The sequence below is a fragment of the Microtus pennsylvanicus genome, chromosome Y, assembly GCF_037038515.1.
Source record: "Microtus pennsylvanicus isolate mMicPen1 chromosome Y, mMicPen1.hap1, whole genome shotgun sequence".
Classification (NCBI taxonomy): domain Eukaryota; kingdom Metazoa; phylum Chordata; class Mammalia; order Rodentia; family Cricetidae; genus Microtus; species Microtus pennsylvanicus.
The window spans coordinates 26,433,482-26,505,570 of NC_134602.1; positions in this window are offsets into that span (position 1 = coordinate 26,433,482).

Sequence of the window (72,089 nt, forward strand, 5' to 3'; positions counted from 1 at the left end):
AGTTAAAGATTCCTTTCTTGTTTAAACAGAAATAGGAGTAATGATGGTTAATTAAATAAAGAAACTGTTTGGCCTGAAAGGTTAGAACATAGGTGGGTGGAATAAACATAAGAGAATGCTGGGAGGAATAGGAATTGAGCTTAGAGATGCCATGCACCTCTCCCATGGGCAGAAATGGTAGCTCTGCACTCTGAGGCAGATGGCGATACAGCCAGCCACCAGGTCAGACATGCTAAATCTTTCCTTCTAAGCGCACCTCGTGCTGCAACATACATTATTAGACATGGGTTAAGAGGCTGAAAATAATGGGGCAGGCAGTGTTGAAATGAATAGTTTTGTGTTGTTATTTCGGAGCATAACCTTACAAGGCGGCCCCATGGGGATGCAGCCCTGCTGCTCAAATTTCTACAATCAAGGGGGAAATGGAAGAAGGGAAGAAAGAAGAGAGAGAGACAAGGAAGAATGGATGAATTCAATCATTCATTGGAAAAATGAGTGAACCAATGAATGAGGAGACCTAGTAGGAAAAAATGTGCTGCATTCCCTCAGAGAGTCAGGTCAAATTAAGGATTGACAAGGTTTTCCACTAAGGAGGAGGCTTATTCCATTTTACCTTCTTTGTGCTCCAGGCCCACCCACAAGAGTGATGATGAGGACAGGGAGAAGAAGAGGAGAGGGTGTACCAGAATTCCCTGGTACAATTTCTCACCCAAATTGTAGCCAAATCACCTGACCTGGGACAGCTGATCTACATGCGAGACCCTAACTCCCAGTTTGACAACTCTAACATTTTAACCAAGTTTGTGAAGATGAAGGAACCAAAAATAGCCCAGTTACATGATGGCAGGTTCCTTACAGGATGGGAGTCAGACATCAGTACCATACTGGTATTTGGCGTTTGATGGGTGTGTGGGGTCTTTGCCAGACTCCACCTAGCATCATGGATTCCCTACTTTACTGATATTATGGAGTTCGGTGCATTCATCATCTGTGTGCATGTCACACACTAGTGGGCATCATATGTACATGTTTATCCTGTGTGTGGGTGAGTGTGTTCATGAGTTTTATAGCGCAAGTACTACAGAACATGATCAATGAAAGGGAACACTGTTTTCCAGATATGGCAGGGCAATTATTTAAATGAACTGACAAGGGTTGGATGGCATGGATTAGACCTATGAGAGTTCAAGGCATACCGAATCCAGGCATGACAAAGTAGGTGGCAGACAGAATTCTGGCAAAACTAAGTAGGTAGCTTGATGTCCAACTTACTGGAGAAGAGCAACTGAGCGGAGACACTTTTCACTAAGCAACATGCTCTAGTGGAGATCAAACATTCTTTGACTTACAGCCAGTACGAATTAAACCATTCATCAAATGAAACCTAATTTTCTCTGATTTTGAGTATACATTTGTGTCCCTTCCTGATTAACCTACTCTTTATCCTCTTAAGTACCAATACCTCACGCTGATATCGGTCACATCTTTCCATTTGACATGGTTTTCCCTCAAGCTTCATACCGCCCCGAGATCATACAACTTTTTGTCCCCTCTCCACTGCTTCCTTGACAGCCATCTTGTCCTTTACCACACCACGCATCCCCAGTCCTTTACTCTCCAAGGGGAAAAGACCATAAATCCTGCTTTGTTTTGAGGCATGTATTTCTGTGATGCCCCATCCACCAAACACAATCCATCGTTGACCAAATAACACAACATGTTAACAAATTTTTATTCTTTGAGAAAGAATAATCCATTGGAAAAGATACCAGGATTCATAGAAGACCTGAGGTATCTCTGAAAAAACACATTCCCAAAGAGAGAATTAAGTCTGCCCCTCAAAATTTGAGAATTTCACTTTAACAGATCTTCAACAAATCATAGACATAGATATGGAAGTCATTATCAAACTTGATGAAATACACAGAATGTTTGTTGGGAACTTGGCAAATAATTTTACCTATCTCTTGGGTTCCATCTTTTTTGTTGTACTGCACTCTTTTGCCCTCCAAGGAATCCCTGCCTAATTCCAAAGTCACCTCTACTGGAGGACATTCAGGCGTGATGTGGAGGTTGCCTTCAATGGAATCATCATGATGGTGGTAAAGGTACAGGACCGGATCATTCTCGTTGACAATGTAGAAACAGGTCGTTATGGTCTGCACCTCATCTGGGACCACGCCACTCCACTCTTCCTTAGAGCCTGGCATGATGTGGAGGTTGCCTTCCAGGTAGTCATCCAGGAGGTGGTAAATGTACAAGACCGGATCTTTCTTGTAGGTAATATAAAACCAGGTCTTCATGATTGGCACCTCTTCTAGGACCATCCCATTCCAGTCATTCTTAGAGCCATTTGTGCTCATGAATGTATGTTTCACTGCTCTGCCAACTATGGTGTTTGAGAGATGAGTGTCTGTCACCTGAGGAAATGGCACATTATTAGGCAGGATCTTCAGGTTTAAAATCCTTTCATCACTATGAAGCTCCAAGCCATAGACACAATCAATCCCATCATATTTCAACAAATAGAGAGAGGGATATGTTGGCAGTTGATCTAGAATGATGGCTTTCCAATGGGTGACTGGTTCATTGGCTTCCTTCCAGCCATGAGAAATTCTGCGGCCAACAATATTCTCCAGGGCCTCAAAAGGCTTACTAAGTTTTTGCTTCTGGTGCGATGGCCCATTCTTCTTCTGGAGATGTGGCATGCAACTCATACTAAGAGGCATCTTCATCATGGCGGGAGACTTTCTGAGATAGGCCACAGCACTCCTGTTCCACTGTCTCTTGGCTCTGTTTCTGTGCTTGGGCTTCATAGCTGCCAATCTCTGCATAGGAAGAACTCTTCAGTTTAAATCAGACACAAAGTGGTTTCCTCCACCATAAGTGCCTGCAAGGATAAGAAGGTGAGGATGTGAGGTCAAGGCTCTTTTTAGGAATAACTTTGGAGCAGGTGAAAAATGCAGGGCTGAATAGATTTGCATACCTAAATGTAATATGTTCTTAAGAAATTAATAGAAAAAGTATCAAACTCTTGTCTACAGCTCAGTATATGTGTATCAGAGACATATTCCTGCTGCAAAATGCAATTGACCTCTACTGAGAAACCTACTTCCTGACTTACTATATCAATGAGAGACGAAGCTATGCCTATACCTAAAGTGAGAAAGAAATATCTGAACAGATGGCAAAGAATTCAAAGAACAGCCACTCCTCTCCTTACCACTCAAGCTACTGGTTAGTTGGCTGATCTATAACCACCTGCCCAAGGTCATGGCACTCCAGTCCACTGGCTCTCTCTATTGTGTCTCCTGATCCAGATCCAGGTTGATTACATAAAGATATTCCGTATCTTCATTAGAGAAGTGAGTACTGTGAGTCAAACTGCCAAAAGAAAGAAACATTAATCTGTGCAACAGCACCTATTAGAAATAATTATCTTTTAAAACACATAGGGACAAAGAGGATCTTTGCCATTTAAGTGGACTGAGGAATTGGACATTTTTAGCAAAGATAGAGTGGGGAGAATACCTGACATTAACCGTCCCCCAGCTATCAAATATAGGAGCAGTTAACGACATAAATTTTGGACCCAGAGCAGATTTGAAAGAAACCTTTCTTTGACTACAGAGGTCCTAGTTGCTTCCTAAACATATTTACCAAAAGAAAATATCTTGGCTCTCTAGATTCCAACTTCTGGAAATTCGGTTGAACAGTTGTGGAGCCCAAGAGCTGAACTGACCTCCTCAGCCACCGTGAAGATAGTAAGCCCACCTTCACAGAAGACTAGTGCTTCATGTGGAACAGAGTTGCCACCCCCAACCAAAGCTTTGTGACATCATCAAGGCTCTACTTATGTCATAAAACTCCTCCTAGCCAGGTTTCTTCCCTACTAACCCCCAGAAATATCCAGCATACAGGTCCTAAAATGCTGCTCATACAGCCCCATGAAGACCCAAAATAAAAACCCCAATCTTCTTCCCAATTACTTGAGTCATATTTTCCAAGTAACTCAACCCCTTTATGTGTTTTTTGTTTCTGTAAAATAGTTTATGGTCTGAGTCAAAAACTCACATGAATGTTTTTTTTTCCTAGCTCCAATGTCCTCACTGGTTATTTTCTATTGATTTTTCCATTACTTCATAATAATAATTACCAAACTTTCCACTTCTCTTCCTCCTCCCACATTCTTCTTGCTCTGCAAATAAACCTCTCCACTCAAACACCAGTCCAAATAGAGGGCAGGGTACTTTGAGCTGTGGGAAGTCCAAGCCCACCCTTCATCCATCCAGATTTAGCAAGGTATGCATCCACAGAAAATATGATCACAAAAAGCCAGTGTATGATATGCAGACAATTGCAAGTGCCATTATCTTTGGCTTCTTTGTCTGCCCCAATAGTCAGCCACATTCAGAGCTTCCAGTTTGATCCCATGTTCTTTCATTCCCAGGTCACTGGATTAGTTGAAATCCCCTTAGTTCAGGCACAGTGTCTCATAGTGTGGACCAAGCACTTATATTCCTGACATCCTTGCTCTTTTTCTCCATCCATCTGCTCTTCCACTGGAGCTTGGAAGCTCCATCTAGTTTTCTGATTTTGACCCTGACTTGATCTCCATCATTTGCCAAACAAAAGTTCCATGGTGGTTTTCAAGATAGTCAGTCATCAGTCTGACTATGGGACAAGGCACACATAGTTCCTAGGGACATGTCACAGTGCGGTCAAATTCTCCTCCCTGCTTAAGTACCTAGAGAGGGTCACCCTAGGGCCTTCTGAGAACCACTCGAGAGATATCGATCTTGACATTCCCAGAATGGCCCCATAAATTGAGATATCATCAGTGTATGTGCATTAACTTGTGTGTGTGTGTATTTAAATCACAATAACAAATGGATTGTAATATTGAAGTTTCTTCTCATCTTGAGAAGAATATTTGCTACAGAAACACTCTCACAGTAATAGTGAGAGTGTAAATTATCTAAGAAAGGAGAAATAACTGGAGGAATCCCCCAGGAGTTAGGCTCAGTGTCCCAGGAATTACGCCCAAGGAAAGTCAATGAACTCAGTGATGGAAGATAATACCCAGCCTAAATAAAACCCTAAATCATTTAGGTGGAACATGAGATACTCTTACAACAGTTACAAGAGGTCTAAAATGCCTGGACTGTAACATAAGGGGAACACAATGACGTGGAGCTGAGAGTGCATGGCAAAACTGATTGGATCTGGCAAAAATTATGTAAGCATACCAAGGAAACCACCAGTGGGACAAAACCATAAGAAATCTGTATGACAACATATCATGTTGAACATAATGAGATTTATAGACAAAGAAAAGATCTTAATTATGTCACTGTCACACAGGTGATGATGAACCAGTTCCATCGTAGAGTGACTCCCTGCTGTGTTTAAGATAACCTGTCAATTCTGTATAGTCAGTTACAAGGAAATTTGCATTAATTGCACAGATTAACTATCAGCATCATTTACTGCACAATCAAAGGCAAGGCAAAGAAATCATAGACATGTTGTTGAATGCTGATGATGTTATTGGGAGTTTTGATGGGTTTTTTTCTTAAAGGGAAATCATCGGTGACTCTCATGCATGAAGCAGATCCTTTCTCTGTGATGTTTCCTGAATAGCCACTGAGATACCAGACCATTGAGTTGTGGTCTCTCTCTCTTTTAAAAAACAAATTCTACCTTCAGCTTGATCTCTTGCTTGAGCTTCCCTTCCGGCTACTAGGCTCCTTTTCTGATGCTGAAGAGGGCTTTTGTCAGGGATTGTGATCTCTAAGTTTTTCCCCTTTCAAGAACTAATCATTCTATTAATCACAATTCTAAACTGCTGTGGGAGTTTGTTTGTGACTTATGCCTTCACATGTGATATAAGCGACCTGTGTGTATAGGGTCTTCTCTCTGTTCATGTGGGGAAGGCATGGCAGCAGGAGTAGATGGCTGCTCATTCTCTGTAAGGAAATCAGTAAACTGTGGGGACCAAGTACAAGGATGTCCTGAAATATTAAGTCTTGTCCTTTCAAGGCCCCAAAGCCTCCAGCTAGGTTCAGGGTCAAGACAATCTCCAATACCCACCGAGCATGAAGTATTCAGAACCAGAAGCCTGTGTGTGCCATATCACATAAATTCATCGTGAGTACACCCATCTGTTTTTTTTTTAATTCTAAATTATTTTTTCCCATCAGAACGATCTATATTACCAATTAACCAAATTTGCTGCATCTTTGGTGTCCTAGAATTGCTTTAAATTGTTGCTGGGACAGTCTTACAAACCTTCCTGTGCTGTTATGAGACCTTAAGGGGACAGCACTTATTTCAGAAATCAAAGGCAGTTGGGTTCAATCCTATGGTTAGCTTTTAGCTAGACACTGGAAGGATGGATTTGACTAAGAAAGGGAGACAGCATACATGGAGGCAGGTAACCTTTCCTTTGCAAAATGACCCATTTGAGGCCTTACTTCAGGCTCCTCTCTTCTCCTAATCTTGGTTTCTTTATTAGTTTAGGAGAAGAATTAAAACTCCATGTACAGTATCTGTGAATCTGAATGAGTTAAGTATGTGTGACCAACTTGATGTGTGCCTATCTGTCAACAGGGCCAGAGTTCAGGGGCATCTGATGCATAGCACAGGAATGTCAGCCATCAATCTCTGGTCCACCTAACTCTACAGCATTAGAGTTGTCATGGTTGCTCATCTGATCTTCCTCATATGATGTCCATCCACAGAGATGTCAGAAAAATCCTCCCCTGAGAGTGCAAGTTCTTTACAAATGAAAGATTATACAACAGAAGACACATGGGAGATTTATATGGGCAAGCTGTTGAAAGGATAAAGTGACAGAAGTTTATTGATTAATTAAAGAAAGATTCCGCTTCAGCTGATAGGTTAGAACATAGGTAGGTGGAGTAAACAAAATAGAATGCCGGGAGGAAGAGGTCGTGAGCTCAGAGAAGCCATGCTCCCCTCTCCCCGGCAGATGCCATAGCTCTGCTCTCTGAGGCAGATGTCGATGCAGCCCGCCACCATGTCAGACATGCTGAATTTTTCCTGGTAAGTGCACCTCGTTATACTACACTGATTATTAGAAATGGGTTAAAATGCTGAATCTAATGGGCCATCAGTGTTTAAAGAATACAGTTTTCTGTATTTATTTCAGGCATAACCTTCATGCGGCCGTGGTGCTGGGGACACAGCCTCGCTGCTCAAATATCTACAGAATGGCTTGTAGCCTTGTGAACAACTGAATCCACTGAAAGCCTGAGAAAGCTTGGGAAAGAGTAAAGCATGTTTTCTTGGTAGCAGCGATTTCTCGGTCTGCTCTGCTTGCTAGAAGAAAGCAAGGGCTCTCATCTAAAAGAGGCTTGCTGACTCAGCTTCAGCTGCAAAACCCTGCAGCCCTTAAGAGGTCCTGCCTCAAAACATTTAAATGGTGTTGATAAAAGCCAACTGAATGCTTGTATGTTTTCAGCAGTAGCAGGAAAAAAAAAACTGTGTTGTTTTAAAATGCCGGCTTTCTGGGCCATCCTGCCTGGACAAACTCTGACTGTTTGAGGAAGGAGGGCCAGCTACAGAAAGAGGGCTTGAGTGTTGTATGTTGCAGCCTCTTTGATGGCAAGGACCTTGAAACACTGTAGACTTGTGGCACTGAATGCGGCTCTGTTCGGTACCTCAGCCACAAGGTTGGAATGGCAGAAAGCTAAGGAATGGGCTACATCTGGCCAGCAAAGCCACGGCTTTAGTCCTACTGAGATTGCTTGGTAAATGAAAGACTCATGTGGTCAGAAAAACAGAGAGAGAAATAGAGTAAAGAGAGATTCAAAGACAAAGAAAATTTTTAAATGATTTACAGTGTGTTAAAAATATGTGCAGGCTACAATTTGAAGTTCTTAAAGTTAAAAAAAGGAAGAGAGTTGTTGGGTGTGGTAGTACACACCTGTAAACCCAACACATGGGAGGCAGAGGGAGATTGACCTCTGTACCTTCAAGGTGAGGTAGCACACGCCTTTAATCCCAGTGCCTTGAAGGCAGAGACAAACAGATCTTTGTGAGTTCAATGTGTAGTAGCATACACCTTTAATCCCAATGCCTGAAAGGCAGAGAGAGGCAGATCTCTGAGACTTCAAGGACAGACAGGTATACAGAGTTATTCCAGGTCAAAGATACAGAGAACCTGTCTCAAAAGGCAAAAAATAGAAAGGAAAAGTACGGGCGGCGGAACGCAACGCGGCTGGAACACCGGGCGGCGGAACGCAACGCGGCCGGAACACCGGGCGGCGGAACGCAACGCGGCCGGAACACCGGGCGGCGGAACGCAACGCGGCCGGAACACCGGGCGGCGGAACGCAACGCGGCCGGAACACCGGGCGGCGGAACGCAACGCGGCCGGAACACCGGGCGGCGGAACGCAACGCGGCCGGAACACCGGGCGGCGGAGCGCGGCCGGAACACCGGGCGGCGGAACGCAACGCGGCCGGAACACCGGGCGGCGGAGCGCGGCCGGAACACCGGGCGGCGGAGCGCGGCCGGAACACCGGGCGGCGGAGCGCGGCCGGAACACCGGGCGGCGGAGCGCGGCCGGAACACCGGGCGGCGGAGCGCGGCCGGAACACCGGGCGGCGGAGCGCGGCCGGAACACCGGGCGGCGGAGCGCGGCCGGAACACCGGGCGGCGGAGCGCGGCCGGAACACCGGGCGGCGGAGCGCGGCCGGAACACCGGGCGGCGGAGCGCGGCCGGAACACCGGGCGGCGGAGCGCGGCCGGAACACCGGGCGGCGGAGCGCGGCCGGAACACCGGGCGGCGGAGCGCGGCCGGAACACCGGGCGGCGGAGCGCGGCCGGAACACCGGGCGGCGGAGCGCGGCCGGAACACCGGGCGGCGGAGCGCGGCCGGAACACCGGGCGGCGGAGCGCGGCCGGAACACCGGGCGGCGGAGCGCGGCCGGAACACCGGGCGGCGGAGCGCGGCCGGAACACCGGGCGGCGGAGCGCGGCCGGAACACCGGGCGGCGGAGCGCGGCCGGAACACCGGGCGGCGGAGCGCGGCCGGAACACCGGGCGGCGGAGCGCGGCCGGAACACCGGGCGGCGGAGCGCGGCCGGAACACCGGGCGGCGGAGCGCGGCCGGAACACCGGGCGGCGGAGCGCGGCCGGAACACCGGGCGGCGGAGCGCGGCCGGAACACCGGGCGGCGGAGCGCGGCCGGAACACCGGGCGGCGGAGCGCGGCCGGAACACCGGGCGGCGGAGCGCGGCCGGAACACCGGGCGGCGGAGCGCGGCCGGAACACCGGGCGGCGGAGCGCGGCCGGAACACCGGGCGGCGGAGCGCGGCCGGAGGACGCCCAGCACAGCCGGCGGGGACCCACTGGGACCAGAGCGGCAGCAGAGGACACAGGCTGCTGGCGGCGGGAACCGTCCCAGCAGCAGAAGCAGGCTGCAGGGACCAGGCGCAACACCAAGAACAGATCGCCCCACTACAATTAAACCAAAGAGGTAGGCCTTCGGTTGGGGAGGTCCCTGGCAAAGGAGGAGCCAGGTCCTATTCCTGAAGACCTTTCTGAGGGGTGAGAGGGATCTTGGCCCCCGGCAGGAACCAGGAAACAGAGCAAGGGCATTTTGTAAGAGGAGCCCCTGGCCAGCAGGGGAACCTGAACCAGTTTTAAAAGACCCCTTAGATAGCAACGATAGGAGGAGATGGGCAGGCGCCAAGGAAAGAATTCACCCAATAATCTGAAAAACAACATGAAAACACCAGAACCCAACGATCTTACAACAGAAGGTCTCCAACACCATAACACAGAAGAAGTGGAAAAAATTGACTTTATGAAAGCTGTAGAGTCCCTTAAGCAACATGTGAAAAATGCCCTTATAGAAATGGATGAGAAGTATAACCAAAAATTTGAAGAAATGTGTAAATACGTACATAATACCCTGGGAAACCAAGAAAGAACGATCAAACAGGTAATGGAAACAGTTCAAGAATTGAAAACTGAAATGGAAGCAAGGAAGAAAACACAAACTGAGGACCAGCTGGATATGGAAAATCTAGGTGAACGAGCAGAGCCTACAGAAACAAGCATAATCAATAGAATACAAGAAATAGAAGAAAGAATCTCAGATTCTGAGGACTACATAGAGAAAATAAACGCTCTGATCAAAGAAAACTGCAAAGCCAACAAATTCTCATCACAAAACATTCAGGAAATATGGGACACAATAAAAAGACCAAATCTAAGAATAATAGGAATAGAAGAAGGAGAAGAGTCACAGCTCAAAGGCCCAGAAAATATTTTGAACAAAATTATGGAAGAAAACATTCCCAACATAAAGAAAGATATTCCTTTGAATATTCAAGAAGCATATAGAACACCAAACAGACTGGATCAAAGGAAAACATCCCCTCGCCATATAATAATCAAAACACAAAATATACAGGTTAAAGAAAGAATACTAAGAGCTGCAAAGGAAAAAGGCCAAGTAACTTATAAAGGTAAACCGATCAGACTTACACCTGATTTCTCTATGGAAACAATGAAAGCCAGAAGGTCCTGGATAGAAGTACTGCAGAAGCTAAGAGACCATGGATGCAAGCCCAGACTACTATACCCAGCCAAGCTTTCGTTCACTATAAATGGAGAAATCAAGACATTCCAGGATAAAAACAAATTTAAACAATACGTAGCCACGAATCCAGCCCTACAGAAAGTAATAGAAGGAAAATCGCAACCCAAGGAATCCAACAGTGCCAACACTGCTTACAATAACTCAGGCATCTAGCGACCCTTCACTAGCACAACTCAAAGAAGGGAGACACACAAATTCTACTTCCAAAAACAATAAGAATATCTGGCGTAAACAACCACTGGTCATTAATATCACTTAATATTAATGGTCTCAATTCACCTATAAAAAGGCACAGGCTAAGAGATTGGATACGAAAAAAGGATCCAACATTCTGCTGTTTGCAAGAAACACATCTCAACCACAAAGACAAGGATCTACTCAGAGTAAAGGGCTGGGAAAAGATCTTTCAAGCAAATGGTCCTAAGAAAAAAGCAGGTGTGGCCATATTAATTTCTAACAAAACTGACTTCAAACTAAAATCAATCCGAAGAGATCGAGATGGACACTTTATACTCATAACAGGAACAATTTGTCAGGATGAAGTCTCAATCCTGAATATTTACGCCCCTAATATAAAAGCACCCAGGTATGTAAAAGAAATATTACTAAAACTCAAGGCAGACATCAAACCACACACACTAGTAGTAGGAGACTTCAATACACCTCTCTCAGCAATGGACAGGTCAATCAGACAGAAACCTAATAGAGAAGTAAGAGAACTACTGGAGGTAATGAAGCAAATGGACTTAACAGACATCTATAGAACATTCCACCCAAATAGGAAAGAATATACCTTCTTCTCTGCAGCCCATGGAACCTTCTCGAAAATTGACCACATACTCGGAAACAAAGGAAACCTCCACAGCTACAAAAAAATATCAGTGTCCACCTGTGTCTTATCAGATCACCACGGATTAAAGTTAGAATTCAACAACAATCCTACCTCCAGAAAGCCGACAAACTCATGGAAACTGAACAGTCAACTACTGAACCACACCTGGGTCAAGGAAGAAATCAAGAAAGAAATTAAAGTCTTCCTTGAATTTAATGAAAATAAAGGGACAACATACTCAAACCTATGGGACACTATGAAAGCAGTGCTAAGAGGAAAGTTCATAGCACTAAGTGCCCACATAAAGAAAACAGAGAAAGCATACATCGGAGACTTAACAGCATACCTGAAAGCTTTAGAAAAAAAAGAAGCAGATGCGCCCAGGAGGAGTAGAAGACTGGAAATAATCAAACTGAGGGCAGAAATCAACAAAATAGAAACGCAGAAAACAGTCCAAAGAATCAATGAAACAAAAAGTTGGTTCTTGGAGAAAATCAACAAGATCGACAAACCCCTATCCAAACTAATTAAACGACAGAGAGAGAACACGCAAATAAATAAGATCAGAAATGAAAAGGGGGACATAACCACAGACACAGAGGAAATTCAGAGACTCATTAGATCTTACTACAAAAGCCTGTATGCCACAAAACTAGAAAATGCAAAAGAAATGGACATTTTTTTAGATAAGTACCACATACCAAAGCTAAACCAAGACCAGGTGAACGATCTAAATAGACCTGTTAGTCGCGAAGAGCTAGAAACCGTTATCAAAAATCTACCTTCCAAAAAAAGCCCAGGACCAGATGGTTTCAATGCAGAATTCTACCAGAACTTCCAAGAAGAGCTAATACCTATACTCCTTAATGTATTTCACAATATAGAAACAGAAGAGTCATTGCCAAATTCCTTTTATGAAGCTACAGTTACCCTGATACCAAAACCACACAAAGACCCAACCAAGAAAGAAAATTACAGGCCGATCTCACTCATGAATATCGATGCAAAAATTCTCAATAAAATACTGGCAAACCGAATCCAAGAACACATGAGAAAAATTATCCATTATGATCAAGTAGGCTTCATCCCAGAGATGCAGGGCTGGTTCAACATACGCAAATCTATCAATGTAATCCACCATATAAATAAACTGAAAGAAAAAAACCATATGATCATTTCATTAGATGCTGAAAAAGCATTTGACAAAATTCAACACCCCTTTATGATAAAAGTCTTGGAGAGATTAGGGATACAAGGGTCATACCTAAATATAATAAAAGCTATTTACAGCAAGCCGTCAGCTAACATTAAATTAAATGGAGAAAAACTCAAAGCCATCCCACTAAAATCAGGAACACGACAAGGCTGTCCACTCTCTCCATACCTCTTCAATATAGTGCTTGAAGTTCTAGCAATAGCAATAAGACAACATAAAGGGATCAAGGGGATTCGTATCGGAAAAGAAGAAGTTAAGCTCTCGTTATTTGCAGATGATATGATAGTATACATAAGCGACCCCAAAAACTCTACCAAAGAACTCCTACAGCTGATAAACACCTTTAGTAATGTGGCAGGATACAAGATCAACTCCAAAAAATCAGTGGCCTTCCTATACACTAAGGATAAGGAAACAGAGAGGGAAATTAAAGAAGCATCACCTTTCACGATAGCCACAAATAGCATAAAATATCTTGGGGTAACTCTGACCAAGGATGTGAAAGATCTATTTGACAAGAACTTTAAGTCTTTGAAGAAAGAAATTGAAGAGGACACCAGAAAATGGAAAGCTCTTCCTTGCTCCTGGATTGGGAGGATCAACATAGTAAAAATGGCAATTCTACCAAAAGCAATCTATAGATTCAATGCAATCCCCATCAAAATCCCATCAAAATTCTTCACAGATCTGGAGAAGACAATAATCAACTTTATATGGAAAAACAAAAAACCCAGGATAGCCAAAACAATCTTATACAACAAAGGATCGTCTGGAGGCATTACCATCCCTGACTTCAAACTCTACTACAGAGCTACAGTATTGAAAACAGCTTGGTATTGGCATAAAAACAGAGAAGTCGACCAATGGAATCGAATAGAAGACCCTGACATTAACCCACAAACCTATGAACACCTGATTTTCGATAAAGGAGCTAAAAGTATACAATGGAAAAAAGAGAGCATCTTCAACAAATTGTGCTGGCAAAACTGGATGTCAACCTGTAGAAGAATGAAAATAGATCCATATCTATCACCATGCACAAAACTCAAGTCCAAATGGATTAAAGACCTCAATATCAGTCCGAACACACTGAACCTGATAGAAGAGAAAGTGGGAAGTACTCTACAACACATGGGCACAGGAGACCACTTCTTACGTATAACCCCAGCAGCACAGACATTAAGGACCTCATTGAATAAATGGGACCTCCTGAGACTGAGAAGCTTCTGTAAAGCAAAGGACACTGTCACTAAGACACAAAGGCAACCCACCAACTGGGAGAAGATCTTCACCAACCCCGCAACTGACAAAGGTCTGATCTCCAAAATATATAAAGAACTCAAGAAACTAGACCGTAAAAGGCTAATCAACCCAATTATAAAATGGGGCATTGAGCTGAACAGAGAATTCTCAACAGAAGAACTTCAAATGGCCAAAAGACACTTAAGGTCATGCTCAACTTCCTTAGCGATCAGGGAAATGCAAATCAAGACAACTTTAAGATACCATCTTACACCTGTCAGAATGGCTAAAATCAAAAATACCAATGATAGCCTTTGTTGGAGAGGTTGTGGAGAAAGGGGTACACTCATCCATTGCTGGTGGGAATGCAAACTTGTGCAACCACTTTGGAATGCAGTATGGCGGTTTCTCAGGAAATTCGGGATCAACTTACCCCTGGACCCAGCAATACCACTCTTGGGAATATACCCAAGAAAGGCCTTATCATACAACAAAAGTATATGCTCTACAATGTTCATAGCAGCATTGTTTGTGATAGCCAGAACCTGGAAACAACCTAGATGCCCTTCAATGGAAGAATGGATGAAGAAAGTATGGAATTTATACATATTAGAGTACTACTCAGCAATAAAAAACAAGGACTTCATGAATTTTGCATGCAAATGGATGGAAATAGAAAACACTATCCTGAGTGAGGTAAGCCAGACCCAAAAAGAGGAACATGGGATGTACTCACTCATATTTGGTTTCTAGCCATAAACCAAGGACATTGAGCTTATAATTAGTGATCCTAGAGAAGCTAAATAAGGAGAACCCAAAGAAAAACATATAGGCATCCTCCTGAATATTAACCTTCAGCAAGCGATGAAAGGAGACAGAGACAGAGACCCAAATTGGAGCACAGGACTGAAATCTCAAGGTCCAAATCAGGAGCAGAAGGAGAGAGAGCACGAGCAAGGAACTCAGGACCGCGAGGGGTGCACCCACACACTGAGACAATGGGGATGTTCTATCGGGAACTCACCAAGGCCAGCTGGCCTGGGTCTGGAAAAGCCTGGGATAAAACCAGACTCTCTGAACATAGCGGACAATGAGGACTACTGAGAACTCAAGAACAATGGCAATGGGTTTCTGATCCTACTGCACACACTGGCTTTGTGGGAGCCTGGGCAGTTTGGATGCTCAACTTACTGGACCTGGATGGAGGTGGGGGTTCCTTGGACTTCCCACAGGACGGGGAACCCTGATTGCTTTTCGGGCTGGTGGGAGACTTGATTGGGGGAGGGGGAGGGAGGTGGGCGGTGGTGGCGGGGAAGAGACAGGAATCTTTAATAAATGAATAAATTAAAAAAAAATAAAAAAAAAACAGTTACAATAAAAAGAAAAAAAAAGAAAGGAAAAGTAAACAAAATAGAGGTTAAATTGAAGCGCACAAAGATGGAAAATTCACAGCGAATTTTGATATTGTATGCTATTATGCTCTTTTTGAATCATTTGAATTTTGAGGCAGTAGCAATAGCTGCTAAAAGATGTTTCTTTATAAAAGCTGCTGAAATAATCCAACATAGATATTTTGAAAATGCCTTGACTTTGAAATTTGGATCTAAGGACATGATGCTTTGGAAAGGAGTTTCTATTTTGTTTTCACAGAGGGTGATAGTCTGTGGATGCCTCTATCCTAATATGGTAGGATGGACCACGCCCTACTTAAAGGTTGCTGTGAACACCTTTAAAAAATTGCTTCGCTCAACTGCCAACTGAGATAAATCAATAATGATGCCACCATTCAGCAGGAAGCATTTTGGAGAGAAAAAACTGCACCCACGTTCCCAAATATGGCTTATAAACGTTCTTTTACATTTAAAGTGGGATGTGATATAGATATGAATATTTGCATTAGTATAGATTTTGCTTTACTGATAGAGAATTTAGGTCAATTTTGTTATATGTATATGCATTTTTTATCTTAATTAAGGTATTGTGATTGTGTAGTTCATTTAAAAATATAATGTATATAGGTTATTAATGGATAATCATTAATAATAGTCAAGTTTGTAGGCATGTTAGTTAGATTTTCTAGCTACATAGATATATATATTTCAGTCACATAGGCATTATTCATAACTCTCTAGACTACAAAATAGGATATTTAATGTTTTAGTACCTTAGGGTTTTTCATGACAGTGAGACACTCTACTCTTGGCAGCACATATCTACTTCAGGAAGAAGATGGGCATCACAGAGGATCCTTATGGAGTTTGATAGCCATTTGGGGAAGAAACTGCTCTTGCCTGGATTGTTGCATAAACTGTACACAGAAAACACTCAGAGAGAGGACTACTGAACTTGCCTAAAGGTGAGATGATCTTTTCGTGTTCCTGATTCAGGAAAGGGTCAGCAAAACATTCTTCAAGACAAGCAGATAGTGACTGCCTTTGAAATTTCCTGCTTCATGGAAATGTCTGCTGGAAACTATGGGCCTGTAGGCTGAGGATGGAAACACCAACGGTACAGAGGAACTTTGGTTGACTGTCCAGGCAGCGAGATGTCTCTGTCATTTCTAGAGTTTGAAAATGGCTTACTTTTTGTTTGCTTAGGTAATATTGTATTATTCTGGAGTCTCTGATGGAGTTGAAGAATAGATAGATAGTTATAGTTTTCCATTGTTATGATAAAAGATAAAATAGATATAAATATTGTAACTGTAATTCTTGCTTGATAACTGTTTTGTTATATGTAATTTTGCTATGTTAAAGTTAAAGATTCCTTTCTTGTTTAAACAGAAATAGGAGTAATGATGGTTAATTAAATAAAGAAACTGTTTGGCCTGAAAGGTTAAAACATAGGTGGGTGGAATAAACATAAGAGAATGCTGGGAGGAATAGGAATTGAGCTTAGAGATGCCATGCACCTCTCCCATGGGCAGAAATGGTAGCTCTGCACTCTGAGGCAGATGGCAATACAGCCAGCCACCAGGTCAGACATGCTAAATCTTTCCTTATAAGCGCACCTCGTGCTGCAACATACATTATTAGACATGGGTTAAGAGGCTGAAAATAATGGGGCAGGCAGTGTTGAAATGAATAGTTTTGTGTTGTTATTTCGGAGCATAACCTTACAAGGCGGCCCCATGGGGATGCAGCCCTGCTGCTTAAATTTCTACAATCAAGGGGGAAAGGGAAGAAGGGAAGAAAGAAGAGAGAGAGACAAGGAATAATGGATGAATTCAATCATTCCTTGGAAAAATGAGTGAACCAATGAATGAGGAGACCTAGTAGGAAAAAATGTGCTGCATTCCCTCAGAGAGTCAGGTCAAATTAAGGATTGACAAGGTTTTCCACTAAGGAGGATGCTTATTCCATTTTTCCTTCTTTGTGCTCCAGGCCCACCCACAAGGGTGATGATGAGGACAGGGAGAAGAAGAGGAGAGGGTGTACCAGAATTCCTTGGTACAATTTCTCACCCAAATTGTAGCCAAATCACCTGACCTGGGACAGCTGATCTACATGCTGGACCCTAACTCCCAGTTTGACAACTCTAACATTTTAACCAAGTTTGTGAAGATGAAGGAACCAAAAATAGCCCAGTTACAGGATGGCAGGTTCCTTACAGGATGGGAGTCAGACATCAGTACCATACTGGTGTTTGGCGGTTTGATGGGTGTGTGGGGTCTTTGCCAGACTCCACCTAGCATCATGGATTCCCTACTTTACTGATATTATGGAGTTCAGTGCATTCATCATATGTGTGCATGTCACACACTAGTGGGCATCATATGTACATGTTTATCCTGTGTGTGGGTGAGTGTGTTCATGAGTTTTATAGCCCAAGTACTACAGAACATGATCAATGAAAGGGAACAATGTTTTCCAGATATGGCAGGGCAATTATTTAAATGAACTGACAAGGGTTGGATGGCATAGATAAGACCTATGAGAGTTCAAGGCATACCGAATCCAGGCATGACAAAGTAGGTGGCAGACAGTATTCTGGCAAAACTAAGTAGGTAGCTTGATGTCCAACTTACTGGAGAAGAGCAACTGAGCGGAGACACTTTTCACTAAGCAACATGCTCTAGTGGAGATCAAACATCCTTTGACTTACAGCCAGTACGAATTAAACCTTTCATCAAATGAAACATAATTTTCTCTGATTTTGAGTATACATTTGTGTCCCTTCCTGATTAATCTACTCTTTATCATCTTAAGTCCCAATACCTCACGCTGATAGCGGTCACATCTTTCCATTTGACATGGTTTTCCCTCAAGCTTCATACCGCCCCGAGATCATACAACTTTTTGTCCCCTCTCCACTGCTTCCTTGACAGCCATCTTGTCCTTTACCACACCACGCATCCCCAGTCCTTTACTCTCCAAGGGGAAAAGACCATAAATCCTGCTTTGTTTTGAGGCATGTATTTCTGTGATGCCCCATCCACCAAACGCAATCCATCGTTGACCAAATAACACAACATGTTAACAAATTTTTATTCTTCGAGAAAGAATAATCCATTGGAAAAGATACCAGGATTCATAGAAGACCTGAGGTATCTCTGAAAAAACACATTCCCAAAGAGAGAATTAAGTCTGCCCCTCAAAATTTGAGAATTTCACTTTAACAGATCTTCACCAAATCATAGACATAGATATGGAAGTCATTATCAAACTTGATGAAATACACAGAAGGTTTGTTGGGAACTTGGCAAATAATTTTACCTATCTCTTGGGTTCCATCTTTTTTGTTGTACTGCACTCTATTCCCCTCCAAGGAATCCCTGCCTAATTCCAAAGTCACCTCTACTGGAGGACATTCAGGCGTGATGTGGAGGTTGCCTTCAATGGAATCATCATGATGGTGGTAAAGGTACAGGACCGGATCATTCTCGTTGACAATGTAGAAACAGGTCGTTATGGTCTGCACCTCATCTGGGACCACGCCACTCCACTCTTCCTTAGAGCCTGGCATGATGTGGAGGTTGCCTTCCAGGTAGTCATCCAGGAGGTGGTAAATGTACAAGACCGGATCTTTCTTGTAGGTAATATGAAACCAGGTCTTCATGATTGGCACCTCTTCTAGGACCATCCCGTTCCAGTCATTCTTAGAGCCATTTGTGCCCATGAATGTATGTTTCACTGCTCTGCCAACTATGGTGTTTGAGAGATGAGTGTCTGTCACCTGAGGAAATGGCACATTATTAGGCAGGATCTTCAGGTTTAAAATCCTTTCATCACTATGAAGCTCCAAGCCATAGACACAATCAATCCCATCATATTTCAACAAATAGAGAGAGGGATATGTTGGCAGTTGATCTAGAATGATGGCTTTCCAATGGGTGACTGGTTCATTGGCTTCCTTACGGCCATGAGAAATTCTGCGGCCAACAATATTCTCCAGGGCCTCAAAAGGCTTACTAAGTTTTTGCTTCTGGAGCGATGGCCCATTCTTCTTCTGGAGATGTGGCATACAACTCATATTAAGAGGCATCTTCATCATGGCGGGAGACTATCTGAGATAGGCCACAGCACTCCTGTTCCACTGTCTCTTGGCTCTGTTTCTGTGCTTGGGCTTCATAGCTGCCAATCTCTGCATAGGAAGAACTCTTCAGTTTAAATCAGACACAAAGTGGTTTCCTCCATCATAAGTTCCTGCAAGGATAAGAAGGTGAGGATGTGAGGTCAAGGCTCTTTTTAGGAATAACTTTGGAGCAGGTGAAAAAGGCAGGGCTGAATAGATTTGGATACCTAAATGTAATATGTTCTTAAGAAATTAATAGGAAAATTATCAAACTCTTGTCTACAGCTCAGTATAAGTGTATCAGAAACATATTCCTGCTGCAAAAAGCAATTGACCTCTACTGAGAAGCCTACTTCCTGACTTACTATATCAATGAGAGAGGAAGCTATGCCTATACCTAAAGTGAGAAAGAAATATCTGAACAGATGGCAAAGAATTCAAAGAACAGCCACTCCTCTCCTTACCACTCAAGCTACTGGTTAGTTGGCTGATCTATAAACACCTGCCCAAGGTCATGGCACTCCAGTTCACTGGCTCTCTCTATTGTGTCTCCTGATCCAGATCCAGGTTGATTACATAAAGATATTCTGTATCTTCATTAGAGAAGTGAGTACTGTGAGTCAAACTGCCAAAAGAAAGAAACATTAATCTGTGCAACAGCACCTATTAGAAATAATTATCTTTTAAAACACATATGGACAAAGAGGATCTTTGCCATTTAAGTGGACTGAGGAATTGGACATGTTTAGCAAAGATAGAGTGGGGAGGATACCCGACATTAACCGTCCCCAAGCTATCAAATATAGGAGCTGTTAACGACATAAATTTTGGACCCAGAACAGATTTGAAAGAAACCTTTCTTTGACTACAGAGGTCCTAGTTGCTTCCTAAACATATTTACCAAAAGAAAATATCTTGGCTCTCTAGATTCGAACTTCTGGAAATTCGGTTGAACAGTTGTGGAGCCCAAGAGCTGAACTGACCTCCTCAGCCACCATGAAGATAGTAAGCCCACCTTCACAGAAGACCAGTGCTTCATGTGGAACAGAGTTTCCACCCCCAACCAAAGCTTTGTGACATCATCAAGGCTCTACTTATGTCATAAAACTCCTCCTAGCCAGGTTTCTTCCCTACTAACCCCCAGAAATATCCAGCATACAGGTCCTAAAATGCTGCTCATACAGCCCCATGAAGACCCAAAATAAAAACCCCAATCTTCTTCTCAATTAATTGAGTCATATTTTCCAAGTAACTCAACCCATTTATGTGTTTTTTTTTCTGTAAAATAATTTTTGGTCTGAGTCAACAACTCACATGAATGTTTTTTTTTTCCTAGCTCCAATGTCCTCATTGGTTATTTTCTATTGATTTTTCCATTACTTCATAATAATAATTATCAAACTTTCCACTTCTCTTCTTCCTCCCACTTTCTTCTTGCTCTGCAAATAAACCTCTCCACTCAAACACCAGTCCAAATAGAGGGCAGGGTACTTTGAGCTGTGGGAAGTCCAAGCCCACCCTTCATCCATCCAGATTTAGCAAGGTATGCATCCACAAAAAATATGATCACAAAAAGCCAGTGTATGATATGCAGACAATTGCAAGTGCCATTATCTTTGGCTTCTCCGTCTGCCCCAATTGTCAGCCACATTCAGAGCTTCCAGTTTGATCCCATGTTCTTTCATTCCCAGGTCACTGGATAAGTTGAAATCCCCTTAGTTCAGGCACAGTGTCTCATAGTGTGGACCAAGCCCTTATATTCCTGACATCCTTGCTCTTTTTCTCCATCCATCTGCTCTTCCACTGGAGCTTGGAAGCTCCATCTAGTTTTCTGATTTTGACCCTGACTTGATCTCCATCATTTGCCAAACAAAAGTTCCATGGTGGTTTTCAAGATAGTCAGTCATCAGTCTGACTATGGGACAAGGCACACATAGTTCCTAGGGACATGTCACAGTGCGGTCAACTTCTCCTCCCTGCTTAAGTACCTAGAGAGGGTCACCCTATGGCCTTCTGAGAACCACTCGAGAGATATCGATCTTGACATCCCCAGAATGGCCCCATAAATTGAGATATCATCAGTGTATGTGCATTAACTTGTGTGTGTGTTTGTGTGTGTGTATTTAAAGCACAATAACAAATGGATTGTAATATTGACGTTTCTTCTCATCTTGAGAAGAATATTTGCTACAGAAACACTCTCACCGTAATAGTGAGAGTGTAAACTATCTAAGAAAGGAGAAATAACTGGAGGAATCCCCCAGGAGTTAGGCTCAGTGTCCCAGGAATTACGCCCAAGGAAAGTCAATGAACTCAGTGATGGAAGATAAAACCCAGCCTAAATAAAACCGTAAATCATTTAGGTGGAACATGAGATACTCTTACAACAGTTACAAGAGGTCTAAAATGCCTGGACTGGAACATAAGGGGAACACAATGACGTGGAGCTGAGAGTGCATGGCAAAACTGATTGGATCTGGCAAAAATTATGTAAGCATACCAAGGAAACCACCAGTGGGACAAAACCCTAAGAAATCTGTATGACAACATATCATGTTAAACATAATGAGATTTATGGACAAAGGAAAGATCTTAATTATGTCACTGTCACACAGGTGATGATGAACCAGTTGCATCGTAGAGTGACTCCCTGCTGTGTTTAAGATAACCTGTCAATTCTGTCTAGTCGGTTACAAGGAAATTTTCATTAATTGCACAGATTAAATATCAACATCATTTTTGCACAATCAAAGGCAAGGCAAAGAAATCATAGACATGTTGTTGAATGCTGATGATGTTATTGGGAGTTTTGATGGGTTTTTTCTTAAAGGGAAATCATCGGTGACTCTCATGCATGAAGCAGATCCTTTCTCTGTGATGTTTCCTGAATAGCCACTGAGATACCAGCCCATTGAGTTGTGGTCTCTCTCTCTTTTAAAAAGCAACTTCTACCTTCAGCTTGATCTCTTGCTTGAGCTTCCCTTCCGGCTACTAGGCTCCTTTTCTGATGCTGCAGAGGGCTTTTGTCAGGGATTGTGATCTCTAAGTTTTCCCCTTTCAAGAACTAATCATTCTATTAATCAAAATTCTAAACTGCTGTGGGAGTTTGTTTGTGACTTATGCCTTCACATGTGATACAAGCGACCTGTGTGTATAGGGTCTTCTCTCTGTTCATGTGGGGAAGGCATGGCAGCAGGAGTAGATGGCTGCTCATTCTCTGTAAGGAAATCAGTAAACAGTGGGGACCAAGTACAAGGATGTCCTGAAATATTAAGTCTTGTCCTTTCAAGGCCCCAAAGCCTCCAGCTAGGTTCAGGGTCACGACAATCTCCAAAACCCAACGAGCATGAAGTATTCAAAACCAGAAGTCTGTGTGTGCCATATCACATAAATTCATCGTGAGTACACCAATCTGTTTTTTTTTTCATTCTAAATTATTTTGTCCCATCAGAACGATCTATATTACCAATTAACCAAATTTGCTGCATCTTTGGTGTCCTAGAATTGCTTTAAATTGTTGCTGGGACAGTCTTACAAACCTTCCTGTACTGTTATGAGACCTTAAGGGGACAGCACTTATTTCAGAAATCAAAGGCAGTTGGGTTCAATCCTATGGTTAGCTGTTAGCTAGACACTGGAAGGATGGATTTGACTGAGAAAGGGAGACAGCATACATGGAGGCAGGTAACCTTTCCTTTGCAAAATGACCCATTTTGAGGCCTTATTTCAGGCTCTTCTCTTCTCCTAATCTTGGTTTTTTTATTAGTTTAGGAGAAGAATTAAAACTCCATTTACAGTATCTGTGAACCCGAATGAGTTAAGTATGTGTGACCAACTTGATGTCTGCCTGTCTGTCAACAGGGTCAGAGTTCAGGGGCATCTGATGCATAGCACAGGAATGTCAGCCATCAATCTCTGGTCCACCTAACTCTACAGCATTAGAGTTGTCATGGTTGCTCCTCTGATCTTCCTCATATGATCTCCATCCACAGAGATGTCAGAAAAATCCTCCCCTGAGAGTGCAAGTTCTTTACAAATGAAAGATTATACAACAGAAGACACATGGGAGAGTTATATGGGCAAGCTGTTGAAAGGATAAAGTGACAGAAGAAGTTTATTGATTAATTAAAGAAAGAATCCGCTTCAGCTAATAGGTTAGGATATAGGTAGGTGGAGTAAACAAAATAGAATGCCAGGAGGAAGAGGTAGTGAGCTCAGAGAAGCCATGCTCCCCTCTCCCCGGCAGATGCCATAGCTCTGCTCTCTGAGGCAGATGTCAATGCAGCCAGCCACCATGTCAGACATGCTGAATTTTTCCTGGTAAGTGCACCTCGTTATACTACACTGATTATTAGAAATGGGTTAAAATGCTGAATCTAATGGGCCAGCAGTGTTTAAAAGAATACAGATTTTGTGTATTTATTTCAGGCATAACCTTCATGTGGCCGTGGTGATGGGGACACAGCCTCGCTGCTCAAATAACTACAGAATGGCTTGCAGCCTTGTGGACAACTGAATTCCACTGAAAGCCTGAGAAAGCTTGGGAAAGAGTAAAGCATGTTTTCTTGGCAGCAGCGATTTCTCGGTCTGCTCTGCTTGCTAGAAGAAAGCAAGGGCTCTCATCTAAAAGAGGCTTGCTGACTCAGCTTCAGCTGCAAAACCCTGCAGCCCTTAAGAGGTCCTGCCACAAAACATTTAAATGGTGTTGATAAAAGCCAACTGAATGCTTGTATGTTTTCAGCAGTAGTAGGAAAAAAACTGTGTTGTTTTAAAATGCCGGCTTTCTGGGCCATCCTGCCTGGACAAACTCTGACTGTTTGAGGAAGGAGGGCCAGCTACAGAAAGAGGGCTTGAGTGTTGTCTGTTGCAGCCTCTTTGATGGCAAGGACCTTGAAACACTGTAGACTTGTGGCACTGAATGCGGCTCTGTTCGGTACCTCAGCCACAAGGTTGGAATGGCAGAAAGCTAAGGAATGGGCTACATCTGGCCAGCAAAGCCACGGCTTTAGTCCTACTGAGATTGCTTGGTAAATGAAAGATTCATGTGGTCAGAAAAACAGAGAGAGAAATAGAGTAAAGAGAGATTCAAAAACAAAGAAAATTTTTAAATGATTTACAGTGTTAAAACTATGTGCAGGCTAAAATTTGAAGTTCTTAAAGTTAAAAAAAGGAAGAGAGTTGTTGGGTGTGGTAGTACACACCTGTAAACCCAACACATGGGAGGCAGAGTGAGATTGACCTCTGTACCTTCAGGGTGAGGTAGCACACGCCTTTAATCCCAGTGCCTTGAAGGCAGAGACAAACAGATCTTTGTGAGTTCAATGTGTAGTAGCATACACCTTTAATCCCAATGCCTGAAAGGCAGAGAGAGGCAGATCTCTGAGACTTCAAGGACAGACAGGTATACAGAGTTATTCCAGGTCAAAGATACAGAGAACCTGTCTCAAAAGGCAAAAAATAAAAAGGAAAATAAACAAAATAGAGGTTAAATTGAAGCGCACAAAGATGGAAAATTCACAGCGAATTTTGATATTGTATGCTATTATGCTCTTTTTGAATCATTTGAATTTTGAGGCAGTAGCAATAGCTGCTAAAGATGTTTCTTTATTAAAGCTGCTGAAATAATCCAACATAGATATTTTGAAAATGCCTTGACTTTGAAATTTGGATCTAAGGACATGATGCTTTGGAAAGGTGATTCTATTTTGTTTTCACAGAGGGTGATAGTCTGTGGATGCCTCTATCCTAATATGGTAGGATGGACCACGCCCTACTTAAAGGTTGCTGTGAACACCTTTATAAAATTGCTTCGCTCAACTGCCAACTGAGATAAATCAATAATGATGCCACCATTCAGCAGGAAGCATTTTGGAGAGAAGAAACTGCACCCACGTTCCCAAATATGGCTTATAAACGTTCTTTTACATTTAAAGTGGGATGTGATATAGATATGAATATTTGCATTAGTATAGATTTTGCTTTACTGATAGAGATATTAGGTCAATTTTGTTATATGTATATGCATTTTTTATCTTAATTAAGGTATTGTGATTGTGTAGTTCATTTAAAAATATAATGTATATAGGTTATTAATGGATAATCATTAATAATAGTCAAGTTTGTAGTCATGTTAGTTAGATTTTCTAGCTACATAGATATATATATTTCAGTTAGATAGGCATTATTCATATCTCTCTAGACTACAAAATAGGCTATTTAATGTTTTAGTACCTTAGGGTTTTTCATGACAGTGAGACACTCTACTCTTGGCAGCACATATCTACTTCAGGAAGAAGATGGGCATCAAAGAGGATCCTTATGGAGTTTGATAGCCATTTGGGGAAGAAACTGCTCTTGCCTGGATTGTTGCATAAACTGTACACAGAAAACACTCAGAGAGAGGACTACTGAACTTGCCTAAAGTTGAGATGATCTTTTCGTGTTCCTGATTCAGAAAAGGGTCAGCAAAACATTCTTCAAGAAAAGCAGATAGTGACTGCCTTTGAAATTTCCTGCTTCATGGAAATGTCTGCTGGAAACTATGGGCCTGTAGGCTGAGGATGGAAACACCAACGGTACAGAGGAACTTTGGGTGACTGTCCAGGCAGCGAGATGTCTCTGTCATTTCTAGAGTTTGAAAATGGCTTACTTTTTGTTTGCTTAGGTAATACTGTATTATTCTGGAGTCTCTGATGGAGTTGAAGAATAGATAGATAGTTATAGTTTTCCATTGTTATGATAAAAGATAAAATAGATATAAATATTGTAACTGTAATTCTTGCTTGATAACTGTTTTGTTATATGTAATTTTGCTATGTTAAAGTTAAAGATTCCGTTCTTGTTTAAACAGAAATAGGAGTAATGATGGAGTATAGGTCATTGGTTAATTAAATAAAGAAACTGTTTGGCCTGAAAGGTTAGAACATAGGTGGGTGGAATAAACATAAGAGAATGCTGGGAGGAATAGGAATTGAGCTTAGAGATGCCATGCACCTCTGCCATGGGCAGAAATGGTAGCTCTGCACTCTGAGGCAGATGGCGATACAGCCAGCCACCAGGTCAGACATGCTAAATCTTTCCTTCTAAGCGCACCTCGTGCTGCAACATACATTATTAGACATGGGTTAAGAGGCTGAAAATAATGGGGCAGGCAGTGTTGAAATGAATAATTTTGTGTTGTTATTTCGGAGCATAACCTTACAAGGCGGCCCCATGGGGATGCAGCCCTGCTGCTCAAATTTCTACAATCAAGGGGGAAATGGAAGAAGGGAAGAAAGAAGAGAGAGAGACAAGAAAGAATGGATGAATTCAATCATTCATTGGAAAAATGAGTGAACCAATGAATGAGGAGACCTAGTTGGAAAAAATGTGCTGCATTCCCTCAGAGAGTCAGGTCAAATTAAGGATTGACAAGGTTTTCCACTAAGGAGGAGGCTTATTCCATTTTACCTTCTTTGTGCTCCAGGCCCACCCACAAGAGTGATGATGAGGACAGGGAGAAGAAGAGGAGAGGGTGTACCAGAATTCCCTGGTACAATTTCTCACCCAAATTGTAGCCAAATCACCTGACCTGGGACAGCTGATCTACATGCTGGACCCTAACTCCCAGTTTGACAACTCTCACATTTTAACCAAGTTTGTGAAGATGATGGAACCAAAAATAGCCCAGTTACAGGATGGCAGGTTCCTTACAGGATGGAAGTCAGACATCAGTACCATACTGGTATTTGGCGGTTTGATGGGTGTGTGGGGTCTTTGCCAGACTCCACCTAGCATCATGGATTCCCTACTTTACTGATATTATGGAGTTCGGTGCATTCATCATATGTGTGCATGTCACACACTAGTGGGCATCATATGTACATGTTTATCCTGTGTGTGGGTGAGTGTGTTCATGAGTTTTATAGCCCAAGTACTACAGAACATGATCAATGAAAGGGAACACTGTTTTCCAGATATGGCAGGACAATTATTTAAATGAACTGACAAGGGTTGGATGGCATGGATAAGACCTATGAGAGTTCAAGGCATACCAAATCCAGGCATGACAAAGTAGGTGGCAGACAGAATTCTGGCAAAACTAAGTAGGTAGCTTGATGTCCAACTTACTGGAGAAGAGCAACTGAGCAGAGACACTTTTCACTAAGCAACATGCTCTAGTGGAAATCAAACATCCTTTGACTTACAGCCAGTACGAATTAAACCTTTCATCAAATGAAACCTAATTTTCTCTGATTTTGAGTATACATTTGTGTCCCTTCCTGATTAATCTACTCTTTATCCTCTTAAGTCCCAATACCTCACGCTGATAGCGGTCACATCTTTCCATTTGACATGGTTTTCCCTCATGCTTCATACCGCCCCGAGATCATACAACTTTTTGTCCCCTCTCCACTGCTTCCTTGACAGCCATCTTGTCCTTTACCACACCACGCATCCCCAGTCCTTTACTCTCCAAGGGGAAAAGACCATAAATCCTGCTTTGTTTTGAGGCATGTATTTCTGTGATGCCCCATCCACCAAACGCAATCCATCATTGACCAAATAACACAACATGTTAACAAATTTTTATTCTTTGAGAAAGAATAATCCATTGGAAAAGATACCAGGATTCATAGAAGACCTGAGGTATCTCTGAAAAAACACATTCCCAAAGAGAGAATTAAGTCTGCCCCTCAAAATCTGAGAATTTCACTTTAACAGATCTTCACCAAATCATAGACATAGATATGGAAGTCATTATCAAACTTGATGAAATACACAGAAGGTTTGTTGGGAACTTGGCAAATAATTTTACCTATCTCTTAGGTTCCATCTTTTTTGTTGTACTGCACTCTTTTGCCCTCCAAGGAATCCCTGCCTAATTCCAAAGTCACCTCTACTGGAGGACATTCAGGCGTGATGTGGAGGTTGCCTTCAATGGAATCATCATGATGGTGGTAAAGGTACAGGACCGGATCATTCTCGTTGACAATGTAGAAACAGGTCGTTATGGTCTGCACCTCATCTGGGACCATGCCACTCCACTCTTCCTTAGAGACTGGCATGATGTGGAGGTTGCCTTCCAGGTAGTCATCCAGGAGGTGGTAAATGTACAAGACCGGATCTTTCTTGTAGGTAATATAAAACCAGGTGTTCATGATTGGCACCTCTTCTAGGACCATCCCGTTCCAGTCATTCTTAGAGCCATTTGTGCCCATGAATGTATGTTTCACTGCTCTGCCAACTAAGGTGTTTGAGAGATGAGTGTCTGTCACCTGAGGAAATGGCACATTATAAGGCAGGATCTTCAGGTTTAAAATCCTTTCATCACTATGAAGCTCCAAGCCATAGACACAATCAATCCCATCATATTTCAACAAATAGAGAGAGGGATATGTTGGCAGTTGATCTAGAATGATGGCTTTCCAATGGGTGACTGGTTCATTGGCTTCCTTCCAGCCATGAGAAATTCTGCGGCCAACAATATTCTCCAGGGCCTCAAAAGGCTTACTAAGTTTTTGCTTCAGGAGCGATGGCCCATTCTTCTTCTGGAGATGTGGCATGCAACTCATACTAAGAGGCATCTTCATCATGGCGGGAGACTTTCTGAGATAGGCCACAGCACTCCTGTTCCACTGTCTCTTGGCTCTGTTTCTGTGCTTGGTCTTCATAGCTGCCAATCTCTGCATAGGAAGAACTCTTTAGTTTAAATCAGACACAAAGTGGTTTCCTCCACCATAAGTGCCTGCAAGGATAAGAAGGTGAGGATGTGAGGTCAAGGCTCTTTTTAGGAATAACTTTGGAGCAGGTGAAAAAGGCAGGGCTGAATAGATTTGGATACCTAAATGGAATATGTTCTTAAGAAATTAATAGGAAAAGTATCAAACTCTTGTCTACAGCTCAGTATATGTGTATCAGAAACATATTCCTGCTGCAAAATGCAATTGACCTCTACTGAGAAACCTACTTGCTGACTTACTATATCAATGAGAGAGGATGCTATGCCTATACCTAAAATGAGAAAGAAATATCTGAACAGATGGCAAAGAATTCAAAGAACAGCCACTCCTCTCCTTACCACTCAAGCTACTGGTTAGTTGGCTGATCTATAACCACCTGCCCAAGGTCATGGCATTCCAGTCCACTGGCTCTCTCTATTGTGTCTCCTGATCCAGATGCAGGTTGATTACATAAAGATATTTTGTATCTTCATTAGAGAAGTGAGTACTGTGAGTCAAACTGCCAAAAGAAAGAAACATTAATCTGTGCAACAGCACCTATTAGAAATAATTATCTTTTAAAACACATATGTACAAAGAGGATCTTTGCCATTTAAGTGGACTGAGGAATTGGACATTTTTAGCAAAGATAGAGTGGGGAGAATACCTGACATTAACCGTCCCCCAGCTCTCAAATATAGGAGATGTTAACGACATAAATTTTGGACCCAGAGCAGATTTGAAAGAAACCTTTCTTTGACTACAGAGGTCCTAGTTGCTTCCTAAACATATTTACCAAAAGAAAATATCTTGGCTCTCTAGATTCCAACTTCTGGAAATTCGGTTGAACAGTTGTGGAGCCCAAGAGCTGAACTGACCTCCTCAGCCACCGTGAAGATAGTAAGCCCACCTTCACAGAAGACTAGTGCTTCATGTGGAACAGAGTTTCCACCCCCAACCAAAGCTTTGTGACATCATCAAGGCTCTACTTATGTCATAAAACTCCTCCTAGCCAGGTTTCTTCCCTACTAACCCCCAGAAATATCCAGCATTCAGGTCCTAAAATGCTGCTCATACAGCCCCATGAAGACCCAAAATAAAAACCCCCATCTTCTTCCCAATTACTTGAGTCATATTTTCCAAGTAACTCAACCCCTTTATGTGTTTTTATTTTTTCTGTAAAATAATTTTTGGTCCGAATCAACATCTTCCATGAATGTTTTTTTTTCCTAGCTCCAATGTGCTCATTGGTTATTTTCTATTGATTTTTCCATTACTTCATAAAAATAATTATCAAACTTTCCACTTCTCTTCTTCCTCCCACATTCTTCTTGCTCCGCAAATAAACCTCTCCACTCAAACACCAGTCCAAATAGAGGGCAGGGTACTTTGAGCTGTGGGAAGTCCAAGCCCACCCTTCATCCATCCAGATTTAGCAAGTTATGCATCCACAACAAATATGATCACAAAAAGCCAGTGTATGATATGCAGACAATTGCAAGTGCCATTATCTTTGGCTTCTCCGTCTGCCCCAATAGTCAGCCACATTCAGAGCTTCCAGTTTGATCCCATGTTCTTTCATTCCCAGGTCACTGGATTAGTTGAAATCCCCTTAGTTCAGGCACAGTGTCTCATAGTGTGGACCAAGCCCTTATATTCCTGACATCCTTGCTCTTTTTCTCCATCCATCTGCTCTTTCACTGGAGCTTGTAAGCTCCATCTAGTTTTCTGATTTTGACCCTGACTTGATCTCCATCATTTGCCAAACAAAAGTTCCATGGTGGTTTTCAAGATAGTCAGTCATCAGTCTGACTATGGGACAAGGCACACATAGTTCCTAGGGACATGTCACAGTGTGATCAATTTCTCCTCCCTGCTTAAATACCTAGAGAGGGTCACCCTACGGCCTTCTGAGAACCACTCGAGAGATATCGATCTTGACATCCCCAGAATGGCCCCATGAATTGAGATATCATCAGTGTATGTGCATTAACTTGTGTGTGTTTGTGTGTGTGTATTTAAATCACAATAACAAATGGATTGTAATATTGAAGTTTCTTCTCATTTGAGAAGAATATTTGCTACAGAAACACTCTCACAGTAATAGTGAGAGTGTAAACTGTCTCAGCAAGGAAAAATAACTAGAGGAATCCCCCAGGAGTTAGGCTCAGTGTCCCAGGAATTACGCCCAAGGAAAGTCAATGAACCAATGATGGAAGATAAAACCCAGCCTAAATAAAACCGTAAATCATTTAGGTGGAACATGAGATACTCTTACAACAGTTACAAGAGGTCTAAAATGCCTGGACTGGAACATAAGGGGAACACAATGACGTGGAGCTGAGAGTGCATGGCAAAACTGATTGGATGTGGCAAAAATTATGTAAGCATACCAAGGAAACCACCAGTGGGACAAAACCCTAAGAAATCTGTATGACAACATATCATGTTGAACATAATGAGATTTATAGACAAAGGAAAGATCTTAATTATGTCACTGTCACACAGGTGATGATGAACCAGTTGCATCGTAGAGTGACTCCCTGCTGTGTTTAATTCTGTCTAGTCAGTTACAAGGAAATTTGCATTAATTGCACAGATTAACTATCAGCATCATTTACTGCACAATCAAAGGCAAGGCAAAGAAATCATAGACATGTTGTTGAATGCTGATGAGGTTATTGGGAGTTTTGATGGGTTTTTTTCTTAAAGGGAAATCATCAGTGACTCTCATGCATGAAGCAGATCTTTTCTCTGTGATGTTTCCTGAATAGCCACTGAGATACCAGCCCATTGAGTTGTGGTCTCTCTCTCTTTTAAAAAGCAACTTCTACCTTCAGCTTGATCTCTTGCTTGAGCTTCCCTTCCGGCTACTAGGCTCCTTTTCTGATGCTGAAGAGGGCTTTTGTAAGGGATTGTGATCTCTAAGTTTTTCCCCTTTCAAGAACTCATCATTCTATTAATCACAATTCTAAACTGCTGTGGGAGTTTGTTTGTGACTTATGCCTTCACATGCGATACAAGTGACCTGTGTGTATAGGGTCTTCTCTCTGTTCATGTGGGGAAGGCATGGCAGCAGGAGTAGATGGCTGCTCATTCTCTGTAAGGAAATCAGTAAACAGTGGGCACCAAGTACAAGGATGTCCTGAAATATTAAGTCTTGACCTTTCAAGGCCCCAAAGCCTCCAGCTAGGTTAAGGGTCATGACAATCTCCAAAACCCACCGAGCATGAAGTATTCAGAACCAGAAGCCTGTGTGTGCCATATCACATAAATTCATCATGAGTACACCAATCTGTTTTTTTTTAATTCTAAATTATTTTGTCCCATCAGAACGATCTATATTACCAATTAACCAAATTTGCTGCATCTTTGGTGTCCTAGAATTGCTTTAAATTGTTGCTGGGACAGTCTTACAAACTTTCCTGTGCTGTTATGAGACCTTAAGGGGACAGCACTTATTTCAGAAATCAAAGGCAGTTGGGTTCAATCCTATGGTTAGCTGTTAGCTAGACACTGGAAGGATGGATTTGACTAAGAAAGGGAGACAGCATACATGGAGGCAGGTAACCTTTCCTTTGCAAAATGACCCATTTTGAGGCCTTACTTCAGGCTCTTCTCTTCTCCTAATGTTGGTTTCTTTATTAGTTTAGGAGAAGAATTAAAACTCCATTTACAGTATCTGTGAACCCGAATGAGTTAAGTATGTGTGACCAACTTGATGTCTGCCTGTCTGTCAACAGGGCCAGAGTTCAGGGGCATCTGATGCATAGCACAGGAATGTCAGCCATCAATCTCTGGTCCACCTAACTCTACAGCATTAGAGTTGTCATGGTTGCTCATCTGATCTTCCTCATATGATCTCCATCCACAGAGATGTCAGAAAACTCCTCCCCTGAGAGTGCAAGTTCTTTACAAATAAAAGATTATACAACAGAAGACACATGGGAGATTTATATGGGAAGCTGTTGAAAGGATAAAGTGACAGAAGAAGTTTATTGATTAATTAAAGAAAGAATCCGCTTCAGCTGATAGTTTAGAACATAGGTAGGTGGAGTAAACAAAATAGAATGCCGGGAGGAAGAGGTAGTGAGCTCAGAGAAGCCATGCTCCCCTCTCCCTGGCAGATGCCATAGCTCTGCTCTCTGAGGCAGATGTCGATGCAGCCAGCCACCATGTCAGACATGCTGAATTTTTCCTGGTAAGTGCACCTCATTATACTACACTGTTTTTAGAAATGGGTTAAAATGCTGAATCTAATTGGCCAGCAGTGTTTAAAAGAATAAAGTTTTGGTTTATTTATTTCAGGCATAACCTTCATGCAGTCGTGGTGCTGGGGACACAGCCTCACTGCTCAAATAACTAAAGAATGGCTTGCAGCCTTGTGGACAACTGAATCCACTGAAAGCCTGAGAAAGCTTGGGAAAGAGTAAAGCATGTTTTCTTGGTAGCAGCGATTTCTCGGTCTGCTCTGCTTGCTAGAAGAAAGCAAGGGCTCTCATCTAAAAGAGGCTTGCTGACTCAGCTTCAGCTGCAAAACCCTGCAGCCCTTAAGAGGTCCTGCCACAAAACAGTTAAATGGTGTTGATAAAAGCCAACTGAATGCTTGTATGTTTTCAGCAGTAGCAGGAAAAAAACTGTGTTGTATTAAAATGCCGGCTTTCTGGGCCATCCTGCCTGGGCAAAATCTGACTGTTTGAGGAAGGAGGGCCAGCTACAGAAAGAGGGCTTGAGTGTTGTCTGTTGCAGCCTCTTTGATGGCAAGGCCCTTGAAACACTGTAGACTTGTGGCACTGAATGCGGCTCTGTTCGGTACCTCAGGCACAAGGTTGGAATGGCAGAAAGCTAAGGAATGGGCTACATCTGGCCAGCAAAGCCACGGCTTTAGTCCTACTGGGATTGCTTGGTAAATTAAAGATTCATGTGGTCAGAAAAACAAAGAGAGAAATAGAGTAAAGAGAGATTCAAAGACAAAGAAAAATTTTAAATGATTTACAGTGTGTTAAAAATATGTGCAGGCTAAAATTTGAAGTACTTAAAGTTAAAAAAAGGAAGAGAGTTGTTGGGTGTTGTAGTACACACCTGTAAACCCAACACATGGGAGGCAGAGGGAGATTGACCTCTGTACCTTCAGGGTGAGGTAGCACACGCCTTTAATCCCAGTGCCTTGAAGGCAGAGACAAACAGATCTTTGTGAGTTCAATGTGTAGTAGCATACACCTTTAATCCCAATGCCTGAAAGGCAGAGAGAGGCAGATCTCTGAGACTTCAAGGACAGACAGGTATACAGAGTTATTCCAGGTCAAAGATACAGAGAACCTGTCTCAAAAGGCAAAAAATAAAAAGGAAAAATAAACAAAATAGAGGTTAAATTGAAGCGCACAAAGATGGAAAATTCACAGCGAATTTTGATATTGTATGCTATTATGCTCTTTTTGAATCATTTGAATTTTGAGGCAGTAGCAATAGCTGCTAAAAGATGTTTCTTTATAAAAGCTGCTGAAATAATCCAACATAGATATTTTGAAAATGCCTTGACTTTGAAATTTGGATCTAAGGACATGATGCTTTGGAAAGGAGTTTCTATTTTGTTTTCACAGAGGGTGATAGTCTGTGGATGCCTCTATCCTAATATGGTAGGATGGACCACGCCCTACTTAAAGGTTACTCTGAACACCTTTAAAAAATTGCTTCGCTCAACTGCCAACTGAGATAAATCAATAATGATGCCACCATTCAGCAGGAAGCATTTTGGAGAGAAGAAACTGCACCCACGTTCCCAAATATGGCTTATAAACGTTCTTTTACATTTAAAGTGGGATGTGATATAGATATGAATATTTGCATTAGTATAGATTTTGCTTTACTGATAGAGATTTTAGGTCAATTTTGTTATATGTATATGCATTTTTGATCTTCATTAAGGTATTGTGATTGTGTAGTTCATTTAAAAATATAATGTATATAGGTTATTAATGGATAATCATTAATAATAGTCAAGTTTGTAGTCATGTTAGTTAGATTTTCTAGCTACATAGATATATATATATTTCAGTCAGATAGGCATTATTCATAACTCTCTAGACTACAAAATAGGCTATTTAATGTTTTAGTACCTTAGGGTTTTTCATGACAGTGAGACACTCTACTCTTGGCAGTACATATCTACTTCAGGAAGAAGATGGGCATCACAGAGGATCCTTATGGAGTTTGATAGCCATTTGGGGAAGAAACTGCTCTTGCCTGGATTGTTGCATAAACTGTACACAGAAAACACTCAGAGAGAGGACTACTGAACTTGCCTAAAGGTGAGATGATCTTTTCATGTTCCTGATTCAGGAAAGGGTCAGCAAAACATTCTTCCAGACAAGCAGATAGTGACTGCCTTTGAAATTTCCTGCTTCATGGAAATGTCTGCTGGAAACTATGGGCCTGTAGGCTGAGGATAGAAACACCAACGGTACAGAGGAACTTTGGGTGACTGTCCAGGCAGCGAGATGTCTCTGTCATTTCTAGAGTTTGAAAATGGCTTACTTTTTGTTTGCTTAGGTAATACTGTATTATTCTGGAGTCTCTGATGGAGTTGAAGAAGAGATAGATAGTTATAGTTTTCCATTGTTATGATAAAAGATAACATAGATATAAATATTGTAACTGTAATTCTTGCTTGATAACTGTTTTGTTATATGTAATTTTGCTATGTTAAAGTTAAAGATTCCGTTCTTGTTTAAACAGAAATAGGAGTAATGATGGAGTATAGGTCATTGGTTAATTAAATAAAGAAACTGTTTTGCCTGAAAGGTTAGAACATAGGTGGGTGGAATAAACATAAGAGAATGCTGGGAGGAATAGGAATTGAGCTTAGAGATGCCATGCACCTCTCCCATGGGCAGAAATGGTAGCTCTGCATTCTGAGGCAGATGGCAATACAGCCAGCCACCAGGTCAGACATGCTAAATCTTTCCTTCTAAGCGCACCTCGTGCTGCAACATACATTAGTAGACATGGGTTAAGAGGCTGAAAATAATGGGGCAGGCAGTGTTGAAATGAATAGTTTTGTGTTGTTATTTCGGAGCATAACCTTACAAGGCGGCCCCATGGGGATGCAGCCCTGCTGCTCAAATTTCTACAATCAAGGGGGAAATGGAAGAAGGGAAGAAAGAAGAGAGAGAGACAAGGAAGAATGGATGAATTCAATCATTCATTGGAAAAATGAGTGAACCAATGAATGAGGAGACCTAGTAGGAAAAAATGTGCTGCATTCCCTCAGAGAGTCAGGTCAAATTAAGGATTGACAAGGTTTTCCACTAAGGAGGAGGCTTATTCCATTTTACCTTCTTTGTGCTCCAGGCCCACCCACAAGAGTGATGATGAGGACAGGGAGAAGAAGAGGAGAGGGTGTACCAGAATTCCCTGGTACAATTTCTCACCCAAATTGTAGCCAAATCACCTGACCTGGGACAGCTGATCTACATGCTGGACCCTAACTCCCAGTTTGACAACTCTCACATTTTAACCAAGTTTGTGAAGATGAAGGAACCAAAAATAGCCCAGTTACAGGATGGCAGGTTCCTTACAGGATGGGAGTCAGACATCAGTACCATACTGGTATTTGGCGGTTTGATGGGTGTGTGGGGTCTTTGCCAGACTCCACCTAGCATCATGGATTCCCTACTTTACTGATATTATGGAGTTCGGTGCATTCATCATATGTGTGCATGTCACACACTAGTGGGCATCATATGTGCATGTTTATCCTGTGTGTGGGTGAGTGTGTTCATGAGTTTTATAGCCCAAGTGAAGGGGTTAAATCAGCTCCCTTTAGAGGGCGGGGTTTGCCTCAGGCGAATCCCTGCCAATAAAGGGTGCGCGGAGAGGCGGCTCGCCCCTTTTTTGTTCCTCGCTACCTGTGCTACGCTGGAACTTTGGTTCAGTAAGTTTAACAATAAACTGGTAAACATTCTTTGATATCTGCATTGCCTTTATTTTGTGCGGGAACATCTGGCGCCTGCCCCGTGGGGCTTTGCCGAGAACCAGCCCCGAATCGGAGTCTCTTGCACCCCCGTTCGCTGCGGCGGTCTCTCTGGGCGCGCGCGGAAGAAGTTGAGATTCTGAGCAGTCTCTCTGGGCGCGCGCTGAAACAGCTGAGATTCTGAGCGACTCGATTTTCCCTGCTGCTTGTTAGAGTATCAAGCAGTGAGTTTGATATCGACAGAGCCTATTTAACAGCGCCTAAGCTTCTGTTCCGAGCCGCCCCGGCCAGATTTCCCGTGCCCGCCCGCCGGCGCGCGTGCTGCCTGTGTCTGCTGCTCCCCCTCCCACCGCCGCCAGCGCTCAGGTCACGTGACAGCGGCCTGAGAGCCCCGGCAAAAAATACTTATCAGCCTGGTGTCTGTTTCAATTTTGTTTTTGAGTCGTTTTATTTCAGATTTAGGACACGTGGATTCAACTGGACTCTTTTGCCACCACTGGCAGGAACCAGTTATTACAGGTAAGAGAACTTTTTCTTTTCTAAATAATGTCTGAGAACGTGACCGCAGCCTATTTCAATAGTTCTTTTGAGTGCACCATTTGGGAGATCTTACAAGAGGTGTCTACCACACCACATATATGGATATTCCTGGGATTCTTAATTTTCCTTAGCACTATTTGGTTTGATAATAGGAAAATGATCAAATCTCTTAAGGCAGAGGTTGAACGTTTGAAAACTATTGAGAGCGACAACAATCTTCTCAAGAATCAGTTTGAAGTTCTCCAGGAAGAAAACAAATCTTTGTTTAACATGACTTGGTTAACTGAGCAAAATCTAGAAAAAGTACAGGTTGATGTTAAGGAGAAATTCATTACTATGGAAGAAGGAACAGCTGAATTAGATCGTAAGTTTCAGCAGTCCCTTTCTGATGTTAAGGAGAAATTCATTACTATGGAAGAAGGAACAGCTGAATTAGATCGTAAGTTTCAGCAGTCCCTTTCTGATGTTAAGGAGAAATTCATTACTATGGAAGAAGGAACAGCTGAATAGATCGTAAGTTTCAGCAGTCCCTTTCTGTAGGAACTGAAACGTTAACTGAGAGAATCAAAACTGCTGAATGTGACAATCGAATTTTGTCTAAAGCTTATGACAGATTGGCGGAAAGATTGTCAATACAAGAAGGCACGGTTTATGCCATAAAAATTATGTCCAAAGATGACAAGTTATCTCTACTGGACAAATTTCATACTCTAGAATCCTCAATGAAGGCTTTAGAACATAATTCTGGGCAGGAGATTCAGACATTACAAAAAGCAATGGTGAATAGAATTGAAAAGATTGAGGAATTTCTAAATTCTGATGAAGAAGAGCAAAGGGTAGAAAGGCAAATTTTAACTACATCTGTGGATAAATCCCTCCGGGAAAATTTTCACAAAGCTCTACCTACAGCTCTACATGCCTTTCCTGTAATAACAACTGAAAAGGTGGTTGGTTCCAGAAACCCTAGGGTCATCAAGGAAGATACATGGGAGCCTGTCCGTATGAATGATCTCAAAGAAATTAAACAGGCCATCATGTCTTTTGGGATGCACTCCCCTTTTGTTAAAGAGATGCTAAAATCTTGGGCCACAACAAGCAAAGCAACCCCCTTGGACTGGCTCCAGCTGAGCTCCGCGGTCCTTGAGAGTGGACCGCAATTAAAATGGAAATGCTTATTCAGGCAAGAGGCTAGACTTTTAGAACAGCAGGAAAAGGTGAAGGGAATTGACATTTCCCTAGATAAAATTCTAGGTGAAGGGCTCTTTTCAGACCCTCAGGAACAAGCTAATTTGGATGAAAACATACTCTCCATGTGTACTACAGCAGCCTTAAGGGCTTGGGACAGAGTACAAGACCCAGGACAGAGAATGGAATCATTTGTCACAGTTAAACAGAGTCAGAGAGAACCCTTTAGTGACTTTTTACAAGGATTAACTAAGGCTGTACAAATGGGGATACCTGACCCAGAAGCAAGACGTATAATAATTGAGTCTTTGGCTTACGAAAATGCTAATGTGGAATGCAAAAGGATCTTGAGGCCTTTAATGTTCAGATCAGCGTCCTTGGAAGAATGGGTCTTGCATACACTAGATGTTGACACATTTGACTATGGCACTGAGCATGGGTAGAAGAAGCAATTTCCAATGGTAAAAGGAGACACCAGAATACCAAATGTTTTAATTGTGGCAAAATGGGTCATATGAAAAGGAATTGTAAACAACGGGTTTTCAGAAATAATAATAATGCGTCTTCTAGAAATAACAGGAATAGAAGGAATCAGCCTTCAGGTTTATGTAGAAGATGTGGGAAGGGCAGACACTGGACGAATGAATGCAGGTCTACAAGAGATAGACAAGGCAACCTGATACAGATGGGAAACGTGAGAGGGGGGGCCTCTCAGGCCCCCATGGCAAACATGGTTCAGACATTCCCAGTTTCTGCAGAGAACATGCCTCGTCAGGACAATTAGAAAGCCACATGCCTACTGTTACAAGCAATAGTAATCAGAAAGATGAGTTACGTGTGTTTTGGCAAACTTCTATAAATGATCAAAGACCTAAGCTGAGAGTGTGTGTAAATGGCATTTTTATTACTGGCCTACTGGACACAGGTGCTGATGTAAGTATCATTACCCCAGAATCTTGGCATCCATATTGGCCTCTTCAGAATGTAAATGTTCAGCTCCTGGGAATTGGAACCCTATGTCGAGTAAGGCAGAGCACGAGATGGGTTGAATGTATAGGGCCTGAGGGACAAATAGGAAAATTAAGGCCTTATGTAGCCAATATTGCAATGAATTTATGGGGTCGTGACCTATTACAACAATGGAATACTCAAATTAACATTCCTGCTACTTCTAGAGCCCATATTTCTGAAAGGAATATTAAAAGTTATTACAAAAGGACAAAACCGGCCATTAGGGCTGTGCAGGAACAAGCAATTGATGTCCCTTCAGAAATACCAACAGCCTTGCCTCTAAAATGGTTGACTGAGAAACCAATATGGACAAAGCAATGGCCTTTAGCTGAGGAAAAGCTACAGGCTTTAGAACAGCTGGTACAAGAGCAACTAGATGCTGGACATATAGAAGAATCTACCAGCCCTTGGAATTCTCCTGTATTTGTGGTTAAGAAAAAATCAGGTAAATGGAGAATGGTGACAGATCTCAGGGCCATCAACAAGGTTATTCAACCTATGGGCCCTCTGCAATCTGGAATTCCGTTGCCCTCTTTATTACCAAAAGGATGGCCTCTCATAGTTATTGATTTAAAGGATTGTTTTTTCACTATACCTTTGCAAAAAGAAGATAGAGAAAAATTTGCCTTCACAGTGCCTACTTATAACAATTCTCAACCTTCGAGGAGGTACCACTGGACCGTCCTCCCCCAGGGTATGTTAAATAGCCCCTCCCTGTGCCAATATTTTGTGAACCAACCATTGCAAATAATACGCAAGAAATTTCCCAAATCTATTGTATACCATTACATGGACGACATATTGTTATCTGATTCAAACATAGATACCTTGAACAGACTGTTTGAAGAAATACAGATACTGTTACCTAAATGGGGATTGCAAATTGCTCCTGAAAAGATTCAGAAGGGAGATTCTGTTAATTATTTAGGTTATAGAATAGGTTTGCAAAAAATTAAGACACAGAAGGCACAAATTTGGAGAGATCGCTTACGGACTCTTAATGACTTTCAAAGACTGTTAGGAGACATTTCCAGTTTACGACCAACTATTGGGATAACACCTGATCTAATAATTCATTTGAACAAGACCTTGGATGGTGATAAAGATTTAAACAGTCCCAGAGAATTAACAGCTGAAGCAGAAAAGGAACTGACAAAATAAAGGCAATGCAGATATCAAAGAATATTTACCAGTTTATTGTTAAACTTACTGAACCAAAGTTCCAGCGTAGCACAGGTAGCGAGGAACAAAAAAGGGGCGAGCCGCCTCTCCGCGCACCCTTTATTGGCAGGGATTCGCCTGAGGCAAACCCCGCCCTCTAAAGGGAGCTGATTTAACCCCTTCATCTCCCCCTTTTGTCTAAATAAGACACAACTAAACCAAATATAACTATAACAATAATAACAAATGATAAATATAACAAACAATATTGAGAGCAAAAGTTTTGCTAAAGAGTAACTACAATTAAATAATCTTCAACTCCATCAAAGATATGAGAAGGGAGTAAATATTACTTAACAAAAAAGAGATATCCAAAATGTGCAACAAATGACAGAGACAACTGACTGCCTGGGCAATCACCCAAAATCTCGTTTGCAATGTTGAGTCAACCAACTTTGGCTAAGGCCTAACATAACTGACATACCATTCTCAAATGCAAGGAACTTTCTTAGGATTATCCTACCCTGTCTTGGCAAGATAAGACAATCCTGTTTATATCTTAGTCAGTAGTTGAGGTATGGGTTTTTCTTAACCCAAAGGCCAGTTCTGCCAGGAAGACAAGCTCCCAGTGGAGTGTCTTTGGTGCTCAACGTTCTCTCGGGAGTAGAGTGGTGTTGCCAGGAGTAAATTGTGTCTCGATGGCACAGAATTCTAGGTTGGATTAAAGGCCATTTTCTACAGCTCTTCAAAGAGGCTGAAGATTATACTATCTATACTGAAAATAATCTCTATGTATCTAAAAGACCTGATTAACCTAAAAATAATATGACAAACATGTAATTCTCAATACCTATCTAATTTGAAAACTAAGGGAATAAACAATTGTGCAATGTATGAAGACAATGATCTTCACCTGTAAACAATGTCATTACTTATCAAATGTAAATAATGTTATTACATAAATAGTTCCAGAGGTAGAAATGTACATTGTGATATGATAGATGTATCCATACAATATAAGCATACTCTTATACCAAAATAGAGGTAGGAACACTCACATTCAATATTCAATATATCAATATACAAGAAACAGTACCAACATAATTTTCTAAAAACAGTAAGTCACAAATACCAATCATCCCATCAACCCAGTTAATCCCCCCCTTTTTTTTTATCCCTAATTACATACAATATCTCCCCATCCCCTCACTCCTAAACCAACCACTAAAAGATGTCCCTAAACCTGTGGGCAAACTCTGTTGGGAGAGGGGACGTCGTCCTCTTAGATTGCTTCTAGCTGACATGGGGGCGACGTTCTTCTTAGGGGCCCCTGTGAAAGCAAACGATGGTAAAATTCCCAAATTAACCTTTGACTTAAGAAAATTATAACTAGTCTCTGTGTGTTTCGAGAAGGTTCGGCCAGAGCGTTGTCAAAAATGTGCATCATATGAAATTGTCTCTTGCAGTTGGTACCAAAAAACAGGTCTAAAATTAGTGCTTAAAAAAAAAATTCATGACGTCATAAAAACCAGATTGAGTTGATGTTGTGGGGCCCCATCTTCATCCTGGAAACTTCAAAAATTACTGTAGGAAAATATGTTGCTTGTTATGGGAAATTTAAACATTAACAACAAGGACTTATACTGACATATAAAGAAAGACACAGATGTGAGGGAAGGCAAAGAAAGTTTATCAAGTATAAAATTATTCTTATTCTGTCCCATTTCATGGCTCCTGACCTGAGACAGAAACTTTGAAATACCTCTTATCAACAGGCTTGGAATTGAAGAAGGACTGAGCCATAGTCCAACTCCAAAACCAGCTCTACACATTTATAAAGAAGTGTTCAATAAAACATATAAATATATATATATATATATATATATATATATATATATATATATATATATATATATATATATATATGTATGTATATATAAAATCAATACTTACGATATGTATAGAATTTTATTGTTGATGTTTAATGGGTCGTAACTATTTTCCATCCATCAGTAATTAAATATTCAGGGTCCCTCAAATTCTTTGGAGATGAATATTTTCCTGTGGAGATAAAAAAAGAACCCTGCCCCCATCCTATTAGTAATCCTTACCATCTGTACGTCGGTCATCCTTGTGAATGAATAGTTATTTATCTTTTCCAAGTGACTTCCCTTCCTCAAACCGAACCTTTATTAATTTTGACGGTATCCATAATTTTTCCTCACCTGTGGAGATAAGAGCAAAACCCCTTCCCCAACGCAGCACATCTCCTGGCTTCCATTGTGAGGTCAGTACATCCTTGAAATAAACTGGTTGATTTAGTTCAGCAGACTTTTCCATTATCCAATGTCTTTCTGCAGCCGTCGTTCCCTTCTCGTGAGCGTTGAGAAAATTCAAGGTTAACAAAGCATTATGTAACCTATTTCTAGGGGTGTTTTCCACTCCTTTCTGTTTGTTCAACATATCCTTTATAGTTCGATTTGATCTTTCTATGACTGCTTGACCTGTAGGATTGTATGGTATACCTGTAACATGCTTGATATTGTAATGATCAAAAAACCGTTTCATCTTCCTAGAGACATAAGCAGGACCATTATCTGTCTTTATTTGTGTAGGTATACCCATGATAGCCATGACTTCTAATAAATGAGTGATTACTGAATCAGCTTTTTCTGAACTTAAAGCAGTTGCCCACTGAAAGCCTGAATAAGTGTCGATGGTGTGATGAACATACTTCAATTTGCCAAATTCTGCAAAGTGGAACACATCCATCTGCCAGATTTCATTTCTATGAGTGCCCTTTGGATTAACTCCTGCTGGCAGTGGCGTTTGGTTATAGAAAGAGCAGGTAGGGCATTTCTTCACAATCTCCTTAGCTTGTTGCCATATAATAGAAAACTCTTTCTTCAAAACTTTGCTATTAACATGATGTTTTTTATGAAATTCAGAGGCTTGAAGCACACTACCAATCAATAATTGATCAATTTCTGCATTACATTGTGCTAGAGGATCTGGCAGACCCGTATGGGATCGGATGTGTGTTATGTACATAGGGCAAAGCCGGTTCCTTACAGGATGGGAGTCAGACATCAGTACCATACTGGTATTTGGCGGTTTGATGGGTGTGTGGGGTCTTTGCCAGACTCCACCTAGCATCATGGATTCCCTACTTTACTGATATTATGGAGTTCGGTGCATTCATCATATGTGTGCATGTCACACACTAGTGGGCATCATATGTACATGTTTATCCTGTGTGTGGGTGAGTGTGTTCATGAGTTTTATAGCCCAAGTACTACAGAACATGATCAATGAAAGGGAACACTGTTTTCCAGATATGGCAGGGCAATTATTTAAATGAACTGACAAGGGTTGGATGGCATGGATAAGACCTATGAGAGTTCAAGGCATACCGAATCCAGGCATGACAAAGTAGGTGGCAGACAGAATTCTGGCAAAACTAAGTAGGTAGCTTGATGTCCAACTTACTGGAGAAGAGCAACTGAGCGGAGACACTTTTCACTAAGCAACATGCTCTAGTGGAGATCAAACATCCTTTGACTTACAGCCAGTACGAATTAAACCATTCATCAAATGAAACCTAATTTTCTCTGATTTTGAGTATACATTTGTGTCCCTTCCTGATTAATCTACTCTTTATCCTCTTAAGTCCCAATTCCTCACGCTGATATCGGTCACATCTTTCCATTTGACATGGTTTTCCCTCAAGCTTCATACCGCCCCGAGATCATACAACTTTTTGTCCCCTCTCCACTGCTTCCTTGACAGCCATCTTGTCCTTTACCACACCACGCATCCCCAGTCCTTTACTCTCCAAGGGGAAAAGACCATAAATCCTGCTTTGTTTTGAGGCATGTATTTCTGTGATGCCCCATCCACCAAACATAATCCATCATTGACCAAATAACACAACATTTTAACAAATTTTTATTCTTTGAGAAAGTATAATCCATTGGAAAAGATACCAGGATTCATAGAAGACCTGAGGTATCTCTGAAGAAAACACATTCCCAAAGAGAGAATTAATTCTGCCCCTCAAAATTTGAGAATTTCACTTTAACAGATCTTCACCAAATCATAGACATAGATATGGAAGTCATTATCAAACTTGATGAAATACACAGAAGGTTTGTTGGGAACTTGGCAAATAATTTTACCTATCTCTTGGGTTCCATCTTTTTTGTTGTACTGCACTCTTTTGCCCTCCAAGGAATCCCTGCCTAATTCCAAAGTCACCTCTACTGGAGGACATTCAGGCGTGATGTGGAGGTTGCCTTAAATGGAATCATCATGATGGTGTAAAGGTACAGGACCGGATCATTCTCGTTGACAATGTAGAAACAGGTCGTTATGGTCTGCACCTCATCTGGGACCACGCCACTCCACTCTTCCTTAGAGCCTGGCATGATGTGGAGGTTGCCTTCCAGGTAGTCATCCAGGAGGTGGTAAATGTATAAGACCGGATCATTCTTGTAGGTAATATAAAACCAGGTCTTCATGATTGGCACCTCTTCTAGGACCATCCCGTTCCAGTCATTCTTAGAGCCATTTGTGCCCATGAATGTATGTTTCACTGCTCTGCCAACTATGGTGTTTGAGAGATGAGTGTCTGTCACCTGAGGAAATGGCACATTATTAGGCAGGAACTTCAGGTTTAAAATCCTTTCATCACTATGAAGCTCCAAGCCATAGACACAATCAATCCCATCATATTTCAACAAATAGAGAGAGGGATATGTTGGCAGTTGATCTAGAATGATGGCTTTCCAATGGGTGACTGGTTCATTGGCTTCCTTCCAGCCATGAGAAATTCTGCGGCCAACAATATTCTCCAGGGCCTCAAAAGGCTTACTAAGTTTTTGCTTCTGGAGCGATGGCCCATTCTTCTTCTGGAGATGTGGCATGCAACTCATACTAAGAGGCATCTTCATCATGGCGGGAGACTTTCTGAGATAGGCCACAGCACTCCTGTTTCACTGTCTCTTGGCTCTGTTTCTGTGCTTGGGCTTCATAGCTGCCAATCTCTGCATAGGAAGAACTCTTCAGTTTAAATCAGACACAATGTGGTTTCCTCCACCATAAGTGCCTGCAAGGATAAGAAGGTGAGGATGTGAGGTCAAGGCTCTTTTTAGGAATAACTTTGGAGCAGGTGAAAAAGGCAGGGCTGAATAGATTTGGATACCTAAATGGAATATATTCTTAAGAAATTAATAGGAAAATTATCAAACTCTTGTCTACAGCTCAGTATATGTGTATCAGAGACATATTCCTGCTGCAAAATGCAATTGACCTCTACTGAGAAACCTACTTCCTGACTTACTATATCAATGAGAGAGGAAGCTATGCCTATACCTAAAGTGAGAAAGAAATATCTGAACAGATGGCAAAGAATTCAAAGAGCAGCCACTCTTCTCCTTACCACTCAAGCTACTGGTTAGTTGGCTGATCTATAACCACCTGCCCAAGGTCATGGCACTCCAGTCCACTGGCTCTCTCTATTGTGTCTCCTGATCGAGATCCAGGTTGATTACATAAAGATATTCTGTATCTTCATTAGAGAAGTGAGTACTGTGAGTCAAACTGCCAAAAGAAAGAAACATTAATCTGTGCAACAGCACCTATTAGAAATAATTATCTTTTAAAACACATATGGACAAAGAGGATCTTTGCCATTTAAGTGGACTGAGGAATTGGACATTTTTAGCAAGGATAGAGTGGGGAGAATACCTGACATTAACCGTCCCCGAGCTATCAAATATAGGAGCTGTTAACCACATAAATTTTGGACCCAGAGCAGATTTGAAAGAAACCTTTCTTTGACTACAGAGGTCCTAGTTGCTTCCTAAACATATTTACCAAAAGAAAATATCTTGGCTCTCTAGATTCCAACTTCTGGAAATTCGGTTGAACAGTTGTGGAGACCAAGAGCTAAACTGACCTCCTCAGCCACCGTGAAGATAGTAAGCCCACCTTCACAGAAGACCAGTGCTTCATGTGGAACAGAGTTGCCACCCCCAACCAAAGCTTTGTGACATCATCAAGGCTCTACTTAAGTCATAAAACTCCTCCTAGCCAGGTTTCTTCCCTACTAACCCCCAGAAATATCCAGCATACAGGTCCTAAAATGCTGCTCATACAGCCCCATGAAGACCCAAAATAAAAACCCCAATCTTCTTCCCAATTACTTGAGTCATATTTTCCAAGTAACTCAACCCCTTTATGTGTTTTTTTTTTTTCTGTAAAATAATTTTTGGTCTGAGTCAACAACTCACATGAATGTTTTTTTTCCCTAGCTCCAATGTCCTCATTGGTTACTTTCTATTTATTTTTCCATTACTTCATAATAATAATTATCAAACTTTCCACTTCTCTTCCTCCTCCCACTTTCTTCTTGCTCCACAAATAAACGTCTCCACTCAAACACCAGTCCAAATAGAGGGCAGGGTACTTTGAGCTGTGGGAAGTCCAAGCCCACCCTTCATCCATCCAGATTTAGCAAGGTATGCATCCACAAAAAATATGATCACAAAAAGCCAGTGTATGATATGCAGACAATTGCAAGTGCCATTATCTTTGGCTTCTCCGTCTGCCCCAATTGTCAGCCACATTCAGAGCTTCCAGTTTGATCCCATGTTCTTTCATTCCCAGGTCACTGGATTAGTTGAAATCCCCTTAGTTCAGGCACAGTGTCTCATAGTGTGGACCAAGCCCTTATATTCCTGACATCCTTGCTCTTTTTCTCCATCCATCTGCTCTTCCACTGGAGCTTGGAAGCTCCATCTAGTTTTCTGATTTTGACTCTGACTTGATCTCCATCATTTGCCAAACAAAAGTTCCATGGTGGTTTTCAAGATAGTCAGTCATCAGTCTGACTATGGGACAAGGCACACATAGTTCCTAGGGACATGTCACAGTGCGATCAATTTCTCCTCCCTGCTTAAATACCTAGAGAGGGTCACCCTATGGCCTTCTGAGAACCACTCGAGAGATATCGATCTTGACATCCCCAGAATGGCCCCATAAATTGAGATATCATCAGTGTATGTGCATTAACTTGTGTGTGTTTGTGTGTGTGTATTTAAATCACAATAACAAATGGATTGTAATATTGAAGTTTCTTCTCATCTTGAGAAGAATATTTGCTACAGAAACACTCTCAAAGTAATAGTGAGAGTGTACACTATCTAAGAAAGGAGAAATAACTGGAGGAATCCCCCAGGAGTTAGGCTCAGTGTCCCAGGAATTACGCCCAAGGAAAGTCAATGAACTCAGTGATGGAAGATAAAACCCAGCCTAAATAAAACCCTAAATCATTTAGGTGGAACATGAGATACTCTTACAACAGTTACAAGAGGTCTAAAATGCCTGGACTGGAACATAAGGGGAACACAATGACGTGGAGCTGAGAGTGCATGGCCAAACTTATTGGATCTGGCAAAAATTATGTAAGCATATCAAGGAAACCACCAGTGGGACAAAACCCTAAGAAATCTGTATGACAACATATCATGTTGAACATAATGAGATTTATAGACAAAGGAAAGATCTTAATTATGTCACTGTCACACAGGTGATGATGAACCAGTTCCATCGTAGAGTGACTCCCGGCTGTGTTTAAGATAACCTGTCAATTCTGTCTAGTCAGTTACAAGGAAATTTGCATTAATTGCACAGATTAACTATCAGCATCATTTACTGCACAATCAAAGGCAAGGCAAAGAAATCATAGACATGTTGTTGAATGCTGATGATGTTATTGGGAGTTTTGATGGGTTTTTTACTTAAAGGGAAATCATGGGTGACTCTCATGCATGAAGCAGATCCTTTCTCTGTGATGTTTCCTGAATAGCCACTGAGATACCAGCCCATTGAGTTGTGGTCTCTCTCTCTTTTACAAAGCAACTTCTACCTTCAGCTTGATCTCTTGCTTGAGCTTCTTTTCCGGCTACTAGGCTCCTTTTCTGATGCTGCAGAGGGCTTTTGTCAGGGATTGTGATCTCTAAGTTTTTCCCCTTTCAAGAACTAATCATTCTATTAATCACAATTCTAAACTGCTGTGGAAGTTTGTTTGTGACTTATGCCTTCACATGTGATACAAGCGACCTGTGTGTATAGGGTCTTCTCTCTGTTCATGTGGGGAAGGCATGGCAGCAGGAGTAGATGGCTGCTCATTCTCTGTAAGGAAATCAGTAAACAGTGGGGACCAAGTACAAGGATCTCCTGAAATATTAAGTCTTGTCCTTTCAAGGCCCCAAATCCTCCAGCTAGGTTCAGGGTCACGACAATCTCCAAAACCCACCGAGCATGAAGTATTCAGAACCAGAAGCCTGTGTGTGCCATATCACATAAATTCATCGTGAGTACACCAATCTGTTTTTTTTTTTTTAATTCTAAATTATTTTGTCCCATCAGAACGATCTATATTACCAATTAACCAAATTTGCTGCATCTTTGGTGTCCTAGAATTGCTTTAAATTGTTGCTGGGACAGTCTTACAAACTTTCCTGTGCTGTTATGAGACCTTAAGGGGACAGCACTTATTTCAGAAATCAAAGGCAGTTGGGTTCAATCCTATGGTTAGCTGTTAGCTAGACACTGGAAGGATGGATTTGACTAAGAAAGGGAGACAGCATACATGGAGGCAGGTAACCTTTCCTTTGCAAAATGACCCATTTTGAGGCCATAATTCAGGCTCTTTTCTTCTAATCTTGGGTTTTTATTAGTTTAGGAGAAGAATTAAAACTCCATTTACAGTATCTGTGAACCCGAATGAGTTAAGTATGTGTGACCAACTTGATGTCTGCCTGTCTGTCAACAGGGCCAGAGTTCAGGGGCATCTGATGCATAGCACAGGAATGTCAGCCATCAATCTCTGGTCCACCTAACTCTACAGCATTAGAGTTGTCATGGTTGCTCATCTGATCTTCCTCATATGATCTCCATCCACAGAGATGTCAGAAAAATCCTCCCCTGAGAGTGCAAGTTCTTTACAAATGAAAGATTATACAACAGAAGACACATGGGAGATTTATATGGGCAAGCTGTTGAAAGGATAAAGTGACAGAAGAAGTTTATTGATTAATTAAAGAAAGAATCCGCTTCAGCTGATACGTTAGAACATAGGTAGGTGGAGTAAACAAAATAGAATAATGGGAGGAAGAGGTAGTGAGCTCAGAGAAGCCATGCTCCCCTCTCCCCGGCAGATGCCATAGCTCTGCTCTCTGAGGCAGATGTCGATGCAGCCAGCCACCATGTCAGACATGCTGAATTTTTCCTGGTAAGTGCACCTCGTTATACTACACTGATTATTAGAAATGGGTTAAAATGCTGAATCTAATTGGCCAGCAGTGTTTAAAAGAATAAAGTTTTGGTGTATTTATTTCAGGCATAACCTTCATGTGGTCGTGGTGCTGGGGACACAGCCTCGCTGCTCAAATAACTACAGAATGGCTTGCAGCCTTGTGGATAACTGAATCCACTGAAAGCCTGAGAAAGCTTGGGAAAGAGTAAAGCATGTTTTCTTGGTAGCAGCGATTTCTCGGTCTGCTCTGCTTGCTAGAAGAAAGCAAGGGCTCTCATCTAAAAGAGGCTTGCTGACTCAGGTTCAGATGCAAAACCCTGCAGCCCTTAAGAGGTCCTGCCACAAAACATTTAAATGGTGTTGATAAAAGCCAACTGAATGCTTGTATGTTTTCAGCAGTAGCAGGAAAAAAACTGTGTTGTTTTAAAATGCCAGCTTTCTGGGCCATCCTGCCTGGGCAAACTCTGACTGTTTGAGGAAGGAGGGCAGCTACAGAAAGAGGGCTTGAGTGTTGTCTGTTGCAGCCTCTTTGATGGCAAGGACCTTGAAACACTGTAGACTTGTGGCACTGAATGCGGCTCTGTTCGGTACCTCAGCCACAAGGTTGGAATGGCAGAAAGCTAAGGAATGGGCTACATCTGGCCAGCAAAGCCACGGCTTTAGTCCTACTGAGATTGCTTGGTAAATGAAAGATTCATGTGGTCAGAAAAACAGAGAGAGAAATAGAGTAAAGAGAGATTCAAAGACAAAGAAAATTTTTAAATGATTTACAGTGTGTTAAAAATATGTGCAGGTTAAAATTTGAAGTTCTTAAAGTTAAAAAAAGGAAGAGAGTTGTTGGGTGTGGTAGTACACACCTGTAAACCCAACACATGGGAGGCAGAGGGAGATTGACCTCTGTAACTTCAGGGTGAGGTAGCACACGCCTTTAATCCCAGTGCCTTGAAGGCAGAGACAAACAGATCTTTGTGAGTTCAATGTGTAGTAGCATACACCTTTAATCCCAATGCCTGAAAGGCAGAGAGAGGCAGATCTCTGAGACTTCAAGGACAGACAGGTATACAGAGTTATTCCAGGTCAAAGATACAGAGAACCTGTCTCAAAAGGCAAAAAATAAAAAGGAAAAATAAACAAAATAGAGGTTAAATTGAAGCGCACAAAGATGGAAAATTCACAGCGAATTTTGATATGGTATGCTATTATGCTCTTTTTGAATCATTTGAATTTTGAGGCAGTAGCAATAGCTGCTAAAAGATGTTTCTTTATAAAAGCTGCTGAAATAATCCAAAATAGATACTTTGAAAATGCCTTGACTTTGAAATTTGGATCTAAGGACATGATGCTTTGGAAAGGAGTTTCTATTTTGTTTTCACAGAGGGTGATAGTCTGTTGATGCCTCTACCCTAATATGGTAGGATGGACCACGCCCTACTTAAAGGTTGCTGTGAACACCTTTAAAAAATTTGCTTCGCTCAACTGCCAACTGAGATAAATCAATAATGATGCCACCATTCAGCAGGAAGCATTTTGGAGAGAAAAAACTGCACCCACGTTCCCAAATATGGCTTATAAACGTTCTTTTACATTTAAAGTGGGATGTGATATAGATATGAATATTTGCATTAGTATAGATTTTGCTTTACTGATAGAGATTTTAGGTCAATTTTGTTATATGTATATGCATTTTTGATCTTAATTAAGGTATTGTGATTGTGTAGTTCATTTAAAAATATAATGTATATAGGTTATTAATGGATAATCATTAATAATAGTCAAGTTTGTAGTCATGTTAGTTAGATTTTCTGGCTACATAGATATATATATTTCAGTTAGATAAGCATTATTCATATCTCTCTAGGCTGCAATATAGGCTATTTAATGTTTTAGTACCTTAGGGTTTTTCATGACAGTGAGACACTCTACTCTTGGCAGCACATATCAGGAAGAAGATGGGCATCAAAGAGGATCCTTATGGAGTTTGATAGCCATTTGGGGAAGAAACTGCTCTTGCCTGGATTGTTGCATAAACTGTACACAGAAAACACTCAGAGAGAGGACTACTGAACTTGCCTAAAGGTGAGATGATCTTTTCGTGATCCTGATTCAGGAAAGGGTCAGCAAAACATTCTTCAAGACAAGCAGATAGTGACTGCCTTTGAAATTTCCTGCTTCATGGAAATGTCTGCTGGAAACTATGGGCCTGTAGGCTGAGGATGGAAACACCAACGGTACAGAGGAACTTTGGGTGACTGTCCAGGCAGCGAGATGTCTCTGTCATTTCTAGAGTTTGAAAATGGCTTACTTTTTGTTTGCTTAGGTAATACTGTATTATTCTGGAGTCTCTGATGGAGTTGAAGAATAGATAGATAGTTATAGTTTTCCATTGTTATGATAAAAGATAAAATAGATATAAATATTGTAACTGTAATTCTTGCTTGATAACTGTTTTGTTATATGTAATTTTGCTATGTTAAAGTTAAAGATTCCTTTCTTGTTTAAACAGAAATAGGAGTAATGATGGAGTATAGGTCATTGGTTAATTAAATAAAGAAACTGTTTGGCCTGAAATGTTAGAACATAGGTGGGTGGAATAAAGATAAGAGAATGCTGGGAGGAATAGGAATTGAGCTTAGAGATGCCATGCACCTCTCCCATGGGCAGAAATGGTAGCTCTGCACTCTGAGGCAGATGGCGATACAGCCAGCCACCAGGTCAGACATGCTAAATCTTTCCTTCTAAGCGCACCTCGTGCTGCAACATACATTAGTAGACATGGGTTAAGAGGCTGAAAATAATGGGGCAGGCAGTGTTGAAATGAATAGTTTTGTGTTGTTGTTTCGGAGCATAACCTTACAAGGCGGCCCCATGCGGATGCAGCCTGCTGCTCAAATTTCTACAATCAATGGGGAAATGGAAGAAGGGAAGAATGAATAGAGAGAGACAAGGAATAATGGATGAATTCAATCATTCATTGGAAAAATGAGTGAAAAAATGAATGAGGAGACCTAGTAGGAAATAATGTGCTGCATTCCCTCAGAGAGTCAGGTCAAATTAAGGATTGACAAGGTTTTCCACTAAGGAGGAGGCTTATTCCATTTTACCTTCTTTGTGCTCCAGGCCCACCCACAAGAGTGATGATGAGGACAGGGAGAAGAAGAGGAGAGGGTGTACCAGAATTCCCTGGTACAATTTCTCACCCAAATTGTAGCCAAATCACCTGACCTGGGACAGCTGATCTACATGCTGGACCCTAACTCCCAGTTTGACAACTCTAACATTTTAACCAAGTTTGTGAAGATGAAGGAACCAAAAATAGCCCAGTTACAGGATGGCAGGTTCCTTACAGGATGGGAGTCAGACATCAGTACCATACTGGTATTTGGCGGTTTGATGGGTGTGTGGGGTCTTTGCCAGACTCCACCTAGCATCATGGATTCCCTACTTTACTGATATTATGGAGTTCGGTGCATTCATCATATGTGTGCATGTCACACACTAGTGGGCATCATATTTGCATGTTTATCCTGTGTGTGCGTGAGTGTGTTCATGAGTTTTATAGCCCAAGTGAAGGGGTTAAATCAGCTCCCTTTAGAGGGCGGGGTTTGCCTCAGGCGAATCCCTGCCAATAAAGGGTGCGCGGAGAGGCGGCTCGCCCCTTTTTTGTTCCTCACTACCTGTGCTACGCTGGAACTTTGGTTCAGTAAGTTTAACAATAAACTGGTAAACATTCTTTGATATCTGCATTGCCTTTATTTTGTGCGGGAACATCTAGCTCCTGCCCCGTGTGGCTTTGCCGAGAACCGGCCCCGAATCGGAGTCTCTTGCACCCCCGTTCGCTGCGGCGGTCTCTCTGGGCGCGCGCGGAAGAAGTTGAGATTCTGAGCAGTCTCTCTGGGCGCGCGCTGAAACAGCTGAGATTCTGAGCGACTCGATTTTCCCTGCTGCTTGTTAGAGTATCAAGCAGTGAGTTTGATATCGACAGAGCCTTTTTAACAGCGCCTAAGCCTCTGTTCCGAGCCGCCCCGGCCAGATTTCCCGTGCCCGCCCGCCGGCGCGCGCGCTGCCTGTGTCTGCTGCTCCCCCTCCCACCGCCGCCAGCGCTCAGGTCACGTGACAGCGGCCTGAGAGCCCCGGCAAAAAATACTTATCAGCCTGGTGTCTGTTTCAATTTTGTTTTTGAGTCGTTTTATTTCAGATTTAGGACACGTGGATTCAACTGGACTCTTTTGCCACCACTGGCAGGAACCAGTTATTACAGGTAAGAGAACTTTTTCTTTTCTAAATAATGTCTGAGAACGTGACTGCAGCCTATTTCAATAGTTCTTTTGAGTGCACCATTTGGGAGATCTTACAAGAGGTATCTACCACACCACATATATGGATATTCCTGGGATTCTTAATTTTCCTTAGCACTATTTGGTTTGATAATAGGAAAATGATCAAATCTCTTAAGTCAGAGGTTGAACGTTTGAAATCTATTGAGAGCGACAACAATCTTCTCAAGAATCAGTTTGAAGTTCTCCAGGAAGAAAACAAATCTTTGTTTAACATGACTTGGTTAACTGAGCAAAATCTAGAAAAAGTACAGGTTGATGTTAAGGAGAAATTCATTACTATGGAAGAAGGAACAGCTGAATTAGATCGTAAGTTTCAGCAGTCCCTTTCTGATGTTAAGGAGAAATTCATTACTATGGAAGAAGGAACAGCTGAATTAGATCGTAAGTTTCAGCAGTCCCTTTCTGTAGGAACTGAAACGTTAACTGAGAGAATCAAAACTGCTGAATGTGACAATCGAATTTTGTCTAAAGCTTATGACAGATTGGCGGAAAGATTGTCAATACAAGAAGGCACGGTTTATGCCATAAAAATTATGTCCAAAGATGACAAGTTATCTCTACTGGACAAATTTCATACTCTAGAATCCTCAATGAAGGCTTTAGAACATAATTCTGGGCAGGAGATTCAGACATTACAAAAAGCAATGGTGAATAGAATTGAAAAGATTGAGGAATTTCTAAATTCTGATGAAGAAGAGCAAAGGGTAGAAAGGCAAATTTTAACTACATCTGTGGATAAATCCCTCCGGGAAAATTTTCACAAAGCTCTACCTACAGCTCTACATGCCTTTCCTGTAATAACAACTGAAAAGGTGGTTGGTTCCAGAAACCCTAGGGTCATCAAGGAAGATACATGGGAGCCTGTCCGTATGAATGATCTCAAAGAAATTAAACAGGCCATCATGTCTTTTGGGATGCACTCCCCTTTTGTTAAAGAGATGCTAAAATCCTGGGCCACAACAAGCAAAGCAACCCCCTTGGACTGGCTCCAGCTGAGCTCCGTGGTCCTTGAGAGTGGACCGCAATTAAAATGGAAATGCTTATTCAGGCAAGAGGCTAGACTTTTAGAACAGCAGGAAAAGGCGAAGGGAATTGACATTTCCCTAGATAAAATTCTAGGTGAAGGGCTCTTTTCAGACCCTCAGGAACAAGCTAATTTGGATGAAAACATACTCTCCATGTGTACTACAGCAGCCTTAAGGGCTTGGGACAGAGTACAAGACCCAGGACAGAGAATGGAATCATTTGTCACAGTTAAACAGAGTCAGAGAGAACCCTTTAGTGACTTTTTACAAGGATTAACTAAGGCTGTACAAATGGGGATACCTGACCCAGAAGCAAGACGTATAATAATTGAGTCTTTGGCTTACGAAAATGCTAATGTGGAATGCAAAAGGATCTTGAGGCCTTTAATGTTAAGATCAGCGTCCTTGGAAGAATGGGTCTTGCATACACTAGATGTTGACACATTTGACTATGGCACTGAGCATGGGTAGAAGAAGCAATTTCCAATGGTAAAAGGAGACACCAGAATACCAAATGTTTTAATTGTGGCAAAATGGGTCATATGAAAAGGAATTGTAAACAACGGGTTTTCAGAAATAATAATAATGCGTCTTCTAGAAATAACAGGAATAGAAGGAATCAGCCTTCAGGTTTATGTAGAAGATGTGGGAAGGGCAGACACTGGACGAATGAATGCAGGTCTACAAGAGATAGACAAGGCAACCTGATACAGATGGGAAACGTGAGAGGGGGGGCCTCTCAGGCCCCCATGGCAAACATGGTTCAGACATTCCCAGTTTCTGCAGAGAACATGCCTCGTCAGGACAACTAGAAAGCCACATGCCTACTGTTACAAGCAATAGTAATCAGAAAGATGAGTTACGTGTGTTTTGGCAAACTTCTATAAATGATCAAAGACCTAAGCTGAGAGTGTGTGTAAATGGCATTTTTATTACTGGCCTACTGGACACAGGTGCTGATGTAAGTATCATTACCCCAGAATCTTGGCATCCATATTGGCCTCTTCAGAATGTAAATGTTCAGCTCCTGGGAATTGGAACCCTATGTCGAGTAAGGCAGAGCACGAGATGGGTTGAATGTATAGGGCCTGAGGGACAAATAGGAAAATTAAGGCCTTATGTAGCCAATATTGCAATGAATTTATGGGGTCGTGACCTATTACAACAATGGAATACTCAAATTAACATTCCTGCTACTTCTAGAGCCCATATTTCTGAAAGGAATATTAAAAGTTATTACAAAAGGACAAAACCGGCCATTAGGGCTGTGCAGGAACAAGCAATTGATGTCCCTTCAGAAATACCAACAGCCTTGCCTCTAAAATGGTTGACTGAGAAACCAATATGGACAAAGCAATGGCCTTTAGCTGAGGAAAAGCTACAGGCTTTAGAACAGCTGGTACAAGAGCAACTAGATGCTGGACATATAGAAGAATCTACCAGCCCTTGGAATTCTCCTGTATTTGTGGTTAAGAAAAAATCAGGTAAATGGAGAATGGTGACAGATCTCAGGGCCATCAACAAGGTTATTCAACCTATGGGCCCTCTGCAATCTGGAATTCCGTTGCCCTCTTTATTACCAAAAGGATGGCCTCTCATAGTTATTGATTTAAAGGATTGTTTTTTCACTATACCTTTGCAAAAAGAAGATAGAGAAAAATTTGCCTTCACAGTGCCTACTTATAACAATTCTCAACCTTCGAGGAGGTACCACTGGACCGTCCTCCCCCAGGGTATGTTAAATAGCCCCTCCCTGTGCCAATATTTTGTGAACCAACCATTGCAAATAATACGCAAGAAATTTCCCAAATCTATTGTATACCATTACATGGACGACATATTGTTATCTGATTCAAACATAGATACCTTGAACAGACTGTTTGAAGAAATACAGATACTGTTACCTAAATGGGGATTGCAAATTGCTCCTGAAAAGATTCAGAAGGGAGATTCTGTTAATTATTTAGGTTATAGAATAGGTTTGCAAAAAATTAAGACACAGAAGGCACAAATTTGGAGAGATCGCTTACGGACTCTTAATGACTTTCAAAGACTGTTAGGAGACATTTCCAGTTTACGACCAACTATTGGGATAACACCTGATCTAATAATTCATTTGAACAAGACCTTGGATGGTGATAAAGATTTAAACAGTCCCAGAGAATTAACAGCTGAAGCAGAAAAGGAACTGACAAAATAAAGGCAATGCAGATATCAAAGAATATTTACCAGTTTATTGTTAAACTTACTGAACCAAAGTTCCAGCGTAGCACAGGTAGCGAGGAACAAAAAAGGGGCGAGCCGCCTCTCCGCGCACCCTTTATTGGCAGGGATTCGCCTGAGGCAAACCCCGCCCTCTAAAGGGAGCTGATTTAACCCCTTCATCTCCCCCTTTTGTCTAAATAAGACACAACTAAACCAAATATAACTATAACAATAATAACAAATGATAAATATAACAAACAATATTGAGAGCAAAAGTTTTGCTAAAGAGTAACTACAATTAAATAATCTTCAACTCCATCAAAGATATGAGAAGGGAGTAAATATTACTTAACAAAAAAGAGATATCCAAAATGTGCAACAAATGACAGAGACAACTGACTGCCTGGGCAATCACCCAAAATCTCGTTTGCAATGTTGAGTCAACCAACTTTGGCTAAGGCCTAACATAACTGACATACCATTCTCAAATGCAAGGAACTTTCTTAGGATTATCCTACCCTGTCTTGGCAAGATAAGACAATCCTGTTTATATCTTAGTCAGTAGTTGAGGTATGGGTTTTTCTTAACCCAAAGGCCAGTTCTGCCAGGAAGACAAGCTCCCAGTGGAGTGTCTTTGGTGCTCAACGTTCTCTCGGGAGTAGAGTGGTGTTGCCAGGAGTAAATTGTGTCTCGATGGCACAGAATTCTAGGTTGGATTAAAGGCCATTTTCTACAGCTCTTCAAAGAGGCTGAAGATTATACTATCTATCCTGAAAATAATCTCTATGTATCTAAAAGACCTGATTAACCTAAAAATAATATGACAAACATGTAATTCTCAATACCTATCTAATTTGAAAACTAAGGGAATAAACAATTGTGCAATGTATGAAGACAATGATCTTCACCTGTAAACAATGTCATTACTTATCAAATGTAAACAATGTTATTACATAAATAGTACCAGAGGTAGAAATGTACATTGTGATATGATAGATGTATCCATACAATATAAGCATACTCTTATACCAAAATAGAGGTAGGAACACTCACATTCAATATTCAATATATCAATATACAAGAAACAGTACCAACATAATTTTCTAAAAACAGTAAGTCACAAATACCAATCATCCCATCAACCCAGTTAATCCCCCCCCTTTTTTTTATCCCTAATTACATACAATATCTCCCCATCCCCTCACTCCTAAACCAACCACTAAAAGATGTCCCTAAACCTGTGGGCAAACTCTGTTGGGAGAGGGGACGTCGTCCTCTTAGATTGCTTCTAGCTGACATGGGGGCGACGTTCTTCTTAGGGGCCCCTGTGAAAGCAAACGATGGTAAAATTCCCAAATTAACCTTTGACTTAAGAAAATTATAACTAGTCTCTGTGTGTTTCGAGAAGGTCCGGCCAGAGCGTTGTCAAAAATGTGCATCATATGAAATTGTCTCTTGCAGTTGGTACCAAAAAACAGGTCTAAAATTAGTGCTTAAAAAAAAAATTCATGACGTCATAAAAACCAGATTGAGTTGATGTTGTGGGGCCCCATCTTCATCCTGGAAACTTCAAAAATTACTGTAGGAAAATATGTTGCTTGTTATGGGAAATTTAAACATTAACAACAAGGACTTATACTGACATATAAAGAAAGACACAGATGTGAGGGAAGGCAAAGAAAGTTTATCAAGTATAAAATTATTCTTATTCTGTCCCATTTCATGGCTCTTGACCTGAGACAGAAACTTTGAAATACCTCTTATCAACAGGCTTGGAATTGAAGAAGGACTGAGCCATAGTCCAACTCCAAAACCAGCTCTACACATTTATAAAGAAGTGTTCAATAAAACATATAAATATATATATATATATATATGTATGTATATATAAAATCAATACTTACGATATGTATAGAATTTTATTGTTGATGTTTAATGGGTCGTAACTATTTTCCATCCATCAGTAATTAAATATTCAGGGTCCCTCAAATTCTTTGGAGATGAATATTTTCCTGTGGAGATAAGAAAAGAACCCTGCCCCCATCCTATTAGTAATCCTTACCATCTGTACGTCGGTCATCCTTGTGAATGAATTGTTATTTATCTTTTCCAAGTGACTTCCCTTCCTCAAACCGAACCTTTATTAATTTTGACGGTATCCATAATTTTTCCTCACCTGTGGAGATAAGAGCAAAACCCCTTCCCCAACGCAGCACATCTCCTGGCTTCCATTGTGAGGTCAGTACATCCTTGAAATAAACTGGTTGATTTAGTTCAGCAGACTTTTCCATTATCCAATGTCTTTCTGCAGCCGTCGTTCCCTTCTTGTTAGCGTTGAGAAAATTCAAGGTTAACAAAGCATTTTGTAACCTATTTCTAGGGGTGTTTTCCACTCCTTTCTGTTTGTTCAACATATCCTTTATAGTTCGATTTGATCTTTCTATGACTGCTTGACCTGTAGGATTGTATGGTATACCTGTAACATGCTTGATATTGTAATGATCAAAAAACCGTTTCATCTTCCTAGAGACATAAGCAGGACCATTATCTGTCTTTATTTGTGTAGGTATACCCATGATAGCCATGACTTCTAATAAATGAGTGATTACTGAATCAGCTTTTTCTGAACTTAAAGCAGTTGCCCACTGAAAGCCTGAATAAGTGTCGATGGTGTGATGAACATACTTCAATTTGCCAAATTCTGCAAAGTGGAACACATCCATCTGCCAGATTTCATTTCTATGAGTGCCCTTTGGATTAACTCCTGCTGGCAGTGGCGTTTGGTTATAGAAAGAGCAGGTAGGGCATTTCTTCACAATCTCCTTAGCTTGTTGCCATATAATAGAAAACTCTTTCTTCAAAACTTTGCTATTAACATGATGTTTTTTATGAAATTCAGAGGCTTGAAGCACACTACCAATCAATAATTGATCAATTTCTGCATTACCTTGTGCTAGAGGATCTGGCAGACCCGTATGGGATCGGATGTGTGTTATGTACATAGGGCAAAGCCGGTTCTTTACAGGATGGGAGTCAGATATCAGTACCATACTGGTATTTGGCGGTTTGATGGGTGTGTGGGGTCTTTGCCAGACTCCACCTAGCATCATGGATTCCCTACTTTACTGATATTATGGAGTTCGGTGCATTCATCATATGTGTGCATGTCACACACTAGTGGGCATCATATGTACATGTTTATCCTGTGTGTGGGTGAGTGTGTTCATGAGTTTTATAGCCCAAGTACTACAGAACATGATCAATGAAAGGGAACACTGTTTTCCAGATATGGCAGGGCAATTATTTAAATGAACTGACAAGGGTTGGATGGCATGGATAAGACCTATGAGAGTTCAAGGCATACCGAATCCAGGCATGACAAAGTAGGTGGCAGACAGAATTCTGGCAAAACTAAGTAGGTAGCTTGATGTCCAACTTACTGGAGAAGAGCAACTGAGCGGAGACACTTTTCACTAAGCAACATGCTCTAGTGGAGATCAAACATCCTTTGACTTACAGCCAGTACGAATTAAACCATTCATCAAATGAAACCTAATTTTCTCTGATTTTGAGTATACATTTGTGTCCCTTCCTGATTAATCTACTCTTTATCCTCTTAAGTCCCAATACCTCACGCTGATATCGGTCACATCTTTCCATTTGACATGGTTTTCCCTCAAGCTTCATACCGCCCCGAGATCATACAACTTTTTGTCCCCTCTCCACTGCTTCCTTGACAGCCATCTTGTCCTTTACCACACCACGCATCCTCAGTCCTTTACTCTCCAAGGAAAAAAGACCATAAATCCTGCTTTGTTTTGAGGCATGTATTTCTGTGATGCCCCATCCACCAAACACAATCCATCATTGACCAAATAACACAACATGTTAACAAATTTTTATTCTTTGAGAAAGAATAATCCATTGGAAAAGATACCAGGATTCATAGAAGACCTGAGGTATCTCTGAAAAAACACATTCCCACAGAGAGAATTAAGTCTGCCCCTCAAAATTTGAGAATTTCACTTTAACAGATCTTCACCAAATCATAGACATAGATATGGAAGTCATTATCAAACTTGATGAAATACACAGAAGGTTTGTTGGGAACTTGGCAAATAATTTTACCTATCTCTTGGGTTCCATCTTTTTTGTTGTACTGCACTCTTTTGCCCTCCAAGGTATCACTGCCTAATTCCAAAGTCACCTCTACTGGAGGACATTCAGGCATGATGTGGAAGGTGCCTTCAATGAAATAATCATGATGGTGGTAAAGGTCCGGATCATTCTCGTTGACAATGTAGAAACAGGTCGTTATGGTCTGCACCTCATCTGGGACCACGCCACTCCACTCTTCCTTAGAGCCTGGCATGATGTGGAGGTTGCCTTCCAGGTAGTCATCCAGGAGGTGGTAAATGTACAAGACCGGATCTTTCTTGTAGGTAATATAAAACCAGGTCTTCATGATTGGCACCTCTTCTAGGACCATCCCGTTCCAGTCATTCTTAGAGCCATTTGTGCCCATGAATGTATGTTTCACTGCTCTGCCAACTATGGTGTTTGAGAGATGAGTGTCTGTCACCTGAGGAAATGGCACATTGTTAGGCAGGATCTTCAGGTTTAAAATCCTTTCATCACTATGAAGCTCCAAGCCATAGACACAATCAATCCCATCATATTTCAACAAATAGAGAGAGGGATATGTTGGCAGTTGATCTAGAATGATGGCTTTCCAATGGGTGACTGGTTCATTGGCTTCCTTCCAGCCATGAGAAATTCTGCGGCCAACAATATTTTCCAGGGCCTCAAAAGGCTTACTAAGTTTTTGCTTCTGGAGCGATGGCCCATTCTTCTTCTGGAGAGGTGGCATGCCACTCATACTAAGAGGCATCTTCATCATGGCGGGAGACTTTCTGAGATAGGCCACAGCACTCCTGTTCCACTGTCTCTTGGCTCTGTTTCTGTGCTTGGGCTTCATAGCTGCCAATCTCTGCATAGGAAGAACTCTTCAGTTTAAATCAGACACAAAGTGGTTTCCACCACCATAAGTGCCTGCAAGGATAAGAAGGTGAGCATGTGAGGTCAAGGCTCTTTTTAGGAATAACTTTGGAGCAGGTGAAAAAGGCAGGGCTGAATTGATTTGGATACCTAAATATAATATGTTCTTAAGAAATTAATAGGAAAATTATCAAACTCTTGTCTATAGCTCAGTATATGTGTATCAGAGATATATTCCTGCTGCAAAATGCAATTGACCTCTACTGAGAAACCTACTTCCTGACTTACTATATCTATGAGAGAGGAAGCTATGCCTATACCTAAAGTGAGAAAGAAATATCTGAACAGATGGCAAAGAATTCAAAGAACAGCCACTCCTCTCCTTACCACTCAAGCTACTGGTTAGTTGGCTGATCTATAACCACCTGCCCAAGGTCATGGCAGTCCAGTCCACTGGCTCTCTCTATTGTGTCTTCTGATCCGGATCCAGGTTGATTACATAAAGATATTCTGTATCTTCATTAGAGAAGTGAGTACTGTGAGTAAACTGCCAAAAGAAAGAAACATTAATCTGTGCAACAGCACCTATTAGAAATAATTATCTTTTAAAACACATATGGACAAAGAGGATCTTTGCCATTTAAGTGGACTGAGGAATTGGACATTTTTAGCAAAGATAGAGTGGGGAGAATACCCGACATTAACCGTCCCCCAGCTATCAAATATAGGAGCTGTTAACCACATAAATTTTGGACCCAGAGCAGATTTGAAATAAACCTTTCTTTGACTACAGAGGTTCTAGTTGCTTCCTAAACATATTTATCAAAAGAAAATATCTTGGCTCTCTAGATTCCCACTTCTGGAAATTCGATTGAACAGTTGTGGAGCCCAAGAGCTGAACTGACCTCCTCAGCCACCATGAAGATAGTAAGCCCACCTTCACAGAAGACCAGTGCTTCATGTGGAACAGAGTTGCCACCCCAACCAAAGCTTTGTGACATCATCAAGGCTCTACTTATGTCATAAAACTCCTCCTAGCCAGGTTTCTTCCCTACTAACCCCCAGAAATACCCAGCATACAGGTCCTAAAATGCTGCTCATACAGCCCCATGAAGACCCAAAATAAAAACCCCAATCTTCTTCCCAATTACTTGAGTCATATTATCCAAGTAACTCAACCCCTTTATGTGTTTTTTTTTTTTCTGTAAAATAATTTTTGGTCTGAGTCAACAACTCACATGAATGTTTTTTTTTCCTAGCTCCAATGTCCTCATTGGTTATTTTCTATTGATTATTCCATTACTTCATAATAATAATTATCAAACTTTCCGCTTCTCTTCCGCCTCCCACTTTCTTCTTGCTCCGCAAATAAACCTCTCCACTCAAACACCAGTCCAAATAGAGGGCAGGGTACTTTGAGCTGTGGGAAGTCCAAGCCCACCCTTCATCCATCCAGATTTAGCAAGGTATGCATCCACAACAAATATGATCACAAAAAGCCAGTGTATGATATGCAGACAATTGCAAGTGCCATTATCTTTGGCTTCTCCGTCTGCCCCAATTGTCAGCCACATTCAGAGCTTCCAGGTTGATCCCATGTTCTTTCATTCCCAGGTCACTGGATTAGTTGAAATCCCCTTAGTTCAGGCACAGTGTCTCATAGTGTGGACCAAGCCCTTATATTCCTGACATCCTTGCTCTTTTTCTCCATCCATCTGCTCTTTCACTGGAGCTTGTAAGCTCCATCTAGTTTTCTGATTTTGACCCTGACTTGATGTCCATCATTTGCCAAACAAAAGTTCCATGGTAGTTTTCAAGATAGTCAGTCATCAGTCTGACTATGGGACAAGGCACACATAGTTCCTAGGGACATGTCACAGTGTGATCAATTTCTCCTCCCTGCTTAAATACCTAGAGAGGGTCACCCTATGGCCTTCTGAGAACCACTCGAGGGATATCGATCTTGACATCCCCAGAATGGCCCCATAAATTGAGATATCATCAGTGTATGTGCATTAACTTGTGTGTGTTTGTGTGTGTGTATTTAAATCACAATAACAAATGGATTGTAATATTGAAGTTTCTTCTCATCTTGAGAAGAATATTTGCTACAGAAACACTCTCAAAGTAATAGTGAGAGTGTACACTATCTAAGAAAGGAGAAATAACTGGAGGAATCCCCCAGGAGTTAGGCTTAGTGTCCCAGGAATTACGCCCAAGGAAAGTCAATGAACTCAGTGATGGAAGATAAAACCCAGCCTAAATAAAACCCTAAATCATTTAGGTGGAACATGAGATACTCTTACAGCAGGTACAAGAGGTCTAAAATGCCTGGACTGGAACATAAGGGGAACACAATGACGTGGAGCTGAGAGTGCATGGCAAAACTGATTGGATCTGGAAAAAATTATGTAAGCATACCAAGGAAACCACCAGTGGGACAAAACCCTAAGAAATCTGTATGACAACATATCATGTTGAACATAATGAGATTTATAGACAAAGGAAAGATCTCAATTATGTCACTGTCACACAGGTGATGATGAACCAGTCCCATCGTAGAGTGACTCCCTGCTGTGTTTAAGATAACCTGTCAATTCTGTCTAGTCAGTTACAAGGAAATTTGCATTAAATGCACAGATTAACTATCAGCATCATTTACTGCACAATCAAAGGCAAGGCAAAGAAATCATAGACATGTTGTTGAATGCTGATGATGTTATTGGGAGATTTGATGGGTTTTTTTCTTAAAGCGAAATCATCGGTGACTCTCATGCATGAAGCAGATCCTTTCTCTGTGATGTTTCCTGAATAGCCACTGAGATACCAGCCCATTGAGTTGTGGTCTCTCTCTTTTAAAAAGCAACTTCTACCTTCAGCTTGATCTCTTGCTTGAGCTTCCCTTCTGGCTACTAGGCTCCTTTTCTGATCCTTCAGAGCGCTTTTGTAAGGGATTGTGATCTCTAAGTTTTTCCCCTTTCAAGAACTAATCATTCTATTAATCAAAATTCTAAACTGCTGTGGGAGTTTGTTTGTGACTTATGCCTTCACATGTGATACAAGCGACCTGTGTGTATAGGGTCTTCTCTCTGTTCATGTGGGGAAGGCATGGCAGCAGGAGTAGATGGCTGCTCATTCTCTGTAAGGAAATCAGTAAACAGTGAGCACCAAGTACAAGGATGTCCTGAAATATTAAGTCTTGTCCCTTCAAAGCCCCCAAAGCCTCCAGCTAGGTTCAGGGTCATGACAATCTCCAAAACCCACCGAGCATGGAGTATTCAGAACCAGAAGCCTGTGTGTGCCATATCACGTAAATTCATCGTGAGTACACCAATCTGTTTTTTTTTTCAATTCTAAATTATTTTGTCCCATCAGAACGATCTATATTACCAATTAACCAAATTTGCTGCATCTTAGATGTCCTAGAATTGCTTTAAATTGTTGCTGACAGTCTTACAAACCTTCCTGTGCTGTTATGAGACCTTAAGGGGACAGCACTTATTTCAGAAATCAAAGGCAGTTGGGTTCAATACTATAGTTAGCTGTTAGCTAGACACTGGAAGGATGGATTTGACTAAGAAAGGGAGACAGCATACATGGAGGCAGGTAACCTTTCCTTTGCAAAATGACCCATTTTGAGGCCTTACTTCAGGCTCTTCTCTTCTCCTAATCTTGGTTTCTTTATTAGTTTAGGAGAAGAATTAAAACTCCATTTACAGTATCTGTGAACCCGAATGAGTTAAGTATGTGTGACCAACTGGATGTCTGCCTGTCTGTCATCAGGGCCAGAGTTCAGGGGCATCTGATGCATAGCACAGGAATGTCAGCCATCAATCTCTGGTCCACTTAACTCTACAGCATTAGAGTTGTCATGGTTGCTCATCTGATCTTCCTCATATGATCTCCATCCACAGAGATGTCAGAAAAATCCTCCCCTGAGAGTGCAAGTTCTTTACAAATGAAAGATTATACAACAGAAGACACATGGGAGATTTATATGGGCAAGCTGTTGAAAGGATAAAGTGACAGAAGAAGTTTATTGATTAATTAAAGAAAGAATCCGCTTCAGCTGATACGTTAGATCATAGGTAAGTGGAGTAAACAAAATAGAATGCCGGGAGGAAGAGGTAGTGAGCTCAGAGAAGCCATGCTCCCCTCTCCCCGGCAGATGCCATAGCTCTGCTCTCCGAGGCAGATGTCGATGCAGCCAGCCACCATGTCAGACATGCTGAATTTTTCCTGGTAAGTGCACCTCCTTATACTACACTGATTATTAGAAATATGTTAAAATGCTGAATCTAATGGGCCAGCAGTGTTTAAAAGAATACAGTTTTTGTGTATTTATTTCAGGCATAACCTTCATGCGGCCGTGGTGCTGGGGACACAGCCTCGCTGCTCAAATAACTAGAGAATGGCTTGCAGCCTTGTGGACAACTGAATCCATTGAAAGCCTGTGAAAGCTTGGGAAAGAGTAAAGCATGTTTTCTTGGTAGCAGCGATTTCTCGGTCTGCTCTGCTTGCTAGAAGAAAGCAAGGGCTCTCATCTAAAAGAGGTTTGCTGACTCAGCTTCAGCTGCAAAACCCAGCAGCCCTTAAGAGGTCCTGCCACAAAACATTTAAATGGTGTTGATAAAAGCCAATTGAATGCTTGTATGTTTTCAGCAGTAGCAGGAAAAAAAAACTGTGTTGTTTTAAAATGCCAGCTTTCTGGGCCATCCTGCCTGGGCAAACTCTGACTGTTTGAGGAAGGAGGGCCAGCTACAGAAAGAGGGCTTGAGTGTTGTCTGTTGCAGCCTCTTTGATGGCAAGGACCTTGAAACACTGTAGACGTGTGGCACTGAATGCGGCTCTGTTCGGTACCTCAGCCACAAAATTGGAATGGCAGAAAGCTAAGGAATGGGCTACATCTGGCCAGCAAAGCCACGGCTTTAGTCCTACTGAGATTGCTTGGTAAATGAAAGACTCATGTGGTCAGAAAAACAGAGAGAGAAATAGAGTAAAGAGAGATTCAAAGACAAAGGAAATTTTTAAATGATTTACAGTGTGTTAAAAATATGTGCAGGTTAAAATTTGAAGTTCTTAACGTTAAAAAAAGGAAGAGAGTTGTTGGGTGTGGTAGTACACACCTGTAAACCCAACACATGGGAGGCAGAGGGAGATTGACCTCTGTACCTTCAGGGTGAGGTAGCACACGCCTTTAATCCCAGTGCCTTGAAGGCAGAGACAAACAGATCTTTGTGAGTTCAATGTGTAGTAGCATACACCTTTAATCCCAATGCCTGAAAGGCAGAGAGAGGCAGATCTCTGAGACTTCAAGGACAGACAGGTATACAGAGTTATTCCAGGTCAAAGATACAGAGAACCTGTCTCAAAAGGCAAAAAATAAAAAGGAAAAGTAAACAAAATAGAGGTTAAATTGAAGCGCACAAAGATGGAAAATTCACAGCGAATTTTGATATTGTATGCTATTATGCTCTTTTTGAATCATTTGAATTTTGAGGCAGTAGCAATAGCTGCTAAAAGATGTTTCTTTATAAAAGCTGCTGAAATAATCCAACATAGATATTTTGAAAATGCCTTGACTTTGAAATTTGGATCTAAGGACATGATGCTTTGGAAAGGAGTTTCTATTTTGTTTTCACAGAGGGTGATAGTCTGTGGATGCCTCTATCCTAATATGGTAGGATGGACCACACCCTACTTAAAGGTTACTCTGAACACCTTTAAAAAATTGCTTCGCTGAACTGCCAACTGAGATAAATCAATAATGATGCCACCATTCAGCAGGAAGCATTTTGGAGACAAAAAACTGCACCCACGTTCCCAAATATGGCTTATAAACGTTCTTTTACATTTAAAGTGGGATGTGATATAGATATGAATATTTGCATTAGTATAGATTTTGCTTTACTGATAGAGATTTTAGGTCAATTTTGTTATATGTATATGCATTTTTGATCTTAATTAAGGTATTGTGATTGTGTAGTTCATTTAAAAATATAATGTATATAGGTTATTAATGGATAGTCATTAATAATAATCAAGTTTGTAGTCATGTTAGTTAGATTTTCTAGCTACATAGATATATATATATTTCAGTTAGATAGGCATTATTCATATCTCTCTAGACTACAAAATAGGCTATTTAATGTTTTAGTACCTTAGGGTTTTTCATGACAGTGAGACACTCTACTCTTGGCAGCACATATCTACTTCAGGAAGAAGATGGGCATCACAGAGGATCCTTATGGAGTTTGATAGCCATTTGGGGAAGAAACTGTTCTTGCCTGAATTGTTGCATAAACTGTACACAGAAAACACTCAGAGAGAGGACTACTGAACTTGCCTAAAGGTGAGATGATCTTTTCGTGTTCCTGATTCAGGAAAGGGTCAGCAAAACATTCTTCAAGACAAGCAGATAGTGACTGCCTTTGAAATTTCCTGCTTCATGGAAATGTTTGCTGGAAACTATGGACCTGTAGGCTGAGGATGGAAACCCCAACGGTAGAGAGGAACTTTGGATGACTGTCCAGGCAGCGAGATGTCTCTGTCATTTCTAGAGTTTGAAAATGGCTTACTTTTTGTTTGCTTAGGTAATACTGTATTATTCTGGAGTCTCTGATGGAGTTGAAGAAGAGATAGATAGTTATAGTTTTCCATTGTTATGATAAAAGATAAAATAGATATAAATATTGTAACTGTAATTCTTGCTTGATAACTGTTTTGTTATATGTAATTTTGCTATGTTAAAGTTAAAGATTCTGTTCTTGTTTAAACAGAAATAGGAGTAATGATGGAGTATAGGTCATTGGTTAATTAAATAAAGAAACTGTTTGGCCTGAAAGGTTAGAACATAGGTGGGTGGAATAAACATAAGAGAATGCTGGGAGGAATAGGAATTGAGCTTAGAGATGCCATGCACCTCTCCCATGGGCAGAAATGGTAGCTCTGCACTCTGAGGCAGATGGCGATACAGCCAGCCACCAGGTCAGACATGCTAAATCTTTCCTTCTAAGCGCACCTCGTGCTGTAACATACAATATTAGACATGGGTTAAGAGGCTGAAAATAATGGGGCAGGCAGTGTTGAAATGAATACTTTTGTGTTGTTATTTCGGAGCATAACCTTACAAGGCAGCCCCATGGGGATGCAGCCCTGCTGCTCAAATTTCTACAATCAAGGGGGAAATGGAAGAAGGGAAGAAAGAAGAGAGAGAGACAGGGAAGAATGGATGAATTCAATCATTCCTTGGAAAAATGAGTGAACCAATGTATGAGGAGACCTAGTAGGAAAAAATGTGCTGCATTCCCTCAGAGAGACAGGTCAAATTAAGGATTGACAAGGTTTTCCACTAAGGAGGAGGCTTATTCCATTTTACCTTCTTTGTGCTCCAGGCCCACCCACAAGAGTGATGATGAGGACAGGGAGAAGAAGAGGAGAGGGTGTACCAGAATTCCCTGGTACAATTTCTCACCCAAATTGTAGCCAAATCACCTGACCTGGGACAGCTGATCTACATGCTGGACCCTAACTCCCAGTTTGACAACTCTCACATTTTAACCAAGTTTGTGAAGATGAAGGAACCAAAACTAGCCCAGTTACAGGATGGCAGGTTCCTTACAGGATGGGAGTCAGACATCAGTACCATACTGGTATTTGGCGGTTTGATGGGTGTGTCGGGGTCTTTGCCAGACTCCACCTAGCATCATGGATTCCCTACTTTACTGATATTATGGAGTTCGGTGCATTCATCATATGTGTGCATGTCACACAATAGTGGGCATCATATGTACATGTTTATCCTGTGTGTGGGTGAGTGTGTTCATGAGTTTTATAGCCCAAGTACTACAGAACATGATCAATGAAAGGGAACACTGTTTTCCAGATATGGCAGGGCAATTATTTAAATGAACTGACAAGGGTTGGATGGCATGGATAAGACCTATGAGAGTTCAAGGCATACCGAATCCAGGCATGACAAAGTAGGTGGCAGACAGAATTCTGGCAAAACTAAGTAGGTAGCTTATGTCCAACTTACTGGAGAAGAGCAACTGAGCGGAGACACTTTTCACTAAGCAACATGCTCTAGTGGAGATCAAACATCCTTTGACTTACAGCCAGTACGAATTAAACCATTCATCAAATGAAACCTAATTTTCTCTAATTTTGAGTATACATTTGTGTCCCTTCCTGATTAATCTACTCTTTATCCTCTTAAGTCCCAATACCTCACGCTGATATCGGTCACATCTTTCCATTTGACATGGTTTTCCCTCAAGCTTCATACCGCCCCGAGATCATACAACTTTTTGTCCCCTCTCCACTGCTTCCTTGACAGCCATCTTGTCCTTTACCACACCACGCATCCCCAGTCCTTTACTCTCCAAGGGGAAAAGACCATAAATCCTGCTTTGTTTTGAGGCATGTATTTCTGTGATGCCCCATCCACCAAACACAATCCATCATTGACAAAATAACACAACATGTTAACAAATTTTTATTCTTTGAGAAAGGATAATCCATTGGAAAAGATACCAGGATTCATAGAAGACCTGAGGTATCTCTGAAAAAACACATTCCCAAGGAGAGAATTATGTCTGCCCCTCAAAATTTGAGAATTTCACTTTAACAGATCTTCACCAAATCATAGACATAGATATGGAAGTCATTATCAAACTTGATGAAATACACAGAAGGTTTGTTGGGAACTTGGCAAATAATTTTACCTATCTCTTGGGTTCCATCTTTTTTGTTGTACTGCACTCTTTTGCCCTCCAAGGAATCCCTGCCTAATTCCAAAGTCACCTCTACTGGAGGACATTCAGGCGTGATGTGGAGGTTGCCTTCAATGGAATCATCATGATGGTGGTAAAGGTACAGGACCGGATCATTCTCGTTGACAATGTAGAAACAGGTCGTTATGGTCTGCACCTCATCTGGGACCACGCCACTCCACTCTTCCTTAGAGCCTGGCATGATGTGGAGGTTGCCTTCCAGGTAGTCATCCAGGAGGTGGTAAATGTATAAGACCGGATCATTCTTGTAGGTAATATAAAACCAGGTCTTCATGATTGGCACCTCTTCTAGGACCATCCCGTTCCAGTCATTCTTAGAGCCATTTGTGCCCATGAATGTATGTTTCACTGCTCTACCAACTATGGTGTTTGAGAGATGAGTGTCTGTCACCTG